Source organism: Castor canadensis, chromosome 1, assembly GCF_047511655.1.
Source record: "Castor canadensis chromosome 1, mCasCan1.hap1v2, whole genome shotgun sequence".
In the NCBI taxonomy this organism is placed as follows: domain Eukaryota; kingdom Metazoa; phylum Chordata; class Mammalia; order Rodentia; family Castoridae; genus Castor; species Castor canadensis.
In genome coordinates, this window is record NC_133386.1 from 189,812,734 (window position 1) to 189,884,822 (window position 72,089).

Sequence of the window (72,089 nt, forward strand, 5' to 3'; positions counted from 1 at the left end):
CAAGAAACTTATCATGTCCAAGGCTGTAAAGAATGGAAGCAATAAAACAGAAAAAAAAATACAAAGTGTAACATATGTGTAGTATAAATAACTGAATAACCAGCTAAATAAAGGGGGATAATAGAGAAATTTCCCAAGGATATAATTCCAAAAATATTTTGTGGGTGCAGCCTCAGAGAATAGAAGATAATTCTATAACTTTAGGTACAGAGACCACATAGTGATTTCTTTCCAAAGAATACAGTGTGACACAGGAGAGACAGATTAATGAAAAACAGTACTGCTGCCAAGAGACCAAGGTTAACATCAAAAGCATTAAGTCATTTTGGTTTCATTTACCCATTCATGATATAATAAAAATAATACTTCACTTCATTGACATTTCTCCTCAAAACCCATAATCCAGGAAAATCATGACAAAAAAAATCAGACAAGTCTCGGTGGAGGACTCCAGCCAAAAATGTCTGACTTCAACTATGAAAAATGCTAAAATCACCTAAAGTAAGGCAATTATAAGATGTTGTCACTGTCAAGTCATGCTGAAGTTAACATGATGACTAAATCAATGTATTACCATGAATATGGGTCCGGATAGAAAGAATTTAGTTTAAAATACAAAGAATGTTTTAAAAGGTATAAAGAAAATAATTTCCACAATCTTTTTTTAAATTTTTATTATTTTATTATTCATATCTGCATACGAGGCTTGGGTCATTTCTCCCCCCTGCCCCCACCCCATCCCTTACAACCCACAATGTCCCCTCCCTCTCCCCCCCACACCCCCTCAATACCCAGCAGAAACTATTCTGCCCTTATTTCTAATTTTGTTGTAGAAAGAGTATAAGCAATAATAGCAAGGAACAAGGGATTTTGCTGGTTGAGATAAGGATAGCTATATAGGGAATTGACTCACATTAATTTCCTGTGCATGTGTGTTAACTTCTAGGTTAATTCTTTTTGATCTCACCTTTACTCTAGTTCCTGGTCCCCTTTTCCTATTGGCCTCAGTTGCTTTTAAGGTACCTGCTTTAGTTTCTCTGCATTAAGGGCAACAAATGCTAGCTAATTTTTTAGGTCTTACCTATCCTCACTGCTCCCTTGTATACTCTCGCTTTTATCATGTGCTCAAAATCCAATCCCATTGTTGTGTTTGCCCTTGATCTAATGTCCACATATGAGGGAGAACATATGATTTTTGGTCTTTTGGGTCAGGCTAAACTCACTCAGAATGATGTTCTCCAATTCCATCCATTTACCAGCGAATGATAACATTTCGTTCTTCTTCGTGGCTGCATAAAATTCCATTGTGTATAGATACCACATTTTCTTAATCCATTCGTCAGTGGTGGGGCATCTTGGCTGTTTCCATAACTTGGCTATTGTGAATAGTGCTGCAATAAACATGGATGTGCAGGTGCCTCTGGAGTAACCTGTGTCACAGTTTTTGGATATACCCCAAGAGTAGTATTGATGGATTAAATGGTAGATCAATGTTTAGCTTTTTAAGTAGCCTCCATGTTTTTTTTCAGAGTGGTTGTACTAGTTTACATTCCCACCAACAGTGTAAGAGGGTTCCTTTTTCCCCGCATCCTCGCCAACACCTGTTGTTGGTGGTGATGCTGATGATGGCTATTCTAACAAGGTTGAGGTGGAATCTTAGTGTGGTTTTAATTTGCATTTCCTTTATTGCTAGAGATGGTGAGCATTTTTTCATGTGTTTTTTGGCCATTTGAATTTCTTCTTTTGAGAAAGTTTTGTTTAGTTCACTTGCCCATTTCTTTATTGGTTCATTAGTTTTGGGAGAATTTAGTTTTTTAAGTACCCTATATATTCCAGTTATCAGTCCTTTTATCCCTGGGATGAAGACTACTTGGTCATGGTGAATGATATTTTTGATCTATTGTTGAATTCAGTTTGCCATTATTTTGTTGAGGATTTTTGCGTCAATGTTCATTAAGGAGATTAGCCATTAGTTCCCCTTTTTGGAGGTGACTTTACCTGGTTTTGGGATAAGTGTAATACTGGCTTCATAAGATGTGTTTGGCAGTTTTCCTTCCCTTTCTATTTCGTGGAACAGTTTAAGGAGCGTTGGTATCAGTTCTTCTTTAAAGGTCTGATAGAATTCAGCAGAGAAGCCATCAGGTCCTGGACTTTTCTTTTTGGAGAGACTCTTGATTGCTGCTTCAATTTCATTTTGTGTTATAGATCTATTCAGGTGATTCATTTCCTCTTGGTTCAGTTTTGGAAGATCACATTTATCTAGAAATCTGTCCATTTCTTTAAGATTTTCAAATTTATTTGAATATAGGTTCTTGAAGTAGTCTCTGATGATTTCCTGGACTTCCATGGTGTTTGTTGTTATCTCCCCTTTTGCATTCCTGATTCTACTAATTTGGGTTTTTTCTCTTCTCATTTTAGTCAGGTTTGCCAGGGGTCTATGGATCTTGTTCATTTTTTCAAAGAACCAACTTTTTGTTTCATTAATTCTTTGTATGTTTTTTTTGGTTTCTATTTCATTGATTTCAGCTCCTATTTTTATTATTTCTCTCCTTCTATTTGTTTTGGGATTTGCTTGTTCTTGTTTTTCTAGGAGTTTGAGATGTATCACTAGGTCATTGATTTGGGATCTTTCAGTCTTTCAAATATATGCACTCATGGCTATAAACTTTCCTCTCAGGACTGCCTTAGCTGTGTCTCATAGGTTCTGGTAGGTTGTGTTTTCATTTTCATTGACTTCCAGGAACTTTTTAATTTCCTCTTTTATTTCATTGGTGATCCATTCTTCATTAAGTAATGAGTTATTTAGTTTCCAGCTGTTTGCATGTTTTTTATCTTTACTTTTGTTGTTGAGTTCTACTGTTACTGCATTGTGATCAGATAGTATGCACGGTATAATTTGTATTTTCTTATATTTGCTGAGGCTTGCTTTGTGCCCTAGGATATGATCTATTTTGGAGAAGGTTCCATTGGCTGCTGAGAAGAATGTATATTGTGTAGAGGTTGGATGAAATGTTCTGTAGACATCAACTAGGTCCATTTGATCTATTGCATATTTTAGATCTTGAATTTCTTTATTGATTTTTGTTTGGATGACCTATCTATTGATGATAATGGGGTGTTAAAGTCTCCCACAACCATTGTGTTGGTGTTGATATATGCTTTTAGGTCTTTCAGGGTATGTTTCATGAAATTGGGTTCGTTGACATTGGGTGCATACAGGTTGATAATTATTATTTCCTTTTGGTCTATTTCCCCTTTTATTAGTATGGAATGTCCTTCTTTATCTCATTTGATCAATGTAGGTTTGAAGTCTACTTTGTCAGAGATAAGTATTTCTACTTCTGCTTGTTTTCGGGGGCCATTAGCTTGGTAAATCTTCCAGGCTTTCATCCTAAGCGTATGCTTATTTCTGTCAGTGAGATGGGTCTCCTGTAAGCAACAAAATGTTGGATCTTCCTTTTTAATCCATTTCGTCAAGTGGTGCCTTTTGATGGGTGAATTAAGTCCGTTAACATTAAGAGTTAGTACTGATAGGTATGTGGTGATTCCTGTCATTTAGTTGTCTTAGTTGTTTGAAGGTTTGATTGTGTGTACCTAAGTTGAGGTTACTCTCTACTGTCTTATGTTTGTTCTATTCTGCTGGATTGGCCTTCCATTTTGTTTTGCAGTGCTGTTTCGTTCTTTTTTCTGAGGTTTTCCATATCCTGGGTGGTTTCCTCTTTAATGTTGTCAACTTTTGTCCCAAGTTCATTTATCTGTTTATTCATCATGTTCTCTCTCTCACTTTGGTGTTTATACAGTGCTTCTATGGTTTCCTTTATTTCTTCTTTTGCTTTTTCAAATCTCTATTTTTGTTGTCTTGGAATTTCTTGAGTGTCTCCTGCACATTTTGGTTGACCCTATCCAGTATCATCTCTATAAAATTCTCATTGATTACCTGTAGTATGTCTTCTTTTAAATTATTCTTGTGGGCTTCATTGGGTCCTTTGGCATAGTTTATCTTCATGTTGTTGGAGTCTGGATCTGAGTGTCTGCTTTCTTCATTCCCCTCTGGTTCCTGTACTAATTTTTTGCTGTGGGGAAACTGGTTTCCCTGTTCTTTCTGTCTTCCTGTCATTGTCTTTGGTGTTGTTACTGTCCCTGTACTGTGTGCAATTAAGTATTTTCTATCTTGTAATAATAACAATGGTAATGTTTAGTATGGAAGGGTGAGTGGAGACAGAAAGCAAGAAGTTAAAGAAAAGGGAAAAACAAATAAACAGACAAGAAGGAGAAAATAGAACAAGGAATCAGACAAGAAAGTTTCAAATTTATAAACAGGGAGCATTAGTGTACTAATCGACAGTAAGCTGAATGGGCATTAGAGAGAAAGAGAGATAATTGAAAATAAAAAATAAAAAAAGTAAAGATAAGAATAAAAATAAAAAATAATTAAATTAAAGAAATATCTATATATAAAAATAAAATAAAATAAAATGAAAAATAGAAAATTAAAAAAAAAAACCCCAAAAAACCAAAAAACCTCAAAGTTCAAATCCAATGAAGTTTCATTCTTAATAATTTGTGTGTCCATCTCAGTCTTCAATCCTGGAGATGGTGCTTCAGATGTTGTTCTGTAGTTGTCTCATCAAAGGGGATGCATAAAGTAGAACAAAACTACACACACACACACACAAACCCCACCAAATGTCCCAAGTTCAAATGCAATACAGTTTCAGTAAGTTTTTCAGCATGCAAGTGTAATTCAGTTGTTCTCTCATCAAAGGTAGGGAGAAAAAGAGAAAAAAAAGAGTCTGGAGACAGTTCTGAGAATGGTATCTGTGGCTGTGGCTTGCCTGCCCACTGCTGTCAGCCTGCTGTTGCTGGAGGCATTATTTATGCAGATCTCTGGGGTGAGCTTAGTACTCACCTGGCCCTGCAGGCTTTGTTTACTCAGAGTTCTTCTGTGTGTGAGCCTGTGCTAGAAGCTTTCCCCTTTCCAAGCACACTGGGGAAGGTGACACTGCACCCACTTTCTCAGGCCTGCATATTTATTTACAGTTCATGTGGGAAGTTCATCTTCCCTCCTCTCCTGTGCAGTTTTCCTCCCACAGCCACTTTTACAAGCTTTCCTGGTCCTGATTACTGAGTGGTGCTGCTGCTCCTGCCAGCCACCATGTTTGTTTACAGCTCACGTGGGTCTTCCTTCCTCTCCTGTGTTTTCCTCCCTCTGCCACTCTCATAAGCTTTCTGGCTCCTGCTTGCTGAGCACTCGGCCCCACTCCTGCCAGAGCCTCTCCTGCCAGGCCTCTCCTGCCAGAGCCTCTCCTGCCAGAGCCTCTCTTGCCAGGCTGGTTTGTTTATTTTCAGTTCCGGGAAGGATTCCCTTCCCATAATCTTTGGCATTCAGTGTGCCCCACCCTCTTTCACACATGTCTTTATTGTTTTTATTGCTTATTAGTCAGTTTCTCTTTTTTCCCCAGGTGGAGGTCAGTCTGTCCAGGAGGCTATGCTGCTCTGGCTCAGGGTTGTCTGTGGGAGTACCATGGTACTGCAAAGCTCACCTTGTCCACATCTTCCCAAGCCATCTGGGCACAGGTGACTGGCAGCCCTGGGGCCCTCCTTGTTTCTCTATTTAACCTGAAGTGGAGATTCTCTGTGCTGGCTGGAAGTGTGGCGGGCTCAAAGTTTTGCCTCTTCTCGGCAAAACTTTGCCTGCAAAGTGTGTCTCCAATATCTCTCCAAGATTTCACTATAGGAGACTTGCTTTCTGCTTCCTCCCTCTAGCCGCCATCTTGGAATCCTCCCATGAGAAGTTTTCAAATACATATTGCAGGAGTCCTTCTGAGCACATGATTGTCTAAGATGAGGTAGAGACTAATAATAATTTATAAGTTGAGCACATGGTGACAGTTGAGTCCATGAATAAGGCAGCAATGTTTGTAATTGCTATGAATGTAAAGCTAAAGATTTTTGCCATTTTTTGTTATGAAATGGGGAAACATGAAAGTTTATTGAGATGGTTATTGGAAAGAATTTCAATAAGATGTAAATTTTGATACTAATATAGTAAATACTGTTTTGCATCTTTGAAGAAGAAGATTGATGTTCAATAATCAATGGAAGTAAGATACAGGAACCCCACTTGTTAGATACTTTTAATAACTGATGTAAGGAATTTCAGGGTGATAATAATATAATTGTGATGACAAGATATACAAGTTGCTGAATCTTGATGACAAAGTGTAATATATTTTAATATCTATTAACAAAAAATAATATTTTCTGTGCATTATATCCTATCAAGTGCTTTTGCATACATAGTTCATTATAATACTTTGAATTATCTGTGATGTTTGTATTCTTTCATATTTTTTTCAGACAAATAATCTTTGTGATTAAATTTTCTGATTTTAATATTTCAAAAAATATTAAATAATACTTACTGAAAACTTACTATATTCTCATTGTTATTGAAGACTCTGCTGCTTTAACATTTTTCTAAAACTACTAGGTAGTGAAATTAGCACTTTTATAATTATTTTCATACTTATTTTACAGACAATATAAGTACAGTGAAAGTACAATTCCTGCTCCAGACAAGCAAAAACAAATGGTAGATAGGTATAGGCCTATAGTTTTTCAGATTATGTATTTGTGTCCCTTTTCTTGTGGTATTAGGGTTTGAACACAGGGATTCATGGTTCCTAAGGGAACATTCTACCTGTTGAGTTCTATTTTATCTGATTATTTTGGACATAGCATCTCACTTTTTGCTATGCCAAGATGGAATGAAAAATTCCTATTTTAAGCTTTCCCCAGTTGCTGGTTTCACAGTTGTGGGCCATAATACTAGGTTTTTCCCCCTTGAGATGGGAACTTGTCAATTTTTTGGCTGATTTTTGACTCAATCAGCAATTCTCAGATGGCAGGATCCCACATAACTGGGACTATAGGGTTTTCAGGTATCCTCCAATTTTTTAACATATATTGTCTTTTGAAAATTTTGCCTTAATCTATGTACTACATATTGTCATCTTAAAGTAATTTTGAATTAGTAATCTACATTTAAGTGACCATAATAATTATATTTACCTCAAAGTGACTCCATAGGCATGTTATATGAAGCAATTTCTTCAGCAGTCACAAAACCACATATTTGAAATTACAAGCATTTAAAAAAATGAACATTGAGCGGATCCAAGATCACGACTAGGATGCAGAAGCAGACAGCATGAGCTCTGTGAATCAAAAATAGTGCTGAAATGCTGGAGCTACACTTGGCAGAAATAAAGCACCAAGGACAACCAAAACTTCCACACCTTGAAACCCAAGCCTGTAGAAAGCTTCTCCACACCACGTTACACAGAGAAAATAGGTGGGTTGCTGCTACCGCCAGCCACCAGCTCCAAACATGCTTGGTAGACATTTGGCAGACCAAACAAGTGAGGACCAATCATCATACAGTATTCCCCCAGCTACCCCTGAGATAAACTAGCATAGCCCCCTGGGCAGACTGACTCCCCTGCAAAGAAAACAAAACAATAAACAACTAACTGAAGAGTAACACACAGCATAGGTGGTGGAAATGCTGATAGTGCACCAGAGAAGATGTGAGGGTCCAGGAGCTAATCTCTGTGTGAACTATCAGTAAACAAATGGCTGGAAAGGTAGGAAGGCCAACAGTGGGTGGGTGATAATCCACTGCCTGAAATAGAGCAGGTAGCTGACCACAAAACTCATCTCCTGAGCCAGTGAGCAACACCCAAAGTCAAATGGCTCTGCAAAATTGAAAAACAAACAGCAAACTATCACAACACGCTGATAACAGGGTGCTGGATCAAGGATCACTGACCTTGCCCCAGAGAAAGGGGGTGAAGCAAACAAACAAACCCCCAGTAAACAAGCATTGCAAAAAGCCAACTCCCAATCAGGACAGCTGGTGTACTACAGAGCTGATCTCCTGAACCTGAGGACAGCATGCAAACATAAACTGCCACACCTCACTGAGGAAGTAGCTGACCAACCAGCTGTTGCTGAAAGACAGGAGGAAAAAAAAACACTACCCAAAAGCCAACCACCAAAGCTAGAACAGAGCTTCTGCTTAAATACAAACACCAGGAATGGATGGTGGAGGAGTAACACTAGAACTGAAACTAAGACTGAAATTCTATTGTTCCTTAACCTAGAGTTTTTGTTCATTTGTTTTATTGTTGTTTGTTTGTTCATCTCACCCTGTTGATTTACTTGCGGGTTTTTTGTTGTTTGTTTATTTTATTATTGTGAATTATTTAATATTAAATTACACCCAGACCAGGGATAGAGATAGCACAAACACACTTACCTAAACACCAAATACAGACACAAAACAAAATTAAACAAAGGGAAAGAAAACAGGTGACTGAAACCACCAACAAGCCCATCAAGAAAATAGTTGCACAGTACCAAGTGGAGTGATGAGAAGAAGAAAAAGGGATGGAAACCACACTCCCTCCCAAAATAATTTAATACAGGACTCAGAGGGAAATGAAGAAAACAGATACCCAGTTCTAGACTCCAACAAAACAAAGATAAATGACACCAAAGAACCCACCAAAGTCCACAAGAACAACCTCAAAGAAGAAATCCTGAAAGTAATCATTGAGAATTTCATGGAGCTATTACTAGACATGGTTAACCAAAACATACAAGAGACACTCAAGAAATTTCAAGACACCAAACATAATGAGTATGAGAAGACACCAAAACAAATAAATGAACTAATAGGAGCCCAAAATATAAACCAAAGGGAAACAAAAAGCACTATAAATGAAGAGAAAATGAATTAAAGATGAAAATAGACACTATTAAAGAGGAGGTAACCCATGGAAAACCTCAGAAAAAAGATGAAACAGAAACAAAAAAACAATGGAAGTCCACTCCAGCAGACTAGAACAAGCAGAAGACAGAATCTTAGAATTTGAAGATAAAATGGAAATTAAAGGAAAAACTGAAGAGCTATTAGTCAAACAACTCAAGAAAGGAACATACAAGAACTCACCAACTCCATCAAAAGACCAAATCTGAGAATCATGGGCATTGAAGAAGGAGAAGAGGTGCAAGCAAAAGGGATTTGTAATATATTCAATAAAATAATAACAGAACATTTCCCAAATCTAGAGAATGTTATGCCCATTCAGATACAGAAAGTCTCCAGGACATCAAAGAGACTTGACCAAAATAGAACTATCCCATGACTTACTATCATTAAAACAACAAGCACAGAGAACAGAGAAAGAATATTGAAGGCTGTAAGAGAGGAAAAAAAAAACAAATAATATAAAAAGGTAAACCAATGAAAATCACAGCAGATTTCTCAACAGAAACATTAAAAGCAAGAAGAGCATGGAGCGAGGTATTCTGGGCACTGAATAAAAATAACTTCAACCCTAGGATACTCTACCCAGCATAATTATCATTCAAAATATGTGGAACAATAAAAGTCCTCCAAGATAAGCAAAAAGTAAAATAATACATGTCCACCAAGCCACCACTACAAAAGAATCTCCAAGGAATTCTGCACACAGAAAATGAAAGCAAACAAAAACATGAGAGAATGGCCAGTACCAAGAAGAGGAGAAGAAAAGACAAGGAATCACAGAACAACATTGGTTCAGCTGTATACAATCAAACCCTTATACAACAAAAACAACTAAATGACAGTAATCACCACATACCTATCAATATTCAAACTTAATGTTCACAGACTTAATTCCCACATCAAAAGACATCATCTGGCAAAATGGATTAAAAAGGAAGATCCAACAATGTGCTGTTCACAGGAGACCTATCTCATTGACAGAAATAAGCAATGGCTTAGGGTGAAAGGCTGGAAGAAGATTTACCAAGCCAAAGGCCCAGAGAAATAGGCAAGAGTAGCAATACTAAACAAGGACAAAATAGATTTCAACCTTATATTGATCAAATGAGATAAAGAAGGACACTACATACTAATAAAAGGAGAAATACACCTAAAGGAAATAACAATTATCAACCTATAAGCACCCAACATCAGTACACCCAATTTCATCAAACATACTCTGAGGGACCTAAAAGCATATCTATACTCCAACATAGTGGTAGTGGAAGACTTTGATACCCCCCATCACCATTAAATAGGTCATCCAAACAAAAAATCAATTAAGAAATTCTAGAACAAAATCTTACCATAGATCAAATGGACCTAGCTGATGTCTACAGAATATTTCATCTAACTTTTGCTAAATAACATTCTTCTCAGCAGCCCATGGAACTTTCTCCAAAATTGATCATATCTTAGGGCACAAAGCAAGCCTCAGAAAATATGAGAAAACAGAAATAATCCCATGCATTCTGTCTTAACACAGTGCATTAAAACTAAAGCTCAACAACAAAAACAAGAGCAGAAATTATGCAATTTAAAGCTGAACAACACATTGCTCAATGATCAGTGGGTCATAAATAAAATAAAAGAGGCAATGAAAAGGCTCCTGGAAATTAATGAAAATGAAAACACAACCTACCAGAACCTACAGGACACAGCAAAGGCAGTTCTATAAGGAAAGTATGTACCAATGAGTGCATATATTAAAAGGACAGAAAGATCTCAAGCAAAGAGAAAAGCCACTTGGTCATCTCAATAGATGTTGAGAAAGCCTTTCATAAGATTCAACACCACTTCATGATAAAAAGCTCTAAGAAAACTAGGAATTGAAGGGATGTACCTTAACATTGTAAAAGCTATATATGACAAATCTATAGCCAACATCATACTTAATAGAGAAAAACTGAAACCATTCCCCTAAAATCAGGAATGAGACAAGGGTGCCCACTATCCCAACTCCTATTCAACATTGTCTTGGAATTCCTTGCCAGAGCAATTAGGGAAGAAAGTGATATAAAAGGAATACAAAAAGATAAAGAAACTGTCAAAATATCCCTATTTGCAAATGACATGATCCTGAACCTTAAAGATCCAAAAAACTCTGTGTAAAAACTCCTATACACCATAAACAGATGCAGCAACGTGGAAGGATACAAAATCAACTTACAAAAATCATTAGCTTTTTTATACAACAACAAACAAATTGAGAAAGAATATATGGAAACAAATACATTTACAATAGCCTCAAAAAATCAAGTATCTAGCAATAAACTTAACAAAGGATCTGAATGGCCTCTACAAGGAGAACTACAAACCCCTGAAGAAAGAGATCAAGGAAGACTACAGAATGTGGAAAGATCTCCCATCCTCATGGATTGGTAGAATCAACATAGTTAAAATGGCTATACTACCAAAAGCAATCCACATGTTTAATGCAATTCCCATCAAAATCCAAATGGCATTCATCACAGAGCTTGAAAAATTTACCTTAAAGTTCATGTGAAAACACAAGAGACTGCAAATAGCCAAGGCAATACTCAGCAAAAATAGTAATGCTGGAGTTACCACAATACCTGACTTCAAACTATATTACAAAGCAACAGCAATAAAAAAAGCATGGTACTTGCATAAAAACAGACATGAAGACCAGTGGAACCAAAATGAGGTCCAAGATATGAATCTTCACAAGTATTCCCAACTTATTTTTGACAAAGGTGCTAAAAACATATTTTTGAGTAAAGACAGCCTCTTCAACAAATGTTGTTGGGAAAAGTGGTTATCTACCTGCAAAATACTGAAACTAGATCCACATTTATTGCCCTGCACTAGTATCAACTCAAAATGGATCAAGGACCTTAATATCAGAGCTGAAATTCTGAAGTTAGTACAGGAAAGAGCAGGAAACACTCTGGAATTAATAAGTAGGCAAGGACTTCCTCAATAGAACCCCAGCAGCTCAGCAACTAAAAGAAAGTATGGACAAATCAGAGTTCACAAAACTAAAAAGCTTTTGCACAATAAAAGAAATAGTCTCTAAACTGAAGACACCACACACAGAGTGGGAGAAAATATTTGCCAGCTATACATCAGACAAAGGACTGATAACCAGAATATACAAGGAACTTAAAAAACTAAACTCTCCCTAAATCAATGAACCAATAAAGAAATGGACAACTGAACTAAACAGAAATTTCTCAATAGAAGAAATTCAAATGGCCAAAAAACATATGAAAAAATGCTCACCATCTTCCACCACAAAGGAAATGCAAATTAAAAACACACTAATATTTCACCTCACCCCTGTTAGAATAGTCATCATCAAAAACACAAACAGTAGGTGTTGGTGAGGATGTGGGGAAAAAGGAACCCTTGTATACTGCTGGTGGGAATGCAAGCTGGTGTAACCACTCTGAAAAAGAAATTTGGAGGCTTCTTAAAAATCTAAACATAGATCTGCCATGTGATCCAGCAATCCCACTTCTTGGGATATACCCAAAGGAATGTGACACAGGTTCCTCCAGAGGCACCTGCTCACTATGTTTATTGCAGTACTATTCACAAAAGCTAAGTTCTAGAAAGAGCCAAGATGCCCCACTACTGACTAATGTATTAAGAAAATGTGGTAATTATACACAATAGAATTTTACTCAGATGTGAAGAAGAAAGAAATCTTATTATTCATACATAAATGGATCGAACTGGAGAACATCATTCTGAGTGAGGTTACCCAGACTCAGAAAACCAAAAATTGTATGTTCTCCCTCATATGCGGACTTTAGATCTAGGGCAAATATAGCAATTTGGTTGGATGCTGGTCACATGATAAGGGGAGAGCACACACAGGAGGTATGTGGATAGGTAAGAAACCCAAAACATGAAAGTATTTGATGTCCCCAATACAAAGGAACTAATATAGAAACCTTTAATCAACACAGGTCAATATGAGAAGGGGATCAGAAACTAGTGAAAAGCTCCGTTAGAGATGAATCAATTTAGGATGTAACATATTTGTATATGGAAGCAATGCTCTGAACCTCTCTGAACTCAACTAGCAAAAATGCTTTGTCTTTCTTATTATTGCTTATTATTTCTCTTCAACAAAATTAGAGATAAGAGTAGAACAGATTCTGCCTGGAAGTGAGTGGGGTTGGTGGGAAGATGGAGGGAACAGGGAGTAGGAGTGAGAAATGACCCAAACAATGTATGCACATGAGAATAAACAAATAAAAAGTAATATAATAATAAGGTGTACATGCATGCTTATTGAAGATTTATTCACAACATCTAAGTAAAAGAAAAAGCCTAGATGCCCACAAACCATGAATGTATAAAGAAAATGTGGTGTGTATAGAATATGTGGAAGGCTGGTGGAATTGCTCAGTGGTGGAGTGCCTGCCTAGCAAGTGTGAAGCCCTGAGCTCAAACCCCAGTGTTGCTAAAAAAGTCTTATAGAATATGCAGTATTATTCAGCCATAAAGAATAATGAGATTATGAGTTTTGCAATAATGTTTATGGAATTCATATCATTCTATTAATCAAAATAAACCAGATTCAAAAATATCACCTATTTTTTTCACATATATGTGATCTATAGCTAAAAAATGGCATGAAGGTAAAAGGGGGTCTATTTGGGGGTGGAGAAACAGCAGGAAGCAAGAAGGCAAGAGGAGAGTGTGATGGAGATAGTAAATTTAATCAAAGTACATTGTATGCATTTATAAAAATATCAAAATGAAATAAATTTGTCCAATTATTATACATGCATAAAATAAACTTTGAAAATAAAAAATAAACTTTGGTGAGGATGTTGGGAAAGGAACCCTTATACACATTTGGTGAGAATTTAAACAAAGGGTTTCCAGTGATTGTGACCAAGATGTGACCTCTTGTCATAGAGGCAATGTAGATGATCAAAAACATCACAAATATGACTTTCTGCATTTTTGGATTCTCTGTGAGCCCCAGGAGAATAAACTCTGTCATATTGTTGCTATTCTCCATCTACTTCAGGAGAAAGTCAACTGCATCAGCTAAATAAATTAACAAAGTTGAAATTATTTAACTTCTGTATTCTAATAAATAAGAGATTTTTAGATTACTTGACTTGTGTTTCTTATGGGGTTTTTTTTTTTTATGATTAAGTTTTCTGTGTTCTTGAATTTTTCCCAGATTTCTTCTTGGGTTAGGATCTTGCACAATTATATATTATGACAATATGAGTGGGAGGAAGACAAGGAATTTGAATAAGAGAGTATGTTGAACACTAATATAGTAAACTAACATAGAAAACCTAATGTAGTGAACAGTGTTTAGTGTGGTGGGTGAAATAGTCAAGCTGCAATAAACAATGTAATCTAGCATCATGAACACCAGTTATTAGATTATTTATTCATAATAGTTGATATAAGAAATAACAGTGTAATAATGATGTAAATATACTGGTATGACACAACAGATAGTGGAAAGTAAATAATACTTGACAATAAATGTAAAAACTTTGTAACGAGAAAAAGTTGTAATAATCTGACAAATATTCTATGGATGTAATAATACAAATGGTTCTTAGGATTTTAAATATCCCATGCTTATATTATTCCATACATTTTACAGGTTAAAAAAAGATCTCTGGTACTAACATTTATGCTTATAATAACATCAACAAAATATAAATAAAATGACTGAAATTTTATTGTATTCTCTGTTTTTATAGATAGTAACTGACTTAATTGCCCCATTAACTTAATAGTTGATTAATATTATTACAGTGGTCACTAGTATTAAAATATTTCTACTTATTCTCTTGCTTATTCTACTAGTAATATAAGCACAGAGAAGTTAAGGTTCCTGAGTCAGAAAAGCAGAAGATAAATGGCAGAGGCAATGATAAGTCTATGATTATTGTTATTCTTCTTACTATGAATGTCGTCCCAAAATTTTTGGCATATATTTTCCTTCAAGATAGTATCCTCCTCTATATACCCTATATTGTCATGTTATTAAATATAGAACCAGTGATATACTTATAATTGATTATATAACATTTATTTATTTGATATTTCTTCAGAATCATCTTTATTTGTGGCAATTTTTTCAGCAGACACTAGGACAAATAACAATATCATGGGACCAATCCTTTCTTTTACAATGTTATTATAAACTATGATCCTCCTAGTTTCTACAGAAAGCTTTTGAAAAAGCTGCAAGAGTTATTAATAATGTAAATTTGAAAATAAGAAGATCAGATTACAATCTTTGGCTCTTCTGTCTTCTAATTCTCTTAACATTTTCTGGCACTTCATATATCTGCCTTATCATTGATTTATAAAGTGAAAATAAGAATAACACCTTATGGATTCTTGTGTGAATTTATTTTATATGAACACATGCACTATAGTAATGCAAACACATAAAGGGCTTTCACTATTTTAATAAGTGTATACACTTAGGAGATGAGTAGAATAGACAGCTGATGATAATACAGACAAATATTTAGCAGTGCAACAACCTCAAGAAGAATCCTCTCCAATATTACTTTGGAAGAAAGAGTTATGAAGGGGGTTAGTGTGATCAAAGAACATTTTGTGCATTGGAAGTGTCAGGAAGAAATTGCTCAGGACAATTTAACATATACTAACAAAAATAAAATAAAAAAGACACACAGAAACATATGTTAACTGTAGCAGTTTTGTGTTTTTTACCTGACTCAACAGCTGATGATTTGTCATTTAATATTCATATTTCATGTTTCATGTATGAGTGGTATATTTTAATTTTATATTCATCCTCATGATTAGTCTTGATTAATTAAGGAATATTTTCATGGCAAAATAATGATTCCTGGTGTTAGAGATCTGTGTCTCTAACTTCCTTTCTGTCAGTCTAACATTGACCATGTGTAAATTGGTTACCATCTTTTGAAAAATTATTGTGACAATTTGACAAATATGGAAAAGTAGTGATTACTATACATAAACATTATATTTAATTTACATTCAGTTCTATTAATAAATGTATGTAGGTATTCTTAGAGAATTTTAATAATTCAGATAAATCACATTTTCAAAGTGACTTCTCCTAGATAAAAGAAATTTGCAGTAAGAAATGTAATTACACTTGTAACAGGACTCTTCAGATAATTCAATATCATATCCACACCTGCTTAGAAAGCAAATTATAAGTGGAAAATTTTCCTTTTCTCATAAATCCTAAAATAATTTTTATCTTAAAACTCAGATTTGAATTTACAATGGATTATCTTGATTCACTATAGGAAAATATTCTCCATTTGTGAATGGTCCTAATGGGTAGAAGGTAGAAAGTTTACAGGAAAATCTAGTAGGTCACTCCACTCTATGAACGGTGAATATTTAAAGGGGTTTCCATAAAGTTTCAGGGTCCTTGTCTTGTACCTATGCTTTCTCTCCCTGGAATTAATTATCTCCTTTGGAAAGGTTTTGTCTCAGAATCAGGCATTCTGGAGAGAAGTGTTAGAGGATCTCCACCATTAAATGAGAAAAATGTATCCCTTGTACTTTGACCATAAGAATGTGAGAATTGACTCTTTTCATGTACCTAAATCCGAATGCCATATGAATGGCATTGACTACTAACTCCTTTGTAGTGACAGTGATGAAATTTTCCAGGATACTCATGTCATCAAAGGAACTTCTTTTATATGATCATGTTAAATGATGTCTGAAAATCCATGGTTGATTGTGTGAGAGCTAAACCATTGAAGAAATAAAATTAATGACATCCATTTTAAAGTATTTAACTCTGAAAACATTTCTCAAAGTGATTAGAAAGTAGTCATTGACCCTAAAAGTGTCCAGATTAAAACTCTCCATGGGACTCATGGTCTGGTCATCATGCAATTAAAGGAAGCATAACAATTTTGGAAAGATATTTTTGTGAGTAACAGGAACATTTTTTTATTAGATTGTTTTACCACTCTGGGCATATTGTGACTTTTACAAAATTCTTGCAATATATCATAGTTGAATGCCCTCCATCATTCTCCTTTATTGCTCCCTTCCTCCATTCCTAGAATAGTTTCAACATGTCTAATTCAAACTTTCTTTTCTTTAATTTTTAATTTTTTATTGTTTTATGGATGCAGGAACATGTGGCATTTACAAAAGTTCTTACAATACATCAAATATATCACACTTGAATTCATCTCCTCCATCATTCTCTTTACACCCCTCCCTCATTCTTGGAATAATTTCAGCAGTTATCATTTTTCCACTTACATACACATATATACATTATTTGCAATTTATTCACCTTACCACACCTTTTCCTCATCTCCTCCCCTCAAACCCTGGTCTCCACACCTACCCAAGACAGCACCTGTTCAATCCTCCTTCTCTTCATTTGTAAAACAGAAAAGAAATGACATTTTTTGTATAAGACAGCTACAAGGGAAGTTTTGTCATATATATAATTCATATATATATAATTCATATATATAATTCATATATATATATATATGAATTGGTTCAGCTCCTCTATTTTTCTTCTTTCTACCTTACTCCCCTCCTTATGGTCACTTCAACAGGTTTAAAAATTCTATATCCATTCTTCTCTAGAGAGTATATGAACTATATTCCCCTTCTTAACTGTCTTCTTTTACATTCCCCTTCTAGTAAGTGACCTCCCCTAAGTCTTGACTATCTTTCATAATATTGATCTATTTGTAATAGGTCTGTATTACACATATGAGAGAAAATGTACTGTCTTTGGCCATCTGAACCTGAATAACTACTTAAGATGATGTTCTCTAGCTCCATTCATTGATTTGAAAATGCCAAGATTTCATTCTTCTTTGAGGATTAATAAAATTCTATTGTATATAAATACCACATTTTCTTAATACATTTATCAGTAGTTGGGCATCTTGCCTGTTTCCATAGCTTAGTTATTGTGAATAATGTTGCAATAAACACGGGTGTGCAGGTGCCTGTATCGTAAACTGACTTAACATTCCTTCAGGTATATTCCTAGAAGTGAAATTGCTAGTTCATTAGGAAGTTCTATTTTTAGTTTTTGGGAAGCCAATATATTAGTTTCCATAATGATTACACTAATTTATATTCCCCCCAATAGTGTATGAGGGTTCCTTTATGCACACATCCTTGCCAATATTTGTTGTTGTCGTTGTTTTTTATGGTAGCCATTCTAACAGGAGTGACATGGAATGTTGATGCTGTTTTGATTTGCATTTCCTTTATGGCCAGGAAAGTTGAATATTTCTTCATATGTTTTTTGCCATTTGGACTTCTTCTTTTACAAAAGCTCTGATCAGTTCATTTGACCATTTTCTCATTTGGTCATTGAATTTTGGGGAGTTTAGTTTTTTGAGCTCCTTGAATAATCTGGTTATGTATCCCTTGTCAGATGCATAGCTCAAAAACATTTTCTCCCATTCTGTGGGCAGACTCTTCAATTTAGAGACCATTACTTTTCTTGTGCAGTATTTTTTTAATTTCATGTAGTCTCTTTTATTAATCCTTTCTGTCAATTACTGAGTCATTTGTCTTCTATTTAGGAGGTCATTGCCTATGTTGTCTGTTAATTTGAATGCTCTTTTGTACACTAGCTTCAAAGTTTCAGGTTTTATATTAAGGTATAAGTCACTTTGAGTTGATACTTTTACAAGGTGAAAGACAAGGATGATGTTTGAGTTTTCTGCATGTAGACATCCAGTTTTTCTAGCAATATTGGTTAAAGAAGCTGTCTTTTGTCAATCAAATGCTTTTGGTGCTTTTTTAAAAAAGCTGTAAATTTTATAAGTGATATAAATTGTGGGGTAATTATAAAGTTTCAAGTATCTTTCTAAATTTCCTTGTAAGTCTCATAGACATTTTGTATGCTCATATCACCCTATGTGATAGCCCATCTCAATGAGTGATAATTCAAATAAAAGTACACTAGCAGAAAACTTAATATGTTCAAATAGAAATATCCAGAACTTCCCAGTATCTCCATGAATCTGACAAAAAGCTTCTGAAAAACTATACATTGCATGCAGTGGTGAGTGACTTGGGAAGGTCATGGAGGGCAACAGTAAAAAGCAGAGTTAGAAACCAAATGCATCCCAGAACTAACCCTAACATAGAGCGTTAAGCAAAACAGTACTCTAAGAATAAAATACACCCCTCTCCACTGGAAAAGACACATCCTTGGAAAGATTTTTGGTAAACTTCTCAAGAGACTAACAAAGACTATGAATTTTTACATTTCCAAACCCATAGACTTCTTCTTCTTCACTGACAAGTGAGTTTCTACACCACAAATCTTTGTGGATCAAGGAAACTGGTTGTGACTTTCTCTTAGACTTACCAGCACAATCTACCTAAGTGAAAAGTGTGAAGTGGCTCTTAGTTGCACATCAGAGACAAGAATGAATATACTAGGGCAGACTCACCTATGAAGCTGCAGCACAAACTTTGAACTCTAGGAGGAGAGAGATCAGCTATTTGGGATATTAAGACAGAGAATTTGTAAGGCTCAGGAACTCAGGAGAAGGCAGAGACCTATGCCTGCCAAATCAATGTAAGCTGCTTTCATTAGACTGTTTCATACACTTTCAGAAGGCAAAAGAGTGCTGGATAGCAACTAATGCTTAGGAATAGCCCCTGCTAAGATAGCAGAGCAGACAAACTTTTTGTTAGAAGGCAGACAAATGGGGTGGGAAGTGCTCAGGCTCAGTTAGCAGGAGCATTTTGAGGGGCACTCCTATAGAGTGGGCCTGCAAAAGTGAAAAAAACTGAGAGGAATTCAACCCAGAAGGGTGAGTGGGCAGGACATGGCTCACACTTGAAACAGCACTTTCTGGTCTAATGTGCTTGGATTTTACAGAAATTGCTTTGAACTTCATCTAAATATCTGATTTGCTTATGAATTATAATTTTTATAGTTGCATTTTCTCCACTTCAGTGATACTAGGGATTTTGACCCTCAACAAAATGTTCTCCATTACTAAAAATGAAAACCTAAAAAAATGTAAAATACACATTCATTCTAACAGATACATAACACACAAGGTAGAAATAAGAAATATTAAAAATTAGTCAACCTGAATATTTTGAAAGTTCATGATTCTTCAAAAACTGAATGCAAAGAAAATGACATATTTGAAATAATAAATGGAGAGTTCAAGAAGTTAAATTTAATAATCATCAATAGCCTCAATTGCCTTCAAGCAAATAGATGAATGAAGTAAGAAAATCAATTCACGACTTGAATAATAAAGTCAGTAATATAAATGGGAAATTCAGCAAGGATACTGAGATTCTGGAGAAAAAAGTAGTCAGAAACATCAGCAATGAAAAACACAATGAAACAGTGCAAAGCAACATCAATAGACTAGATCAAGAGAGAATATCACAAGAAGAAATATCAGAGATTGATGACAATGTTAAGGAAATACTACATTCAGATAATAACAAGGAAAAAATATAAACAAGCATGAACACAACTTTGAAGAATTGTGGAACATGGTCCAGTGATCAAATGTAAGAATTCATGAAGTTGAAGAATCTGAAGTCCAAAACAAAGGTTGTGGAAATCTTTTTAGTGAAATTTTGCCAGAAAATTTCCAAAATGTAGGAAAAGTTATGTACATCCATGTACAGGAGTTATTTAGAGCCTCAAAAACACTTTATATTATAGTTAAAAATGCAAAGACTATAGACTAAGGAATATTGAAAGCTGCAAGAGGACAACACTTGTTTAGTTATATAGACAACCTGATCAGAATTGCCTCCGTTCTCTCAGCAAAAACCTTAAAAGCCAGAACAGTAAGGAATGATATCTTTTAAGTCCTGACAATAACCACTGCCAACAAGATTATTATACCTAGCAAAGAAAGCCTTTAAAGTAAATGGATTTAAGACCTTCCAACATAAGCACAAACTAAATCAATCCATGACCACCAAAATTTCAGAAAATAATTTAAGAAATACTACACACAAATAAGAAAGAGTCATAAATATGATATATTCAGAAAGATAACATTTTAACAAGAGGAAAATAGTTATTGAGAATTATGAAAGAATGAAATATATTCAGCTCAGTAAAGTGGAAACTCCTAAGATGACAAGTAAAGTAACCAACAAAATTACAGAAATCAGCAAATGCATAGCAATAATAACCCTAAAAATAACTGTTTTTTCACTTTCATATTAAAGGACACAGACTAGCTGCTTAGATTTAAAGACAGTTTTCAACTGGTTGTTATCTAAAAGAGGCACATATGACTGGCAAAGAAACACACAGTCTAAAAGAAAGTCTGGAAAACCATATACAGAGCAATTATAAACTTCAAGCAAGCAGGATTAGCCATATAAAGTAGAATTCAAACCCAAATTAGTCAAAAGAGATAAAGAATGTCACTATATATTAATAAAGTGAAAAATTGATCAAGAAGATATAACAATTGCAAATGTATTTAAACCAAATATTGGTGGACCCAATTTCATAAGCAAACACTATTAGACATAAAGGGATTGAGAGGTCCAGATACAAGAATAGTAGTTGACACCAGTTCTGGTTAAGATGTTGGTCTCAAGGCATCCACCTCTAATAGCTCTTTGGAAGTGTCCAAGAATAGCTGGACAATAGCCACTCTAGATAGGTGAAGGTAGAAATATCTGAGAATTCAAAAGTGAAAGTTAGAAATAGAGTTTTTTTTTTAAATAGTCAATTCTCTTCTTATATGGGCAAGTGTTCAACACCAAATATAGAAGGAGGACATCTGCAGAGAGCTGGGATTATATATTTTTTTTCAAAATGTGGTACTTATACACAATGGAGTTTTACTCAGCCACAAAGAAGAATGAAATCTTATTATTCTCAAGTAAATGGATGGAACTGGAGAACATCATCCTGAGTGAAGTTAGCCAGACTCAGAAGACCAAAAATCATATGTTCTCACTCATATGCAGACTTTGGATCTAAGGAAAATACAGTAATGTGGTTGAACTTGGGTCACATGACAAGGGGAGAGCACATACGGGAGGTATGGGGATAGGTAGGAAACCCAAAACATGAAAGTGTCTGATGTCCCCACTGCAGAGGAACTAGTACAGAAACCTTAAAGAACCAGAGGTCAATTTGGAAAGGTGATCAGGAACTAGTGAAAAGGTCAGGTAGAGATCAATCAACTTGGGTTGTAACACACTTGTGCATTGAAGCTATGCTAGGAATCTCTCTGTATAGCTATCCTTATCTCAACTAGCAAAAACACTTTGTGTTTCTTACTATTGCTTATGTCTTCTCATTAACAAAATTGGAGAAAAGGGCAGAATAGGTTCTGCCTGGAAGTGAGGAGGTGAAGGGAAAAGGGAGGTGGTAGGGGGGAACAAAGGGGAGAAATGGCCCAAACAATGTATGCACATATGAATAAATGAATAAAAAATATTTAAAAAACCTTTAAAATTATACGCTGTGGTCACACTTTTGAATACAAGTACTCTACTTATATAAAAGATGGCTTTGTATATTGAAGTGGTAGAAAAGAGAGGATCCCTTCAGGAAGTGTTCTGGTAAGAAGTGGCTTGTCAGAGAAAATGAGGGCACATACACAAAACATGGAAAACATGAGACGTTCTATGTTATGAAAGGACAGGTAACATTGAACTCCCTGTGCAACAGATGCAGTCTAGTCAGATGGGAGTCTAGGAACTAGGATAGCAGGTAAGTACAGTGAAAATTCTCTCTTCCCTGCAGCACTGAGTCATTCACAGGCAGTCTATCCTGTTGCATGGAATGGAATGGAAGGAATTGTATAAAGATAGAGAGACAGATGCCTGATCAGAAGATCTTTGGATCTCCTACAGCATCCAGTCCATAGGAACAAACAACAAGGACTAAGCACATTCTCACTGAGTGCTGATCAGGAGAACAAGCCAGAGAAGAGAATGTTTGAATCAGGGATATTAAACGTCCCATGTGAAATTATAGTCAGCAAATCACCAATCACAAAGAGGGTGTTACCTCTAATCTGAGTGGAGCTCTAAGAAGGGCAGAAGTGGAAAATACAACACGTACCAGAGTATTCTTCCCCAGAGAGACAGCTCCATAGTGCTTTCCCATCTCCACACCAGTCAATTGAAGAATCTAGAGATTTGGATCAGCTGGCAGTTTACAATTGGGCCCATCCAGTCCTTTCCGCACATAGGAACTCCATAATGGAAAACAAGAAGCCAATCAGCACACATGGGGTAGCTCATCTCCAACTTATCCAAACAAAGAAAAACCTTTCAGCATTCATGAAGAATTTGACTAGCAGCATTCATAAGTGGCACGCAAAAAGACTAGAAATCAAGATTTTTATTAAAAATATTTATATATTTGGTTTTATTATTATTCAACTTTATTTTCCTCTATTTTCTCTTTTTTTGACTGTTCACTTTCCTATACAGACTTTCAGAAAAAAATGGACTATATACAATCACGTATGTATTTATTCAATATTTATGCAATTTCTCTTTCTTTGCTTTTATATTTCCCATATGCTCCTTCTCCATTTAAACATTTAATTTCTTTTCTGTCTTTAGCCTGATTGTAGTTATTTTTCTTTCCCTTTTTGTACTGTTTTGATCTATCTTTCAGACGAGTTTTTCCCACAGGACCCAGGTTGGCCTTAGGTGTGTGGTCCACCTGCATCAGATTCCTGAATATAAGGATTATACACATGAGCCACAGCACTCACTTTTTGTGATACCAATTTGGAGTCATCTTTTATTCTGCCCTCTCCTATTATCTCATTTTAGTTTTCTTTATGTTCCTAATTAGATCACTTCTCCATTTTATTTTTCTTCTCTCTCTATTCCAATTTGTACAATCTTTCTTGTACAAATTTCTATCTGGAAATTCTCATGTTTTGGGTTTTCTACCTATTTCTATGTCACCAAAATGTGCTCTCCCCTTATCATGTGATCCAAGTCCAACCACAATGCTGCATTTGCCCTAGATCTAAAGTCCGCATATGAGGGAGACCATACAATTTTTGGTCTTCTGAGGTTGGCTGACCTCACTCAGAATGATGTTCTCTAGTTCCATCCATTTACCTGCAAATGATAAGATTTCATTCTTCTTCATGGCTGAGTAAAATTCCATTATGTACAAGTACCACATTTTCTTGATCCATTCATCAGTAGTGGGGCATCTTGGTTGTTTCCATAACTTGGCTATTGTGAATACCCCTGCAATAAACATGGGTGTGCAGGTGCCTCTGGAGTACTCTGTGTTGTATTTCTTTGGGTATATCCCCAGGAGTGGGATTGCTGGATCATATGTCAGGTTTATGTTTAGGTTTTTATGGAGTCTCCAAATTTTTTTCCAGAGTGGTTGTACCAGCTTGCATTCCCACCAGCAGTGGATTAGGGTTCCTTTTTCCCCACATCCTCGCCAACAGATATTGGTGGTGGTGTTTTTGATGATGGGAGAAGGGGATCAGCAACCAGGATAAAGATCAGTTAGAGATAAATAAACAAGGGTCATAAGACGTGTACACGAAAGCAATGCTAGGAATATTTCTGTATAGCTATCCTCAACTCAACTAGCAAACACACTTTGTCTTCCTTATTATGTTTGTCTTTTTTCTTCAACAAAACTAGTGATAAAGGCAGAATACAACCTGCCTGGAACTGAGAGGAAGGGGGAGAGGTTAGGGGAGGGGGCAGAGGGGAGAAATGACCCAAATAATGTATGCACATATGAAAAAAATAAAAAAATAAAATCCAAAAAAAAAAACTACACAAGGAAATGGGATGTATTTTACAAGAGTTGACTCTAATAATAAATAATAGTTTAGATTATGTAAGTACATTAAAAAAATTATTACAGAAATGTTCTAACTTTCTGATAAGATATATTTGACTTTTCAAAAGCAAACAAGTAGCTATACAATTGTGGATAGAGTTGGGGATGTTCTTATTCTTTTTAAAAAATTTTATTAGCATAAATTAGTTGCCCTAATGGGTTTCATTGTGCTATTTACTGGATACATTTTTGAATAAGCAAAAGCAATACCAAAAAGTTCATACTATGAATATGAAATTTCAATTAAAAAGTCTAAATATTCTACTCTCAAAAAAAAAAAAGAAATTCTATCTGGCAATTCTCTGATACTTTTTTGTTTTATTGTGCTGAGAGTTCATTGTGTCATTTACAAAACTTCCTACAATGTGTCAGATATATCTATTTGAATTCACCCCCTCCACCATTCTCCTTTATCCCTCCCCACCCCATTCCTGTAATAGTTTCAACAGGCCTCATTGTTCCATTTACAGACAGGTGTACAGAGTATTTGTACCATATTTACTTAAAACTTTCCCCCTCCCATATGTACCAGTCCCCAGACAGGACCTATTCTGCCCCTCATTTTCTTTTTTTGTAAAAGAGAAAAGTGACATTTCTGTTCATTTAAGATAGCTATGCAGGGAGTTTCATTGTCTAAATTGTTTCATCTCCTCTATTTTTCTCCTTTCTACCTTAGTAGCTTTCTTATGGTGGTTTCAACAGATTTAAAAATTCTATATTCATTTTTATATAGAACATGTACCAATCATATCCACCTTCTCACCTTCCTTCTTTTACCCTCTTGTATGTGACCTCCCCTTAGAGTGACCTGTTTTACAAAATATTGCTGCATTTTTATTAATGTTGTATTCCACAAATGAGAGAAAACATGCTACTTCTGGCCTTTGAATCTGTCTAACTTTACTTAAGGTGATGTTCTACAGTTCCATCTACTTACCTGCAAATCACAAAATCTCATTCTTTGTGACTGAATAAAATTCTATTTTATGTAAATACCACATTTCTTAATTCATTCATGAGTGCCAGGGCATCTTGGCTGTTTCCACAGAATAACTATTGTGAATATTCCTCCAGTAAACATGGGTGAGCAAATACATTTTTTATAACCTGACTTACATTCTTTAGATGTATCCTTAGGAGTGGTACTGCTGGATCATATGACAGTTCTAGTTTTAGATTTTTGAGGAGCCTCCATACTCTTTTCCATAGTGGTTATGCTAATTTACATTCCTACTTACAGAGTATGAAGGTTCCTTTGCCCCCACATCCTCACCAACATTTGTTGCTGTTTGTGTTCTTAATGATAGCCATTCTAACAAGAGTGAGGGGCAATCTTCATGTGGTTTTTATTTCCTTTCCCTTTACTGTCACGGATGTTGAACATTTCTTCATGTATTTTTTGGCCATTTGGACTTCTTCCTTTGAAAAATCTCTGTTTAGTTTGTTGCCTCATTGGATGATTGATTTTTGGAGAGTTTAATTTTCTGAGCTCCCTGCATATTCTGGTTATTAATACCTCATCAGATTTATAGCTGCCAAAATCTACTCCCATTCTATGGGCAGTCCCTTCAATTTGATGACCATTTCTTTTGTTGTACAGAAGCTTTTAATTTCATGTAGTCCAATTTGTCAATCCTTTTGGCGAGTTGCTGAGCCATTTGAGTTCTATTTAGGAAGTCAGGACCTATTCCTATTAATTCCATTGAATTCCTTACTCTGTCCTACACTAGCTCAAGCTTCCAGTTCTGATATTAAGGTCCTTAATCCACTTTTCAGTTGATTATTATGCAGGGTGAAAGACATGGATCTTGTTTCAGTTTTCTGCATGCTGATATCCAATTTTCCCTACATTTATTGAATAGACTTTCTTTTCTTCATGGTATGTTTTGGTGCCTTTGTCAAAAATCAGATGGCATAGCTACAAAGTTGTAATTTCTATTTTGTATGGTCCTGTCTACAATATTTTTATTGTCATAGTTTTTACTCTTTCTTCTTTCTTTCTCCACATAATTTTGGCTGTATATTTTCTTTTCCTTCTTCCTGCTCATTCCGCTCTTCTGTTTACCTTAGCCTTCCTTCTTTCCATTATCATTTCACTTGATATTTTGCACTACTCACTAGTATTACATTTCCTCCTATCTTCTTTTCATCACTGTCCATATTAGCCAGCAATTCTTAGTTCATGAAAAACTATCTTTGCACCTTGTTGCCTGAAGTTTACTGGAGATTTAATAGTGATCGCTCTTAATTAGTGGTTATTGTATTGAATAGTATTGTGTCAATCAACCCAAATGACTTTTTCTCCCTGAGTGCAGCAGGGGCTCAGACCAGTGTATTGAGCACAGTGAACAACTGTTTGACTCTAACTTTAACTTTCTCCAGGGGTGAAAAACAACACCAAGAATTGACACCACTTAATTTTGCCTCAACATTGGGAATACTTCAACTGCTAGAACATGGGAGATTAGAACCTTCAACCAAATACTTGTGCAACCGTGGATGAGTCTCAATGCAAAAAACACAAGAAATATGAAGGCACATGACTCTTAAAATGTCAATAATACCACAATAAAGAATCCAATACTATGAAGTATTATTATAAAATTAGTTATCAATAGATGACAACTAACCTTTGGAAGATAAAGAAAAATGAAAAATTTGGCCAACTATAGGTTTTTAAATTTGCAAGTTAAAGTGAGAACTGAATTGTTAAGGAAAGTAGATCATGAAACTAAACTTATATACAAGACATCCCTCTTTCCTTATAGGTGGGATTCACTGGTCCTGCCATCTCAAATGAAAGCTTAACTTATCAATTTATATTTAAAGCTGAGAAATAAAACTATTATTTGGAATCTCCAATTTGTGATATGAGTTAATGTATTTCCATGTTTATTTTATGTGCCATCAAGTCATATATTGATAATATATTACTTCTCACACTATATTCATACTGTCAAGGAATTGATAAGTTGTAGCATGTGATGGATGCTGACCATGTGGGAGCTGTGAGAGAAATTTTCACTTAACCCTTGGAAATACTGTAGTACATTTCTGCACTGTCCTCTGTGGTAATGCCAGATATCCTTTAGCCAAATTTCCCATATGAGTAAGCCTAAAATATTTCACAAGATAGTGCAGAAGAGGGGTCATCTGGTTATGTGGAAAATAGTTTGGGGAAATAAAATAATTGGTTCATAATTCAATGTGTTTCACTGTAAGTTATCCATACTGGATGCTCTTAAGTTTTCAGCATCTATGGATTCTTTCAGTTGAGCTAGTTTGATGTTTTCCCCTGTCTCTGCTCAGATGGCTACAATCCCATCCCCGTAAGTACAGTATGCAAAACCCTCCCTGTTTCCAAGTATGTGTGGAAAATCTTTGTGGTAAATCCTCTCTCAGTCTTATCTCACTGTCAAAGGACATATAATTTTGTATTTTATGACAATTTTGACCAACAATTTAGAAAGCAGAAGAAATATACTTTATGATTAGCTTTTCAAGCTTAACAGAAATTCTAAATTTTGCATTTATTCTAATTTGATAGATTTACTACTTTTTTCATAGTTCAATGACACAAGAAGAAAATAAAAATATATAATGAAATGTGTGTTGACTTGTTTTCATGAAAGTACAAACTATCACATGCACATATTTTAAAAACTCAAACAGTTCAAAAATGTACAAAGTAAAAAATAATGTAGTAATATTCCATCCCCTTTTAAAGAAATAAATGCCTTTCATGATTACTTAGGAATTTTTTCTATTAAAATAATTTTATGCCTATATCTGCATATAATCTCTATTTTATAGGGTACCTATATTCACAGGAAGAAATGGTATAAATATTGTTGCACAATTTTCTCATTTACAGAAAAACTAGCCTGTCTCTTATCACTTAGAAATGAAACTTCACGGTCAGGTCATATTGGACCTGAATGCTCTCACCACAGCAGATATAATGGAGATCATGCTGGAAATTTGTTATTTCTCACAGAAGGATAAAGCAAGTGGCAATGTGAGAAAATGAGGTGAATGTGGGAGGATCCTGTGTTTGCACTGTATCATGTGGTGAAAAGATTGAGAGACTGTAACTGAGAATCCATTTATATTATGACAAGTCATTGTTTCTGAGACAGTCCTGAGGAAGCACTCAGAATAAAGATAATTTCCTTATCTTTGTAGCGATTTGAAGACATATCATCCTCTTTACCTCCCATACTAGATTTCTCTCAGCTTTATCCAGCAGTTTAGGTGGTCTTAAACCACAAGAGTTCAACTTATTAATTGTTTTGTTTTTACTGGGCTACTCTTGCTACAATTGTCTTTACACATATTGTGTATAAGGGCTTAAATGTAATTCACTAAATTCTGTGTTATGAAATAATCTATGTCTTTATTGACAATAGCAATCCTCACTAATCACAATAATTAGAATCAAGGACCCAATGGACAGAAACCCTTTGTTCCTTTTGGTTCACTTGTATAAGGAGGACAATATGTTGGTTCCTACTTTGTCCCAGGCAGATATGTTCTCCTCCCCAGAAATCAGGACCTGCATGCTTTGTGAAGTTAAAGACTGTAGAAGTATATTGCTGAGACTGGTAATAATAGGGGACATTCCAATTTGAGCCCTTGAATCTCAGAACGATGTATGTTACCCAAATGGTGAACCCCATGTCATATATCAAATAGAGTTTCAGTGCTCCATGAATATACTGAATTCTGAGGAGAGCATCCCAGTCTTCACAGACCTGAATTCTAGCTGCTCGATTAATGCAGCTTTTAAAAGGTATTTATCCTATCAGGGTGGCAACTTGTGTGACAGGTTACCTGATATGATTGGTGAATTATGAGCCTTCATTTCCAGCCCAAATGAATGTCTCTACCTTAACTGTAGGCATATATGCTTGTAATAAAACTTTGTGATTCAAGATAAACCTTACACTCCCATAATATAACAAAGGATCAAATTAGGAGCAAAATGTAAATTTTATTTGAAAAATGATTATATAACTGCAACCCAAACTTTGAGATCAGAGCCTTCTTAAGACGAAAAACTCTTAGAGGGTGAATTTTCTCTCCATGTTTCCTAACTGTTCTAGAAAGATTTGGGTAAAATATTAAGTTTTCATAGTATTAGTCAAAACTGGAAATAAGATGGTCTAAAGTATGTATCCTGTCCCTTACAATAGGAAGCGTCTACAATTATTTGAATCTGGTTCTTTCTTCTGAAGAACAGTTAAGTTGATCATAAGATGTGATGTATCAAAGTGTCTAATAAATGAAATTGTTTGGAAGAGGGAAAATATGACGACGTCTGGGTCTAAGTTGTGGGTAGGTAGATGGGGAACTATTAGAAGAAAAATCCCAAAGTCAACATGTAGAAGGCAAGAAAGATCACAGACCAAAATCATACATGACACTAGGTAGGCTAGAGAGGCTAAGACAGAGCAGTGAACGTTAAAGGAAACAGGCCTAACACACTTGTTTGTACCTCATTCTGTCTCTCAGCGTAAAATTGACACAACATCAGTGAGTTTATTCTTGAAGGAAGTAGAAATTCTTTGACCCTAAGATATTGTTACCTTTAAGCAAATAACTTAATGATAATATTCTCTATTGACTTCTTATAGGTAAATTCAAACTTTGAAAAAGAATGTAAGACCTTCATTCATGTTATTTCATCTGAGATCAATTACCTTCTCCACAATTTCTTCATGGCATTTCTCACTTCTGAATTCCTCAGAGTATAAATCAGAGGGTTGAGCAAAGGTGTTCCAAGTGTATAAAACACAGCTATTAACTTATCCATGGGGAAGGTGGTTGCAGGACGGGTGTATATAAATATGCAAGGTCCGAAGAAGAAGATGACCACGATGATGTGGGAGATGCATGTGGAGAGGGCTTTTCTCTTCCCTTCAGCACTGTGGTTTCGCAGGGAATGCAGGATAATAGCATAGGAGATCATCAGCATGACAAAACTCACTGTACAAATGGCCCCACTATTTGACACAAGCAGGAGATTGACCACATAAGTGTCTGAGCAGGCAAGATTCAACAGGGGCTGCAAGTCACAGAAATAGTGATCAATCACATTGGGACCACAGAAAGGCAAACTCAGTGCCAGAAAAATTTGAGTTAAAGAATGCACACAGGATCCCACCCAGGCCATGGCCACCAACACACCACAGAACTGGTGACTCATGATGGTCATGTAGTGCAGGGGCTTACAGATGGCCACATAGCGGTCAGCAGCCATGAGGATAAGGATGAAGATCTCCAGGCAGCCAAAGAAATGGACTGTGAAGACTTGGATTATGCACTCACTGAAAGAAATAGTGGCCTTCTTCAAAAAGGCATCCACAATCATTCTAGGTGCTATAGAAGTAGAGAAGCAGGTATCAGATAAGGATAAATGGAAAAGGAAGAAGTACATTGGACTCCCAAGGGCCTTGCTGGTCTTGATGGTAGTAATAATCAGCACATTCCCCAACAACATTCCCAAATAGAAAAGCAAAACCACAACAACCACTATTTTCTTCCTAAATGGGTCCTGTGTTAACCCAAGTAGAATGAACTCAGTCACATTATTATTTAGTTTCATGGTTACATGAATGAGAAAGGGCAAGTGCAAAACAGTTTATCTGCAAAAACAAAGGAAATAATTCATGCTATGCTATGCAGTGTTATTAAATATGTTAAGAAAAATGAATATTTCTCATTAAGGACATTCTGTCTGTGGTTTCTCAGTAAGTCACTTCAACAATTGTTCCTCAATTTTAATGATCAATTTGTTGGTTATCATGAGTCTCAAATAAGCTTATGAATGTGATTCTTCCCCATAACATTCTTCAAATACAAACCCTTTTTAGCTTTGGCATGATTCATTTTAACTCTACCAATTAAATGAATGTAAAATTAAAATGTTAATGTTGACATTTGTCATTTTCCACAAACATTAAAGCCCTTGTTTCAAAGACATATCACTTAATATTTAGGATATATTGGACTGCCTTGGAATTTCACACAACTACCACACATAAATTCCATCTATCGTATTTTATATATATTACAAACCATTATGCATATTAATACAAATATATTGTTTATAAATACATGACATCTGTACTTTGAAAAGTTCCTCTGAGATATTTCAGCTTGAAAAGGGGAAAAAATACAAATAGCCTCCAAATAATCTGCTGCTCCCTTGAGGCACCCTTAAGATATTTAGTATTGAAATATACAAATTAACTGAGATGAATGTTATTCAGTAGCTAGTAATATTTTAAATATTCCCATTTCTAATTTTCTTGATTTTATTAAGAGTATTTCTTAGACCAGTCAGAATCAGTTGACTACATTTAATTAAAAGATAATGGGGGTATTATTACTCAGTTGCTCATGTTTTCATAATAAAGGTTTATTTTATATGACATAAAAGTGTTGTGGTTTTGTGAGAAGTCACCAGGCAAGTGATATAGGATCAGATCATGGTAGTAATCCCTGGCTGAGTTTTATAACCTAAATATATGAAAGCCACATGATTTTGAGACAGAGTAGAAGTTCAGAAGAGGAAAGGAGATAAGGTTTTAGAGAAGAGAGATACCAGGTAGTCAATAAATAACTTTTTCATTCAATTTATTTTTGTTCTATAAAAAATGATTATTCAGTTTTTAAATGTCACTTCTTTTGGTTAACTATTTTCATATTATTTTACAATAATGTTACCATAGTATTCATTTTCAAGAACAAATTTTTCTCCAGAAACTTCTTGTCAATATGAGGCTTGAAACTACAACTACACCAGCAAATATACAAACTGCTGTATTATTTATTTCAATACAATATAGAGTACATACTTAGTCCATTATGTTCTTCCCCAATCCCATCTACACTTTTAGTAGCTTGTGTTGAAAATTGTGAGCTGGCCAAAGAATAGGAAAACATAGGAAATGATAGATAAAATGAACCCCCAAATTTCCCTTATATTATGTATTTCTTCCTCTCTCTTAGCAAATTTTATTCTCTTCAATGGACTAGAATTATACCTTGCTTTCTTCCAAAGTGAATATACTTCTAGGAAAACATCTGGCAAAATTATCCCCTTTAGACACTGTTATCTTTGCAAGGATCTCAAACTAGAATGCTTCTGAGTTGATGTCTTAATCACTAGAATAAACTCACCCTTTCCTTTTCACATTGGAAAGAGAAATCTAACATGAAATATCTGTCCTTGAAAATGTGATAGGCCTGGGAGGGCATGATAATGGAAAAGATCCTTTTACTTTCAATTGCTCATATTTTTAGCCACTCTTTGGTTTGGAAGTTATCAACCACATTCAGTTTCAATTACTAGAACAAGCTTATTTTTCTCATGTGTAAGGACACATAATTTTACATGAATTAAGAATTACATATACATATGATTTAATTAATTTGGTAAGGGATTTTGGTCTTGGTCAAATATATAATGACGAGTTTTAGTCAACAGCCACCATCTTCTCTGGAATTCTTTTTATTTCTAGCTACTCCAACAATCTTGAATCTTCAAGACACAATTGCAGAGAAACCTCCTCCCAGAAGCCTTAAATGATCACCTTTCAATGAGGAAAATGTGTGTGCTTCTCTCTAAAGATATTTCTCATATTTTTGTTATACTGTTGCATATAATGTTGCATATAATTACTTAAATGCAATTATGAATATGTTTCTTTTAACTTCCTTCCTAGAAAAGAATTTTGGAAATGTAGATGTTATCAGAATAATATTACTGCACCAAATGCTATGTCTTCTATACTTAGGTGTTTAGCAAGAATTATAAAATTAGACATTCTTTCTTCAGTGTAAAATTGATACATATTTATCTGATAATTTCAGTATTCTAATTATAAAACATATTCACATCACTAATTTACTGAAAGCTTCTATGTATTGTGAATGACAGACAAATATTATCCTAATTTAAAAACAAAAAAAGGTCTGAGAGACAAAAAAAAACTTGACAACTCGTCTCCATGACCTCATGTAGAAGAAGTGATCTGTACTGCTTTACACTGGCATGAAAGACAGTGGGAGTCAAATGGCTGCAAAATAATCACCTTAAGAATCTGCTGTTGTTGTAGTACATGGATCAATAATCCATAAGGGATGCGGGCAAAAGCCTTGACATTTTTCATATCCTTCAGCTAATCCATGGTTTGGCTGAGTTTTTCCAGATTCATAAGAATTTTCATCAGGCTGCCAAAGAAATCAGAAACAAAAATAGTTTTCAATAGTCTGAGGCAAACACCACCAATGATAGAGGACGTATTTTGTGTCTATGCTTCTAATAAGAAAAAACAATTTTAGGATGGCTATGGTGGTCAAAACAGACAATATTTTGTGTTGGAGGAAACAGAGAAAAGATGAAATGAAAGCACACAGAAGGTAGGGATTGATGACAGTGGAAATCTAGTCAGATGACTCCTTCCATGCTTCTACATCATACTGTACTGGACCACTGAGAAGCTTCACTGCTTCTTAGGACTCTGTCTTAAATATCTCACACTTCCCTAATTCAGTTACTCTAGACTTCTATATTTGAGAAAATCTCTACACTCTATTTCTATGTAGCATGTATTGTTTTCTGTAGAAAGAAAAATAGGTTGCTCCATACAACCTCTGCTCCAAAGCATAAGTTAATGTGTAACATAATCTACTCACCTTGAGCTCCTCACTGTAATTGCATACCGTAACTCCTGCTATCTTGCCAAGAGTGGATCTAAGAAGCTGCCTGGCCTAAAGGTTGGAGTTCTTCACCTAATTCAATTCAAGTACCAGTGTTCTGAGTTAGTTGCTTTAACTTCCTGAAATTCATATGCATATAAAGAGAGAGACGGAGAGGAAGAGAGAGAGAGAGAGGGAGAGAAGCACTACTACTGTAGTTTGAACTCAGGGCTTTGCTCTTGTATGGCAGAGGCTCTACTGCTTGAGACATATCTTTAGTCCTTTCTGCTCTATTTATTTTGGAGATAGGGTCTTGCTTTCATTCTAGGCTGGCCTAAACCATGACCCTTCTATTTTACTTGTCCCATCATCTCTGGCATGACAGACATGCCACAACACACATATTTTTTCCATTGAGATGGGATCTCACAAACTACTGTACCCCTGGCTGACCTCAAACCATGATCCTTCCAATCTCAGCATCTCAAATAACTCAGATTACAGATATGAGCCATCAGTGCCCAGAAAAATTAATGTTTAATTAACCCTCTTTCCAAATACTACTAAGCAAAAAAGAGAAGCACTGTGGAAGGGTAAAGGTAGATAACATTATAAGTTGAAAGAGGTTGAGCAAGAACAAATGCTAAGGGAAAGAAACATTTTTACCAAAATTATTTTCAGAATTGTCCATACAATGTATGTAGCATATTTTCTTTCACCATATATAATATACATGTATTATTTTACATATGTATATGTATGTAAATTTAGAAATATATTTACATAAAGTACTATTTTATGCTTTTCTTATAAGGTATAAATATATTATATTTAGCTTTCTCATATACATATCTGCTGTTAGCATTTCTGAGAACTAGTTAGTCAGGTTTTCAAACTAAATCTCAGATATGGATCAATTACAAAATTGTATCATAATGATACCATTTATTTATTTTTCTTTATTGTTGTGATTGGTGGGGGTATATATGGCATTTACACAGGCTATTCCAACATATCAAATATACCATGCATGTATTCACTCCCTCAACCATTCTCTTTTACTCCTCTCTCCATTTAAGTAACATGCAAGGAGTAAAAAAGATTTGAGAATTATTCAACACTCCGACATCTCAAGAAATTGTGATAAAATGTGACATACGGAATGCAAATCTCCCTTCACACAAAACAATGATGACTTTCTACATCCCCAGTGCTTACTAAAAGTGTGACTTAATTTCAAAAGATGGACAGTTTCCTGATGTTTATTTATCATTAAATTTAATTTCTTCATGAACATTTAAACTTTTAGAAACATTGAGTAATTGATTCTTTCCTGTGGATATATTATATGATGTGGTAATCATATAGTTACAGGAAATAGAAATTTGTTAAAAAATATTGGAAAAATCTGTAAGAATGACTTTGTGAGCTAAAGATGCAGATCTGTCACTTACCAGTTAGAGGAATCTCTAAATTAGTATAATTTGTCCATCCCTTTTCTAGTGCACCCTTTCCATAGAATACCAAGGGGAAAATTCTTTCTGCTTTCTAGAGGGAATTATTATCACATAATGATGTAAAATAAAAGTTTACTTTTATTCCCTAAATTTATTCTTATATTTTGAATAAAATACACGTTGAATATTACAAAAACTAACTTTTGATTTTCCCATTCAGCTGTAAAAGTAGCTTATACTTAACATACTTTGAACCAGGGTTTAGTGATGTTAAGTACATCATGCACATGCAAGATCCTGGGAAAAATGCTAATGGTTGGTGGAGAGGGTGGTAGACACAGGAGGAAAATAGTGTCATTGATGAAAAATGAAATGGCTTATGCTGGAAGAGTTCTATTCTCTCTGTATTAGGAAAACAGATTTTCTAGTTTCTGTAATATACTTGTAAGTACCTATCAGGAGGGAAGGAGATGTGGTGTCCTGGAATCAGATTGTATTCTCTGTGCTACACACATGTCCTTCTAAGTACATGTAGTAAAAAACAATATTATTATTTTTGCTTTTTGTGTGTGATGTAGTATGGAATGCAGTATCAACCAGGAAGATGCATTTAATTCAATCTTTGAAAAACTCCTGGTGTTATAGTCAAAAGATATTTAAATACTTTCACAGGTACATCTTGCTGGTTCGTGATGACTTAAGGAGACTTTTAAGCTATCTCAGTGGGAGATAACAATTTACAACTAGTAGGAGTCCCATTTCTTTTTGGATGACTGAAAGCCAATTTTCCTTTAGGAAACCACAACTTGTTCATATTTAGTACTTAAGGTTTGAGTAGTATTAGCTTCCAAAGATGGGAATATGACTCTTAGCAGTCAATCGGAAAACATCTCCCTGAGGCTGTAATGATCAGGTCAGGAATCTAGTAGCAAGTGAGAAACAAATTTAATACTTAGGTTTGTTATTGAAAAAAACTCATCCTTTTTCTTCCTGTAACAGAGTAACTTAGAAAACAGACTTGAGCTTGATTCTCCTACAGTCTTACAATGTGTGGATAGAAGCTGATATGAAATGAACCAATACAAAAGAAAGCAGAGCAAAGAAACTAGCAGAAAAAAAGTAGCATCAACCCTAAACATTAAAATATTGTACATAGTTAAATCTACTGTTTGTTGTTTTCCTAATATACTCTACCAAATCTGAAAAGTAACCACCAATATCCCAATTTGTAGTATATAATTACCTTGCTTCTAAAAATAAGTAATTGTCATCATGTACAAGTATATATTATATGTATTATATATACATATGCTAACATATATATATAGTTTTAATTGGTTTTCAATGTTAAGTAATTTACTGTACCTCATGCAGGATTATAGGAATTTATTTTTCATTCCATATTAATGAACTAAGATTTTATTGTTGTTTAATTTATTTGTCTTATTCGTAGAGACAGGGTCTCAATATGTACTACACACAACAGTTAAGCTCACAATCTTTAACCTTGGCTTCCAGGTTGTTGGAAATAACTAAGATTTGTATTAATTTTTGAATATGGTTGTGGAATAATTTTAGTTATGCTTGCTTTATTATGCATTCATTTCAGAATCTGTACATCTATTTTCCTCTGAATTGAATACTTGACTATTATGAACATGCGCTCATAATTTTCAAACATGTCTTCTAGGAATATAATTGACATGCTGTAGAATGTGCCAAAATATTCATTTTTCTAGGACAACACCATACATTTATGAAAGAAGTCCAGAAAGTATAAACTATACAGTGATTAAAAAGAACACTGGAAAATTTATGAACCAAGTAATAGGTTCCACTCTAGAGAAAAGGGTCAATTTAAAGAATGTTCAATTTTGTTTTTGTTGTTTTTGTTAAGTATATGAATAAATTTGTAAGACGTAAAATCTTGGGCCTATATTTTTAATATCAATGTAAATGTCAATTCATTTGCATCATATATAGAAGAAAAAATTTTGAGCACTAGAAAAGATTGATGTCTTTGAATGAAATGGTTTTCTTGAAGTTTGTATAAGGACTTACTTATACTTATTGGTATAAATAATACCAAAATATATGCTAAAAGGAGTTAATTTGAAGGATATGATTTAACATCTATTAAGAAGAAGAATATGAATAAAAATTTTCTTTTACTCCTACATATTTACATTAATTTAAGATGCCTTGCACCAATTATTGGGAGCTTAACATTGACATGCCTTAGAATAACATATAGAATGTTAAGTTTTTTCTTTCCTGGAAGTTGACCTGGGATGATAAGTCTAGCAAAATGAAATAAAATATCCTTTTTGAAAATAAATCATAATGAAATGTATTGTCTTTTCTTTCTTAGCGATTTGTTACATAATTCAAAAATGGGTTAACCTCTAGAATCTCAAGTCTTATATGGACCTGTTACTTCCTAATGGAAGGTTCTCAATGCACATATTTTTCCCATAAGGAATTTCTCAAAGTGAAGAATTCAAAAAGACAGCCTGAACAAAGGTTTATCTTCATCATAGTTCATAATTTTAAACTTCAAAATGACTAATTTCCTGAGATGTACAGATTTTTAGACACATGCCAAGTGTTTCTCTATGGTGCAATTTTGTGGGACCACAAGCTGTACTGAGATGATGACAATGCAGTAGTTTTTAGATCTGCCCTAAGCACAGATCCCTTGGAATTCCAGTTCCTGTCTCTGTCTCCTGACCAGGGATGGGGAAAGCACATTCCTAGAGGTGGATAGAAAAAAATGGTCAATATCTCTTTCCAACATGGTCCCTTGGTCTCAAAGGTGATGCAATGCTTTAATTATTCAGAATGTTGCCAAAAACAATCCACACTAAGGGGCGCTGTTGATTATAAACTCCCTAGTGATAACTTCTAACAAGCAACAGTTTTTGGCAAGAAGCTTCAGAGCTGAATCCTACTATTGACCTACTGAAAGTGGCTTTGAATACAGGTCCCTAAATTCCTTCCACCTGATAAAACATCCTATATACTTCTTGTATCAGTGAACTTGCTTTGTTTTTATGCTTCCAATGATTTGCCCAATCAAGAATGGTCACTAATACCTCTTTCCTTTATTCTCATCCATAAATTCATGACAACATTTTCAAGAACATCCTCCTGAGATGATTTTTCTTTCCTTCCTCTCACTGACAGCAGAGGCACAGGTCCATCCTCACTGAAGAATGCATATCCCTGGGAATTTTCCAGTACGTACATGGTATCTGTATTTTTGACATGCATATGTTAATGGCACTGGCAGTCTGTTATCAGAAGATCCTGGTTTTTGTGCTTCAAATGGAAAAACTCAAGCAGAGCACTGGATGGGGTAAGGTAAGATAGCTTTATTGAGAAAAAGGAGTGACCTATACTGCAAGGTGAGGAAAGAAAAGAAGAAAGGCTGGGGTCTCCTTGGTATGTCATTTTTATACCACATTGAAGTTGGAGATGGAGAGACCTCCACCTCGCTCCTCTCACCTATGGACTAGGGTGAGGAGCCTTGAGCCAAGAGGGGGAGCTGTCCCAGACTATCCCCAACAAAGCCTGCTTCAAATAGATAATTGTTTTTCAGATTTGAGTGTTTGGTGAAAGCTTTTGAGTAAGGATGATCTGAAGTTCAACTTCAGCTTTCATATTCAACCAATTTACTAGGTAAGACTTCAGCATTTGACAAGATGTAAAGCCTGTGAGTTCTGATATTTCTGCACTTCAGTTTGGATACCAGCATATCCAATCTACATAATGGTACTTTCATAACTAGCCATAGAAATTATATTCATTGTAAATATATGAACATTCCATTACAAATATTGATGAACATGGAGAGAACATCTCATCTGTTTTATTTTTATCACTTTTGTCTTCTTACAGATATTAAATTCTAAACATATTGATGCTCTTATCATACAAGAAGATATAATGGTAACCTTTACTCCATAATGCAAATACAGGCAGGATAGCCATCCTCTGTCCAATGATTTCATGCCAAACCCCTTATCTCAGCCCAATTCCCCTGTCCTATGCAGTTGTAAACTACTTTTTAATTGTAAGTCCTTTACAATTGGGCCAGTGTAGAGGGTCCTTTCCTTCACAGGCCAGAGAACTGGCTCTTGAGGCAGTTGATTGATTAGTGAGCCAAAGCCCGTATATAAAGCAGGATTTATTAGGTAGAAAGTAAAGGCTACAACTAGAGCAGTGAAGCAGAGCCCGGAAATTGGTAGCTCGCTGCTCAGGGGAAGGCTGGGCTTTTATGGACATTTTTGTATGATTGGGAATTAGGAAATTAATCTCTCCTTTCAACCAACACATTTATCAGGAGAAATACCCAGAAACTGGAGAACAAGAACTACATCATCCACAGACTTAGGTTTCTGCTTCCATTGTGACTTTCAGATTGTAGGATTCAGTCCTAATCTGGGAGGGAGGATTTATAACAACCATGGCCATCACTTCTAGACTCCTCAGTTCTTGAACTTGTCTGCATGGTATTGTTGGGTCTGGAGACCTAAAGCAGATGGGTGAGTATCCCATCCCCCATGGAGAGCACTATGATTCCTGCATCCTGAGAAGAAGTTATAAATCTTCATTCCTGCATCCTGAAGAGGAGTTACAGGGTCTAATAGATGTGCCACATGGCTGATGAGCAAAATGCTGTCAAGATTGTTCCCTCCTCCAACACACAGGGAGGTAAACTTCTGAACAGAATCCAAAAGCATAGTTACATGCCTCCAGATATTGCAACCTGTTTGTACTTGAAGCCAAACAGGACTGAGAACAACAAGCCTATATCCTCTGAATCACACTGTTTCCACAGACTCCTCCCGACACTACTGGGAAGGAAATGCTGAGCAGGCATGAAAAGAGCAGGCAGAGCATCTCTGTCCCTCAATTCTCCCTGAGAGTGAAAAGCTCAATGCTCTGCTAACTGTCTCCACTTGCTGAGACATACATAGAAACTTCTAGTTTTGGGAACTTTCTGTCTCTGGGTGCACAAACAGCAGGGCTTATGGAGCAAGTGTTAACATCCATTATGCACACATTATGAAGCTCCCTACAACCAACAATGAACCCTAGTATAAAAAGAAGGGAAGTCCTACAGGGAAAGCAGCTCAGAAGTGGACAACTGACCTCTCTACAAGACATTGCATGTAGTTTTTCTTGATCTCAGATGTTCTGGGGATCAGTTCCAGTACCTTGAGCCTATGACTGAATACTCAGATACTGAGTCATGTATTCCTAGTCCAGTGACTAAGAAATAGCAGCTCAACCCTGACATTACACCATCTTGTCTGAGAATTGACAAAACTTAACTGAAGGTCTACAGGTAAATGAAACTTCCAGTCAGCAATTTGACCTCAGATATACAAATCCTAATGCAGGGACACAAGAAATATGAAAAATAATATAACATCACTTCTCTAAAACTCAACAACTCTGTAGTAATGAGTGAAATGGATTCAATCTCAGGGAAAGAATTTAAAAAAAACATGATTGTAAGAATGTTCAATGAAATTAAAGAATAGAAAAACGCATGATGAATTTTAAGAGCACTCTAATAAAGAGCTGAATAATTTAAAGAAGATAATGAAGAACATGAGATAGGAATTCAGTAATGATATATCAATTTTGAAAAAAATCAAACCAAAATTCTGGAAAAGAACAATAAGTTAAATAAAAGAACTCACTTGAAATTCTGTCCCATAGACTAGACAAAATTGAATATATGGCATCAAGGACTGAAGACAAAGAAGATGTCTTAGAATATTCTAGTAAAGACAAAGAAAAAAATGAAGAAGTACTTATGGAACATGAAAGACTTCTGCAACAACATTAAAAGACCAAATATATAAATCATGTGTATAGAAGAAAGAGAAGATGTGCAAGCTAAAATCATAGATAAAATTCCAACAAAAATAATAGCAGAAAAGTTCCAAAATCTTAATAAAGAGATGGTCATTAACATTCAGAAAGCTCTTAGAATTCAAAGCACACAAGATCAGAAAAAAAAAAAAAACCTTCTCTGGGCATATTATAATTAAAACATTAGGCATACAGAACATGCAGAGAATATTGAAAGCTACATCAGAGAAATGCTGTTACCTATAAAGAATTAGAATATTAGAATAACAGCAGCTTTCTCAACAGAAAGTTGAAAACACAAGAGAAGAATGGAATGATTTAATTTGAACTGTAAATAAAAGTAACTGCCAACATTGAAGCAAAGAGTTGGTTGTTTGAAAAGATAAGCAAGAAAAAGAAATGAAAGGGGCACAAATAGAAAAATAAGTCAAATTATCCCTATTTGAAGACAACATGTTCCTATTTATAAAAGACCCTAAAGACTGCACTTATAAATATTTAGACCTGATAAACATTTTGGTGAACTAGCAGGACGCAAATGAAAATTTAAAAAAATCATTAACTTTCCTCTATGCCAATAACTAACAGAATGAGAACACACCAGAGAAACAATCACAGTCTTAACATCTCATAAAATTAAATATCAGGGATAAAACTGAGGGGAAATACACCTCTATAATGAAAACTTAAAACTTTGAAATGAGAAATTGAAGACAGATGACACTAGAAGTCAGAAAGACTTCAAATGTGCAGGGATCAGCAGAATTAATATAGTGAAAATGACTATAAAAATAAAATAATGGATTCAATGCAATTCCCATTAAAATCCCAATGTAAATTTTTACAGAAATATAAAAATTATTATTAAAAATAATATGAAAGTGCAAAATAACCTAAATGGCTAAGCAATCATGAACAAAAAGATTAATGCTAACTTCAAATTACACTACGGAACTCAGGTACAGTATTAGCATGGTTCGGGCACAGAAACTGATGCATAGACCAAAAAAATAGAATAGAAGATCCAGAAATAAACTCAGACAGAAATAGTCATCTGATTTTTGATAAATGCTCTAAAAATATACATTGGAGAAAAGATATTATATTCATCAAATGGCTTTTGGATATCTGGATCTCTACATGTAGAAGAATGGAATGAGAGGCCTATCTCACACTCTTTACAAAAATTAATTTAAATTGGATAGATGATTTTAGTATAAGACATAAAACTTTGCAACTACCTGATAAAAATACGTGAATATATAGGCACAGGAAACAACATTCTTGAAAATATTTTAATTGCTTGAAATTAAGAGCAGCAATTCATAAATGAGATTGCAGCAAATGAAAAAGTTTAAATACAGCAAAAGACACAATTGCCAAACTCTATAAAAACCTACAAAATGTGAGAAAAATATTTTCAAGTATTCATTAGACAAAGTAGTAATATCCATAGTGTATAAAGAGATTTAAAATTAAACAAAAAGAACAGTCTAATTAATAGATGATTTGAAGTATTCAAAAGACACAGTACATAGATTCAAGATGGGAACTGGAACACAGAAGCAGATTACGGCGCTCCATGGGTGAGGGACCTTGAAGAGACGCTGGAGACACACTTGGCTGAGGTAAAGCACCAGGGAGAGCTGAAACTTAGGCACCCTGAACCCTAACGTGTGGAAGGCTTCTCCATGCCACAATTTACTGAAAGAACAGCCAAGTCTCTACCAGCTGGACCTCCACCCTGTGGGCCTGCCAGCTGACGCAAGCCAGGCCACTGCCTCACCAGGATCTTACCCCATAGGCCCGCCAAGCCACTGCCCCACAGACCGGCTGGGCCACAGCTCCACCAGGCCTCCATCCTACAGGTCCACCGGGCCTCCATCCCACATGCCCTCTGGGCTGCTACCATGCAGGCCTGCCAGACTGCTGTCCATTGGTCCACCAGTCCACCACCCCACCAGACCACCATCCACTGGCCCACTGGGCTGGCACCCACCCTCTGTCCCTCTTGGTCCATCAGGCCTCCAACACGTAGACCCAGTGGGCCACCACCCAACAGGCCTGACAGGCCACCACCCACCCGCTGCCTGTCACAGGAGGGCTCAAACATCACCACATGCCTGCTCCAAACCTGCCTAGGAGACACAAACAGGACTGAATGCTAAAGGAGTAACACCAGAACAACTAAGACTACAATTCTACTGTTCCTGAATTAATGTAATAAATAAATAAGAAAAAGGGATGATTTCCATGAGTGAACTCTGAGTTAGTATAATTGTTTCTGTTTCACATCTTGTGCACTTGTCTGATTATCAGTTTATATCTATGATGATTGGCTTAAAAACTTAATGGCTTTAGCAATGTTCCTATTAGAGATTTGCCTACGTGAAGGTCCCTGGATTCCAGAGAATTGACTTATGCTCCATCTGGCCAATTCTGGGTGACTCTAAGTACTAGGCACTTAGAGTATCAGTGTTTTCTATCTCCATGGCATGCAGCAGACTCATAAGGAAACACATCAGAAAAAAAGATTCACCCCAGGAAGAGACAATGTGATGGATTAGAGATACCCACCATTTTCCTGCATCTCAACAAATCTGAAATAGTACCTCAGATATGTGATACAAGGAGAAACAGAAGGCTTAGAACATGAGGTGAGGAAAATGTAAAGTGAAGATAGTTAGAGACCAAGAGAAATTGAGAAATATTGAACTTTAGATCTATAAAAGAAACAAAAATATCTAATGTACAACACTAACCAAACCAGAAGATGGGGAGAATTCCACCCACAGGGCAACAAGCAAAAGAAATGAAGAAAAGGACCCCAAAGGCACACATAAAATGACACTCTGAAAAAACTATTATAGATAGATAGATAATCATAGTATATATAAATACATATATATGTATATATATTGTTTTGTTTCACATTTTGTGCATTTGTCTGATTATCAGTTTATATCAATGATGATTGACTTAAAAATTTAATGGCTCTAGCAATATTCTTATTCAAGATTTGCCTACATGAAGGCCATTGGACTTCAGAAAAATGACTTATGCTTCATCTGGCCAATTCTGGGTGACTCTGAAGCCAACTCTCCCACTTCCTGGATTCCACAACCATAGTCAAGTTTTACACTCTCCACACAAGTACATACATATTTGTATTATGAAGTAGCAGGATACAAATGAATATTAAAATATCAATAACTTTTCTTTATGTAAGAACTTGCAAATGCCACAATGTGCCTCACACAATACAACAACAAAAAAAGAAATACTAACATGGGAAATATGCATACTGCATAGCAAGCAGCCACCACAGATGGGTCTTACTGTGCCAGTTCACTAACTCATCAACACCATGGAAGAGAATCTACATAAGGAGTATCTTCAATAGAAGCCTCTCAACAGGTAAGAGAAGACAACTCTTCTCTTTTATAATTTATATGCCCAGTCACCAAAGGCCTCCCCAAGTAAACTATTTTAGCAAATGACCAACCAAGAATAATTATGACCCCTGAAAATTGTCAATGACATGAACTCAGACCCAAAGATACAAAATGACTTGGGTGAAGACTGCAGTCAATGAGCATGGCATTGCCCAATTACCAAAGTAATCACCCAGCATACTTGTGTGGAGAGTGTAAAACTTGTTAAAGGCAAACCTGGAGCTACCCCTCACCCTGAGAACCTTCCAAGTATGTTCTGGTTAAAAGAGCAAACTTTGTGGTTTGTGTCCTGTCCCATCCCATGCCTGGTATCATTGCCCCATGATCTTGGGAGAGAAGTACAACCCATACCCTAGCACCCCATACCCCCATAGCTACTGCCGCAATTCTGAAGCCAACTTTCCCATTTCCTGGATTCCAAGACCATAGTCAACCTGGTACTCAGGCTACACTCAAGGAGACTTGCAGGGAAGCTCAGGCATCAAGGAGAACCAGTCACAAACACATTGCAGAAGCAACAGGTAGATTCAGAACATCAGAGACTGAAGGATAACATCTGACACTGATGTAGCTCAAAGTCTACAAACCGTCCTGCACAGCAAAGGAGAAATATTCATCTTTATTTTTTTCTATTTAAAATTTTTTCCTGATTACTCTGTCTTTCTCTGCAATAATTATACTTTGTCAACCACACTATTTTCTTCTCATTCCTTGAGTCCATATACTTACTCTCCTTTTTCCTGTCTTCTTCAATTTTCCCTTTCCTAGCTAATCTTTTATCACTGAACTTTCAATACCTATAATTTTAATACTATTATGCTCTTAGTTAATCATATAAAATATTCTTTCTTTATTCCATAACCTTACTGTAGTTTACCTGCTAGTTCCTACTTTTTACTACATTTAAATATCCATTTATGAGTGGCCTGTGAGGCTCCTCACAGACACCATGGTGATGTCCATGAACCAGGTGAGTGTTGCTGGGGCTTGGCAGGGGTCATGGCCAGGCAGAGGCAGAGTCCCCAGCACTCCGCTCAAGAAGGCCAATTCTATTCACTAGGATATGGAGCCCAATCAAAGTTGTCATTGTTGGGTTGAATAATGCAGGGACAACTATCATCCTTTGCCAATTTTTTGTAATTGAAGTTGTACATACATCTTCTACAATAGGAAGTAGGAGGGCCAGTGATTAATAAAACATGTTTCCTAATGCTCAATATTGGTGGTCAAGAATCAATCTGTTCTTTCTGAAACACTTACTATTCTAACACAGTTTGTAAAACTTGCCTTGAAGAGTATAGATAGAAAGATAATTTCTATAACTAGAGAAGAACTCTAAAAATATTAGCTCCCAAGGACCTAAGGAAAGCTGAATTGCTGATTTTTGCTAATAAAGAGGATGTTAAATAATGCACGACTAGAACAGAAATCTCCAGGTTTTTTAAGCTAACTGATACTAAAGATCACTAGTGGCATATCCGGACAGGCTGTGCTCTTACTGGAGAAAGAATATACCAGAGACTTGAATGGATGATGTCATGAGTTAATATTAGGTGATATCTACTGACCTCTTCTCATAGACATTGTATAAATGAAACAGTGCTAGACTTTACCTGAAAGTTGCAAAAATTAATTATTTAAATATATTTACATAAACTAAGCTTTTTCTATGAGAAGAAAAATTAAGATTACTATTTGAAAACAAAGATGAAGTTTGACCTTACAATTTGCTTTTCATTAGCTCCTTCGAAAGTATGATATCAAAGTTGCAACTGACATTTTTCTCATATTGAATCCGCTCTGGACATTGGATAGCCTGTGGTAAGCACAAAGGCAGAGGAAGACGTTTTTAATTTGAGATCTTTATTATCAGTATGACCCTCCCTCGTTGAATGTTGTTCTCTTCTTGTTCCCTTAAATCAAAATGCAGATCATCACAGATATTTTTTCTAATTTTTTAAATGTTATATTACTTATGAAAGTACTTTGTTTAAGGTTGTGTATGTATTGTGAATATGCATCACATTCAGGTTAATGATGTTGATATATGTTCTAAAGAAAAGCAAATAACACAAAAATTAATGCTATTCTTAGTTATTACCCTAATGGGATAAGAACTGGCATTGGTGTTAGATGCCATTTTGTACCTTACCCTATGTTCTCTATATTGTATTAATGGGGTCCCCACCCCACAAATCATTGAGCTGCTCTTGAAAGAAAGAAAGAGGACAAAGCTTGACATTGTATACCTGTGTTTTATTGATCAGTGACATACCTGGAAATGTGAAACCCGAATGTATGCAGTATTAATCATATTCTTAGCTATTTTACTGCTAATAAGCAGAATTTAAATTGAGTAAGTATCAGATTGTTCTTTTGACTGACCTTTATGCCTTCTAAATAACTGAATAAATTAATTATTTGATCATAAATTGTGATTAAAACTATCAAGTGATTTCTTCTTAACTGAAAAAATTTAAATTATTGTCTTTATTATTGCTCTCATTATCTTTTTTTTCTGAGTGTGAGTGAAATAGTTACCCAGCCCAACAGGTGTGCAAATTACAACAGGATAATACAAATATATGAAAAAGCAATGCAATACAACACCTCAGAAAGCTCATAACTCCTCAAGATACAGAAACTGCCAAAATACCAGAAAAATAATTCAAAAAATGTATTTTAAAACATAACCAATGTCCTCAAAGAAGATCAAAATTAAGTAATTTAGTAAGGAAATTAATTCAAGACTTAGAAAAGAAAGTAAGCACTATGGATGAGAAAGTCAGTGATAATATTGAGATTCTGGGAAAAAAAAGAAACAGAAATGTTCGAAATTAAAAGTACAAAAAAATAAAACACACATTGAAAATAATCACCAAATACTAACCCAAGAACAAGAAAAAAAATCATACATTGAATACAAGGTCACAGAAAAGTCATATTTAAACAGCAATAAATAAAATAAAAAGGCTTAACACCATAGGCAAAAACTTTGGGACAGAATCAAGAGACAAAAATTAAGAAATATGGGGTACTAAAGGGGGATGAGACAAAAACCTGTTCAATGAAATTTTAGCAGAAAATTTCCTAAAACTATGAAAATGTTGGGACAGGAGGCATTTAGAATCCAAAATAGATTGGAACAGAATAGAAACTTTCTGTGCCACAGTATATTTAAAACATCAAGACTAAAAAGCAAAGAAAATATATTGAAAGCAGCTAGATAAAAATGCTAATGTTTAATTCAGTAAACCAACAAATTCCTAAAAATGAATAAGGGTATAAGAACAGAACAATTAGTAACAGATTCTACCAGGAAAAAAAATAACAATTAGCAAACCTTTCAATAATGACCTTAACTGTAAATGTAAATGACTAACAGTCCAATTAAAATATGAAGACTGTCTGAATGTGTTGAAAAACTAGAACCAGATCTCTATTGCTTACAAGAGGCATGTCTCACTGGAAAAGCCAGAGACACTTAAATTGAAAGGATGGAAACAATACTTCATGTAACTAGAAGCAAAAAGGCAAGCAGTTGTAACTTTACTCATATCAGAAAAAAATGGAATTCAACACAAGATTCATCAGAAGAGTTATAGAAGGTCAATATGTATTAATGCAGGTAACAATTCATCAAGAAGGCAGAACAATAATACTGAATACACATGCACTGTAAAATGATAGATTGGTTCAGGTATGATAATTCTGAGTCAGTCCCATACCAATAGATAGCTTATCAAGGAAAAAAAATCAGAACTGAAATTTCCTAGTTAAAATGTAACATAAATGAAATGGATTTATCAGATCTCTACAGAATATTCAATAAAACAGCTACAGAAAAAACATTCTTGCCAGAAGCCCATGGAACTTTCTCTAAAATGGAACAGATTTTTGGCAATAAAACAAGCCTGTAAAAATTCAAAATGAACTGGGTATAGTAGGTCATGTCTGTATTCCCAGTTACTTATGAACTGATGATAGAAGGATGCCAGTTCAAAGCCTAGCAAAAGCCAAAAAATTTTTACAAGACTCTATCTCAAAGAGCAAGCAAGACGTAGTGGTGAATAGCAGTAATCCCAGTCTGTGAGTGTCATAGATAGGAAGATCATGGTCCGAGACCAACCTGGGCAAAATTTATAACACCCTATTTGAAAAATAACTAAAACAAAAGGGCAAAAGTCATGTCTCAAATGGGAAACTACTTACCTAGGAAATATAATGCTGTAAATTCAAAGCCCAGTACAAACAGAAGCACAAGAAATGGAAATGGAAATAATGCGTTATAACTGCTCAAAATATAATGAGTAAATTTAGAAATTAGTAGGAAGAAAAACTGCAGACATTGTACTAATACCTACACTGTGAAATTGAACCACAATCTCTGAATTAAAAGTGGGTAATTGAATATATCAGGGAGGAATTTAAAAACTCCTGGAATCAAATAAAAATGAAAACAAAAGCTTCCAGAACCCTTGGGACACACAAAGCAATGTAAAAAGGAATGTATATATCTATGAATACTTACATTAAAAACATAAAGTTTTGTTAAATAAAAAAAAAAGAAGAAATACCTTAAATCTTCAAAAAACAAGAATAATCCATACCCACAATCAGTAGTTGGAAATAAATACTAAAGACCACAACAAAAAAAATGAAATGGAGACTAAAAGAAGATACAAAGAATCAATGAAAGGAAGATTTGGTTCTTTGAAAAAATAAATAAGGTCAGAAAACCCTCTGCCTAACTAACCAAAAGCAAAAGATAGATGATCCATGTTAATAAAAATCAGAGATCAAAAAGGACTATCACAACAAATACCAATGAAACTTAGAGAATTATTAGGGAATATTTGAAAGCTAATATTCCTATATTTGCAAAATCTAAAAGAAAACTGTAAATTTCTAGATGCACATGACCTATCAAAATTGAACTAAAAGGAGAGAAACAACTCAAAAAAATCAGTAACATACAATGAGATTGAAACAGTAATAATCTTCCAAAAATGAAAAGCCAAAGACTAGAAAGATTCATTGCTGAATTCTGTCAGATATTTAAAGAATAACTAACAACAATGTTCCTCAAACTATTCCATAAAATAGACAGATAAGAACATTATGAAAGTCATCCTACAAAGCCAACATTATACTGACACCAAAACAAGATGAAGACATGAGAAAAACTGAAACCATGGGCCAATTTATAGAACAGGGAGGCAAAATGTCTTATAAAAAACACATTAAAAAGAACATACACCAGGACCAAGAGATTTTACTCCAGGGAAAAGTAAGTTCTCAAAGTATAAACATAATAATGAACATAAATAGAATCAGTGACAAAAAAAATGATCATCTTAATAGATGAATAAAAAGTCTTTGACAAAATTAAATATCCCTGCATGACAAAAGTCATGAAGAAACTAGGAATCGCAGAACATTTCTCAATATAGTCAAGTGTACATATGACAAATCTACAGCCCCATTGTACTAAATGGGAAAAACCATTGGATATATATATTCCAAAATAAGAAATAAAACAAAGCTGTACATTCTCTCCACTCATATTCATTATAAAGTCTGAACCTTAGCCATAGCAATAAGGCAAGAGAAAGAAATAAAAGGGATACAAACAGAAAGACGTTGAATTATTCCTAGTTTTGTATGATATAATTCTATACTTAAAATACCATAAGACTTCACTAAAAAACTCATAGATATATCAAACATTTTCAACAATATTACAGGATACAAAATCTACATTCAAGAATCAATGACTTTTCTCTACAGCATTAATGAATGAGATGAGGAAGAAATCAGGACATAATTTCATTCAGAATAGCATCAAACAATAATAAACTACATAGGAATCAACTTACCAAATGAAGTGAAATGCCTCTACAATCAAAACTATTATAAAAAAACTGAAAAGTTTGAAGAAGACACTAGAATGTGGAATGACCTCCCAGGTTCATGAATCAGCAGTGTTAATATTGTGAAAATGGGTATACTGTAGAAAGAAATCTACACATTTGAGGCAATACCCACTAAAATTCCAATGTCCTTCTCACAGAAGTAGAAATAATCCTAAAATTTACAAGGAATTATTAAAAAAATCCTAAATAGAGAAAATATTCCTTAGGAAAAAAGAACAATACTGCAGGTATCACAGTACTTGCTTAAAATTATACTACAGAGCCATAGTAACAAAAACAGAGTGGCACTAGTACAGGATCAGTCAAGTAGACTGATGAATAAAGGACCCAGAAATAAGCCCAGAAAGCCATCTAATTTCCTACAACTTGCTAAAACATACATTGGAAAATAGAAAGCCTCTTTAATGAATGATGTTTGCAAAACTGGGATATCCACATATATAAAAATCAAACCATATCTATATTTTTCACCCTGTAAAAAAATCAGTTCAAAGTAGATCAGTGACTTTAATGTTAAAAACTTAAACTTTGAAACTTTGAAATTAGTACTGGAAGAATATTTGAAGATACGTGCATAGACAATGATTTTCTGAATAGGACACCAATAGGTCAAGAAATAAGATCAAGAATTGACAAATTGAATTGCATAAAATTAAAAGTCTTATGCACATTAAAGAAAACAAGTACCAAGATAGAAATTCAACCTAACAATGGGAGAAAACTCTTTGCCAGCTATTCATCAAAAGAGCAATATATATCCCAAGCATATAAAAGTTCTTAAAACCCCACACAAAAAAAACAAGTAGCCCAATGCAAGAGCAAAATTAATTGACTAGATGGTTCTCAAAAGAAGTAAATATTGGCAGTAAACATGAGAAAATACTAAACACCCCCAGCTATAAGCATCTTTGTGCATATATGTATATATACAATGATGTATTATTCAAGCATAAAGAACAATGAAATTTTTTTCATTTTCAGGATTACGGATGGAACTTGTGAAGAGAATCATGTTAAGAAAAATGGCATATATGTAGAGAGGCAAATGCTTAATGTTTTATTTCATGTGCAGAGAAAACACTATCACATAAATGTAAAAGAGAGATTTCTATTGGGGGAGCCAATGGGAATGGGGAAGACCAAGAGCAGTGGGAAAAGTGGTGGCATGTACTATCTGATTAAATTATATTGACATATGAAAATGCCAAACAGAAACCCATTAAAATTGTAAAAAAGCAATATTTGGTGGAAAGAAGTATGAATAGAGGGAGTGAATGTGATCAAATTACATTATATGTATATATGGAAATATTACAGTGAAACTCCTTTGAAGATAGTATATGCTAATAAAAATACCAGAAAAAAAAGAGAAAATTATACACCATTTTGTGTTGGAAGGAACTCTTAACAGTTCGTGAAAAAGGTGCAAAGCTTGAGCTGTCACAAAGTCTTGAATGCTGGGGGCTTGTGTGGCATGAAAAGGGTTTATCTGGCTCATTCCTCCATGGGAAGGAATATTCATTATACTGCATACCTTATTGACCAACCATACTTCCCTAGAATTTGCTCTTGCTATAGTTACTGACATGAGCCTCTAAGAAAATAAGTCATACAATAGCATAAGGCAAAACTTAATCTGATGCTGAAATTTCTGAATGTAACTGATTAGTTTACATGTAGCCATCTCTTTTTTGCATTTTTTTCAGCTCATGTTATGGATAATAGTCTTAGTATACTTATTTGTAAACCAGTGTGTGTGTGTGTGTGTGTGTGTGCACTTAGGATGACTGTGGACTGCAGTGTGATAGATTTAATGGATAGGGGCTGTGGCATTTGTTTGAGACAAATGTGGGCTATCTAGAGAGTTTTAGGCTAGCTGGAGCTACCTTTTCGGACCCTTTCTCAAAAAAATCCTTAAGTGAAATAATATATACTTGGGTCTAATAAGAAATGTGCTATAAGTTGTTTGTGTCTAGAGACAATGTAAGACTGAATTTTTTCTGGGTTCTCATTCAAAGATAATTACTAAGAATATTTATTGTAGAGGGAAAAGAAAGAACTTATGTAAACTTGAGTTCATAAAAAATTGCTTCAAAAAGAAAATTTCTAAAGAGAGAAAAACAGAAAGTAGGAGAAAGATATAAGAAAGTATGGGAATATGTTTTTGGAGAAGAAAGTTGAACAGAAAAGGAAATATGTTTGGGTAAGAAAAGTTTCGTAAAGTAAGGATTTTATCTAAAGTAAAATAATTTGCAATACATAAACAAGAATGATAGTGAGAAAAAACAGCCCCAGCAGACCCACGAAAATGGAAAAAAATGTATGAGTATGTCTTAAAAAGTATATAAAACATGGATCTTCTGAAAAACTCATGTGTGAGATTCATTTGGCTATAATTAAATTTATTTAAGGATTCTTTAAAGTCAAATTTTAATATACCATTGTAAAATTAGAACCTAATTTACTATATCTAAATCAAAAAGGGATTTTGTGTATAATCTTATTGCCTACCAGTATTTTGTAATTTGTGAAATTTCTTTCTTATTTCTTTTCATAATTTGAAAATTATGGTCCTAAGTTTCTTCTCATGTAATATAACAGTTCTTTTAAAAATTATTTTTAAAGTGTATGTTAATCATACAGACTGATGCATTTCATTTTGATGTTTCTTTCACATACATGATATTTTCTTGGATTTACCCCCTATAATACTCTGCTTAATCACCCTTCCCTCAAACTCCTTTTTGAAATTTTAGTAGCAATTATTTATTGAACAATGGGAGATATTTATTATCTTATATCAATACATGCATATAATATAACATGATCAGCTTCTCCCTCTTCTGTTACTTATTCTTCCCCTCTCATATATCCCTTCCTTTTTTATCTTTCTTACAGTTTTTAAATGGGTTGCATTATAACCATTTCATAATGGTACATGCATACAATGCACTTCAAACATAGTCTTCCCCAATTACCCTCTTCACCTTCTGACCTCCTGCTGTGCCCCTCTCCAACAGTCAACGTTTTATGTTAATCCTTTTCCCCTTTCAAGATTCCACATATGAGAGAAAATGTGATATTTGTCCTTCTGCATATGATTTTTTTTAACATGATCATCTCTGTTCCATCTATTTTCCTTCAAATAACATAATTTCATTCTTCTTAGAGGTTGAACAATACTCCATGTATGTATCTGCCACCTTCTTTTCATCCAGTCATCATCTTCTGATCATCAATTGTTGATTCCATAACTAGTCTATTGTATATAGTGCTACAGTGAACATGGGTGTGCAGGTATCTCTATTTTGTGCTGTTCTACTATCCTTTGCAAGTATGCCTAAGCGTGATATGGCAGGATAAAATAGTGGTTCTATTTTTAGTATTTTGAGGAATATTGATTTCCATAGTGACTTCATTAATTTACATTCTCACCAATAGTGTAAGAAGGTTGATTTTTCTCTCATCTTGACCTGAATTTGTGGCTATTTTGCTTCCTTAATGATAGCTATTACCATGGTTAGATGGGCTCTCGGTTGGTGTTGTTTTGATTTGGTTTTCCTTTATGGCTAAGGATGGTGAACACTTTATGTGTTTATTGGCCATTTGTGCTTCTTCTTCTGAAAATTTGTTCTATTCCTTCCCTCATTTACTCATTGGATAATTTGACTTCTTAATTATTTTGGATGTTAATCACTTATTAGGTGAATAGCTATTAAAGATTTTCTTCCATTTTGTTGGTTGTTTCTTTATACTGATACTGTTTCCTTTGCTGTGAAGAAGTGATTTAATCTGATGTAATTACATTTGCCAATTCTTCCTCTTATTTATTAGCTCTTTTGATACTATTCAGAGCAACCTGGTCTAGAAATATATCTTAAAATATTTTTTCCTTTATTTTTCTCTAGTACTTTCAAGATTTCATGACTTTCATTAAGGTCTTTAATCCATTTTGAATTTATTTTTTACAGGGTAAAAGACAACCATCTATTTCAGTCCAGTTGGTTTCATTGTCTGTTTAGGTAACAAATCATGTTGGTTTATTTACTACAGCTCTGTAGTATAGTTTGAAGTCAGATGTTGGGTTGTTTCCAGCTTTTCTGTTTTTTCTCATAACTGCTTTGGTTATCCTGTGGATTGTTGTGCTTCCATAACAATTTTTAGATGTTCATTCTAAAAAATGAACTTTGAGGGGAATACATGGAAAATGTACATTGCTTTTGGTAATATATCCATTTTCACAATATCAATTTTACTAATCCACAAACATGGAGGTCTGTCCATTTTCTAATGTCTTTTTAAATTTCTTATATTAGTGTTTTATAGCTTGAATTTTAGAAAAATTTTCATTTCTTAGTTAAGTTTATTGTTAGGTAATTTATTATTTTTGAAACCAATGTTAATGGGATTGTATTCCCCTGATTTCTTTCTCAACATGTTCACTATTGGTATATATAAACGTTGATGATTTTTGTATGTTTATTGCATATGCTGCTACATTTACAAGAGTTTCTTTCAGACCTAAGAATTTTATGGTACAGTGTAATCTGTTACAAGTCTTTTATCTATTGGCTCATGCCATTTTCAAATAAGGGTAATTTCATCTCTTCCTTTTGTATTTTCCCCCTTATTACACTGTATTGCCTTATTTTTTTGGTTAAGAATTTAAGAAGTATATTGAGAGAATGGATATCCTTATCTCATTCCTGATTGTAGAAGAAATGGTTTGTTTGTTCCCATTAGGGCCATGCTATATATAAGTCTGTTATATGCAGCCTTTATCATTTTTAGGTATCACTTGTTATCTTTTTATTTCTACCTTCTTTGAAGCTTTTATTGACATGAGAGCAATAATAGGAATCTTTCTGTATAGCTAGCCTTAACTCAACTAGCAAAAACGCTTTGTCTTTCTTATTATGCTTATGTCTTTTCTTCAACAAAATCAGTCACAAGGGCAGAACAGGACCTGCCTGAAACTGAGGAGGGGAGGGGGGAAGGGTGGAGAAATGACTCAAACAATGCATGCACATGTGAATAAATGAACAATAACAAACAAACAGCAACAACAACAAAAAGCATTTACTATAAAAGAATGTTGTATTTTGTCAATGGCACTTTCTGCATCTACTGAGGTGTTCATGAGATTTTTGTCCCTGATTCTGCTTATGTCCTCCATTATGTTCAATGATGTGCATATGTTGAACCATCTTTGCATTCCTAAAATGTAATGAATTTGATCATGGTGTTTAGTTTTTAATGTGTTGATGAATTCAGTTTATTGGTGTTTTATTAAGCATTGTTATGTCTATGATTGTCAAAGAAATTGGTCTATAGTATTATTTTTGTTGTGTCATTATCCAGTTTCAAAATATGAATCTGGTGCCATTCTTCCTTTTATATTTTATGGAGTAGGTTTATCAGCATTGATTAGTTCCTCTGTTGGATAATTTCTCTTTAATAACATGGTAGAATTCAACAGCAAGTTTGTCTGGTCCTGGGCTCTTCTTTGCAGGGAGATTCTATTTTATTTCTTTAATTCATTATTCATTATAAATCAGTTTAAGTAGTTTATATCCTCTTGAATCAGTTTTATTGGTGACATGTGCCTAGAAATTTATTCATTTCTGTTGTATCTTCTAGTTAAGCATAGTATAATTTTTCAAATTATATGAATATATTATTATGCCTTTTTCATCTTTAATTTTATCAATGTGGGTCTCCTCATTGTGTGTTTTCATTAATTTGGCTAAGAAATTATGGATCTTGTTTATCTTTCATAGCCAATGAACTCTTTGTTTTATTGATTCTTTGTATTGCTCTTTTAGTCCCCATTTCATTAATATCTGCCTTGGTCATTATTTCTTTCAATATACTAATTTTTCTTTGGCTTGCTCTTGCTTTTCTAAGAATTTTAAGTGCTTTATTAGGTAATTTTTAGTTTTCTCTTATTTTCAGTGTAGTCACTCATAGCTATAAACTTCCATCTTATATGTATTTGAGGTTCTGTATTGCACTATTTCTATATGTCACATTTTGGTTATCCAATCATCTATCCACGGACAGTTGGGTTTCTTCCATGTTTGAGCTAATGTGAATAATACACAATGGAATTGAAAGTACATATTACCTTGAATTTCTGTGTGCAGTACCTTTGAACATATACCCAAAGGGGACATATCACTGGATGGTGTGGTGCTTTTATTTTTTGCAAGTTTTTCAGGATTCCACACACTTTTCCAGAGTATGCAGCAATTTGCTTTCACACACAATGGGAAGGGTTTTCCATTTTCTTTACACACTTTTTCCAGCTTTGGTATTTTATTTTCTAATATTTACCTTATGAGGCAAAAATTGAAATCTTACTGTTAATTTGCTTGTTTTTTTCTAATGAAGTTCAACACCATTTTATTTACTTTTTGTCCACTTTTATGTAATATTTGGAGAAACATCCATTGAAGTTCTTTTACATTTAATTTTTATTTATGTTCTTTTTTACATTTTAACTGATACATAGAAATAAAAGGTGTGCATATTAATAGAGTGTCACACTATGGTTCAATATATGTATCATTATATAATGTTTTAATCACAATAAATGCATTCATAGCTTGAAACATTTACCTACTGTATGATTATGACATTCAAAATACTTTTTTCAATCTCTTTTGAATGTACAGTCCACTATTGTTATGTATAATAGATAACGTGACAACTTTTTGCATACTTGAAAACACCACCATATCTAGACTTGTTTTGTGAGATTCATCCATACATATGGATTCAGGTTTTCCTTCTAATAAAAAAAGAATAAAAATATTGACATTGAGAAGTAATCCTTATGACATGCAAAATGGTTAAGCACTGCTAGTATCTTCATTTTTACTGCAAAAAAACACTGACTCAGAGGGCAAGATATCAAATCAGATATACTGATAAGCTACTAATCACAACAGCCAGAGTATTTCTTCCATTCTAAACTGTTAGACAATCATAAAAAGAGTCATATGATTGCTAATTAATTTTTGACACAATATATGTACTGGGTATATTGTATATACTAGTTGAATATGTATATCTAATAGTCACATAATTTTCATTATATAGACTATTATTTTCTATATAATAATTGATGTTCATGTGCTTCCAGTAATTTTATAGTATCTAAGCATTTCATGGTTACAAAACCAGTGGACCTACCCTCTAAACAATAATTAACAAAGATTCAACCATGTTTCTAAATTTCTTTCTATGTTTCAGAGCCCTTTTGTATTACTTGTGTCACTCTATGTGATAATCCTTCTTAATCAGTGGTGACTAAATAAAAGTCCAGTTAAGAGGGGACATATGGGACACATACAGCATTTCCCTGAATATTCGCAAATTTGAAATAAAGGTTCAGTCATGTTGGTGAGGGAGATGTGAATGGCATGGATACTAAAGGGAAGGCAACATTAAACATTAGGCAGGTGAATACTGGATGAAATACAGAAATATTGGACTTCTGACTTATAAAAGAAATAATAAACCCTAATATGGAACACAGAGAAAAATGTAGGGAAGTGGGAGAGTCTCCCTCAGCAGAGCAGTAATCAAATGAGAAAAGGCAAGCTTCAGAAAGACTCACAGGTTTACACCAGTTGGAACTCTACACAAATAATGTTAAATACTGTGCAGCAAGAAAACACCAGTGAAGGGGCCCCTTTCACTTTCTAGCAGGTTTAGAAGATGACGAGGGATCATCTTCATCACAGGAGATGTCTTAGTCAAACCTCTGAGCTGTGAAGAGCAGGCAACTGCATTTTTATATTTCCAAACCCCAAGAACTTCTTCAAATCCAACAGCTAAAAAAACAACCATCCCAAGAATGAGAATACACCCAGGACTCCAGCTGGGACTTGATCTCAGATTCATCAACACAGTCTACAAAGGACAAAACCTCATACAGTGAAAACACTTGTGGAGTTGCAGCACAAATTCTGAATTTGGGAAAGCGGAGAGACACTCGTTGTGAATATGAGTTGGGCTTCTAACACAGAGAATTATGATGTGAGGCAACCAGAATCAATTAGGTTGATCAATTGCCCAGCCAATGTATGTTGCTTTACTTCACCAAATTTTTATAGACTATATTTTAAATAATCATTTAAAATATCTTTTAAGTTAAAATTCAATGTAACAATAGAGTACACTATAAGATAAACTGAAATTCACAGGAATGAAGTAGTTGTAACCTAAGTTATAGGTTTAGTAAGTTCAGTATTAAGATCTCTACTTATAAATGTCTATTTTTGATATTTTTAATTTTTTTATTATTTTGTGCTGGGGTACATTATGAGATTTTATGAAGTTCTCACAATATATCATAGTTGAATTCTGTGTTGTTTCTTCTTTCCACAAATTTTCTTTACAGTACACTAAATTGAAACCTAAAGTGTTCTATAAACTGGTGATGATATAGAACATTTTCATGGACTGAGTAATGGTGTCTTAGATTGAGGAGCTTAGAATTATTAGTGAAGCAAGGCAAGACAGGTAGAGGCTCAAGTAACCATAGGATATACAAATGAAAATGTCCAGTAGACAGCCAAATATTTTTTACAGTATGAATTTCAAGTTGCCCCCAAATTTGATTTGGAAACCAATATTCATAATGATATTTTAAAATTAGCTCAGTTAATGTAATTCAAAGGAAACAGATATTGTGAAAGTGAACCAGATCCAAAATACAAGATTATACCAACATTTAAAAGAATCCCTGAAGGAGCTTGTGAATCATGTTCATAGAATCATGATAAAAACATGACTGTGTAGCCACAAGGAACTCCAAATAACTACAGTTTGGGTAAGGAGTTGTATGAGTTTTAGTGCATAAGTCCTCATGAGCAGTGGTAGCTGAAACTGCAAACATGCAAAAATCTCAATTGAATTGATTAGAGAACCTTAAAAAGAAAATTTTTAATAATTTCTGGAAAGTGGAAAATAATTCTTATTTCATTCCTCAAACTCAGCAGGTTTTGTATACTGTAAATATTTAATGACCATAGTCACCATTAGTAAACCTCAATTGATTGTATATAGTTAATAATCAATTATTTAATAAGCAAATACAAATGAACAGCACTGGGAGACATTAAATGGGACATTGAAAAGGTTAGGGTGTCCCATAATAGACTGATATTTTTAGCAGTGTAGTGCATAATTTTGTATCAACAAAGAAAATACATTTAACTCAGTCTTTGGAAGACATCTAGGTTTTACTGCACAATATCCAAACACTTTTAAAAACAACCAGCCTCCTTCATGTTGACTAAAGATGACTTGTTAAAGCTGTCTCATTGGACATTGATCATTTTAACTTAACAGGAGTCCAGATTCTTTTTAAATAACTGGAAACTGATTATTTTCTAAGAAACCACAACTTCTATTTATATTCAGTACTTAAGTTTTTGAAGTATTATGTGCCAAGAATGGGAATGCAAATCCTACTAGATCAATCAGAAACATTTCCCAAAGGCTTTGATGATCAGATTAGTAATCTAGTAGCAAAGGAAAATCAACTCAATATTTTAATTTGTTATTGAGGAAATTTATTCTATTTTTCCTATAATAGAATTTCTTAGAGGACATACCAGAACTTCTGCCTAAAATTTCACCAAAATTGGATAATGGCTAATAAAAAATGGAGCCAACACAAAAAGAATCAGAGCAGTCAGAATAGCAGACATAACTACTTCTAAATATAAAATTTCAATTTCAGAATTCACCCAGTCCAAACTATTGATCCACCTTTATGTATTTTATACAGTGTTGCTTTATTCATGTTTCTCTACATAATATAATGAATACATGTAAAGTTATTACCCATCATAAAAACGAAAACATTATCAATAATTAAATCTACTTTTAGTCTTTTTCTATCCCATTCTCTGCCTTATTCAAAAATAACCACCAATATCCCAATTTTTAATGTGTAATTATCTTGCTTCTTAAAAATAAATTATCTTTATTATAGTTCTTAAGTTTACATGATCTTGCATGTTAAATAATTTAGCATGATTTATGTAGAATTTTAGGAATTTATTTTAGCTTTTCACTCAACACTGAATACGTTGTTTTGTATTTTTTTTTTGGTTTTTGTAGCATGGTCTTGATATATACCCCAGACTTTCCACACACACGCACAAATGAGACTCCTACCTCAGCCTCCAGAACGCTGAAAGTAACTAAGTTTTACATCTGTTGTTAAATGTAGTTGTAAAATAAATTTCACTATTACACCTCTTACCATTGTGTGATCATTTCAAATATGTTTATCCTTATCTTGTGAATGAATAACTAATGTGAACATGCAAATATAAAGATATTTAAACGTGTCTCCTAGGAATATAGGTTGTAGGATGTACCTACATTTATCCTTCTGGGGTAACATCACACATCTCCACAGCAGGCCCAGGAAATGCAATCTATGTACCAAGAAAAAGTGGGCTTGGAAATTTTTGAACTAGCTTAGTAAATTTCACACGATGAATGAAGAATTGATTTGAACACACTCCTATTTTGTGTTTGTTGTTTTAATTAGGTACATGCATACATTTGTAACCCAAAATACTGCGGTTATAATTTTAATGTCAATAATAAAATGTCAATTGATCTCTGTCATGTGAAATAAAATGTTTTGAAGAATAAAATAGACTGCTTTTCTATGAAGTAAATAGAGTTTCTTTGAGGTGTACTTACTTTTATTTATCAAATAATACCAAGATATGGCATCTAGAAGGTTATATCTTAGGTATATGTTTATACTTCTAATGATAAATGTATTTACTAGGAAATTTCCTTCCACTTTTACATACTTACAGTAATTAAAGCTGATTTGCATAGGTTAACAGGCATACAAGTGAAGAATCTTAGAATACCTTTTAAAACCTTAGAGTTTTTTTTCTTTCTAGAAGGCAGCCTGGGATTGAAATCCTAACCAAGTGGAATAAAATCTCATCTTTGGAGAACGGTAACAAGATGGCTCATCTTTGCTGTTTTACTCATTTGTTACATAGTTTGAAAATAGATCAACTTCTGGAACCTTGAGTCTTAAATGGACTGGGAAGCCTAACATTGAATGCTCTTTATGCGGATTTTTGTCTATGAGAAATTCTATAACTTTAAGACAATTGTACAAATAATTTTGTAATAATTTCCCAGATGTAATATTGTTACACACATGTAAGTGATCACTACTGTCATCAACATGTATCAAAAGCATTTTCAACATTTTGTACTCCATTAGTAGCTATATAATAATTATAAAGTAATTCATGATCACAATAATACACTTGAAGTAAACAAAGAATGTGAGAAGAAAAATTTACATGTCTTCTTAGGTTATTATTTGAATCTATTTCCATACTCTCCAAGGAATCCTGTCCTTAGTTTGGTACATGAAATTCTACAAAACTTTACAAATAATTTTTTACATATGTAAGGGCATCTGTTTATTTTAATGTAAAATTACAGCCAAGTTTTCAATATTGATAATTTTCAAAAAAGTTGAGCCACTTACAAAAAAGTTATCATGTAATGTTATCTTATTATACATATATGTCAACATTAACTTTTAAAATGCAAAATACACTTATAAAATTATATTTTATCTCATTAATATTAACAATATCAAAAAGTGTTTATATTTTCATACATTTCAGAAAATACTGACCTGTGATCATTTGTATTTTTTGTTAGCTCATCCTTAGGATCTTGATATTTTATTAGGGTAAATATTAATGTATAAAAATAATCATATTTTAGAGATAAGAATTATGATTTGCTTTTACTTTGCAGCTCATTTCTCTTTTTCTGCGACTTTTTTCTATTTATATATATAATTTTCCTATTTTATATACTCAATTGGTTCAAAATACTAAAATTTTATATTTATTTTCTACTATCCCATAATTATTTTTTATTCATAATTCTATGATTCTCTTTTGCATGAAATATTGAACACAGTTATTTTGAGGAATGAGAAAATGCCCAAAATTATTAGTAATTTATCTGAGTTTTAAAATGAATGTAGAAACCCCAGTAGTTATGGAAGGTACTGTGATTGGTACTCAGTAGAAAGCATTCTAGAGACCACACATCCCCATAGAACAGATTCATCAGCAAACAATTCAAAATTATTTAAGGTGATAAAATATAACTTAATTTGAAAACTACGAGATTCTCAATCAAGTATCCAGATATAGTTTGCTCACAACAAAGTGATTACATATGATCCATCTGCATCTTGAAGTTTGTCCTTACCTCACACTTTGCAGAAAAGAAATCTGCTGATATTGAATACACCACCACTGAAACCTTCACTTGCCCATTTTCAGATCAGATTTGGGACTAAGACACAACTTCATCAGAAAAGTATAATGCAAGCTGTAATATCACAAACTTTTCATCACTTCAAGAAATATATCCTTCAACTTAACCTAGGAGAACCAAAATGGCAACTAGGAAACAGCTGCAGACTGTGTGATCTCCGTGAATTAGGGACCTTGCTGAGACTCTAGAGACACACTTAGCTGAGATAAAGCACCAAGGAGAGCCAAAACTTCAGCACTCTGAACCTCTAGATTGTATAAGGCTTCACACCATGATCTATTAAAAGAACAGCTAGCATGCCAAGTCCCCACCCCATAGGCCCATGGAGCTGCTGCTCCACTCCTCCAGGCTCCCTGCACCTTGGCCCCAACAAACTCCAGATCTGTGTGTGACTTCAGGATCCATGCTCTGCCAGGCTCCCTGTCTCTTGGGTCCCACTGGTCCCTACTCTGTGTGGGACTACCAGTTTCCCATCCCGCCCCTCAGCCCTGCAGGGCTCAATTGCCCCTGGGCCACTGCCAGGCCTCAGCTCTGCAGGCTTGTCAGATAGATGCTCCAACAGGCCCCTGCACAGCAGGGCACCACAGGAGGGCTCCAATCCTCCCTACAAGACACAGACTGACAGAGCTGGATGCTAAGTGAGTGACATCAGAACAACTAAGAGTATAACTCTACACTGATAAACTGGTGATTTATTTATTTATTTATTTTGCCTTTCTTTAAGGGTTTGGCTGTCTTGTTTGCTGTTTGATCATCCACCATCTCTCCCACGTTTTACTTTTTTTTTCTTTCTTTCATTTATTTTTCTTTTTCATTCTCTTTTTTGTCCTTTTTTCTTGGTTTTGCTACTATTAATATTGTAACTCAGCTAACACTAAATTACACATAGTCCAGGGACAGAAATAGTACTACTGGAAATATGGGAAGACGAAAAAGGGATGGAAACCATTCTCCCAACATAAATAAATTAATACAGGATTCAGAGTGAAAAGAAGAAAATGGATACCTACATCCACATTCCAACAAAACAAAGATAGACTACACCAAGGAACCAAATGAAACCCGCAAGAACACTCTGAAAGAAGAAATCCTGCAAGTAATTAATGAGAATCTCATAGAGATGTTACTATACATGGTCAACCAAAAGGTACAGGAGGCACTCAAGAAATTCCAAGAAAAAATAAATAAATAATATAAGAACACAAAAACAAATACATGAAATCATAAGAGCACTAAATAAACACCAAAGTGAAACAGAGAATACCATAAACAGAGAGATAAATGAATTAAGGATGAAAATTGACAATATTAAAGAGGAAGTGACCTACGATATGGATAACCTCAGAAAAAAGAATGAAACAAAAATACAAAAAAAAAGTGGAAGGCAACTCCAGCAGAACGGAACAAACAGAATACAGATTCTCAGAACTTGAAGATGAAATGGCAATTAAAGGAAAAACTGAAGAACTATTAGTCAAACAACTCAAGACCTGTGAAAGGAATATGCACAAACTCACCGACTCCATCAAAAGACCAAACCTGAGAATCATGGGCATTGAAGAAGAAGAGGTGCAAGCAAAAGAAATGCATAACAGATTCAACAAAATAATAACAGAAAAGAAATGTGTAACAGATTCAACAAAATAATAATAGAAAATTCCCAAATCTAGGGAAACTATGCACATTGAGGTACAGGAAGCCTCCAGAATACTGAACAGACTTGACCAAAATAGAACTACCCCATGATGTATTATCATTAAAACATCAAGCACAGAGACTAGAGAAAGAATATTGAAGGCTGTAAGAGAGAAAAAACAAATCATGTACAAGGTAGACCCATCAAAATCACAGCAGATTTCTCAATGAAAACCTTAAAAGCAAGAAGAGCATGGAGTGAGGTATTCCAGGCACTGAATAAAAATAACTTCAATCCTAGGATACTCTACTCAGCAAAACTATCATTCAAAATAGATGGAGCAATAAGTCTTCCATGATAAACAGAAACTAAAACAATATATGACCACCAAGCCATCATGACAAAAGATTCTCCTAGGAATTCTGCACACAGAAAGTGAAAGCAAACAAAACCATAAAAGGACAAGCAAATACCAGACCACAGGAGAAGAAAAAGCAAGAAAGTAGAGAGTAACATTTATTCAGCTACACACAATCAAACACTTAAACAACAAAGACAACTACATGATAGGGATCACCACATACCTATCAATACTAACACTAAAGATTAATGGACTTAATTCCCCCATCAAGAGACACTGATTGGCAAGCTGGATTAAAAAGGAAGATCCAACAATCTGTTGCCTGCAGGAGACCCAACTCATCGACAGAAACAAGCACTGGATGAGAGTGAAAGGCTGGAGGAAGATCCACCAAGCCAGTGGCCCCCATGAATAGGAGGCAGGGGTAGCAATACTTAACCTGATAAAGGAGACTTCAAACTTACATTGATGAAATGAGATAAAGAAGTACTCTCCATACTAATAAAAGCGGAAATACATCAAAAGGAAATAATAATTATCAACTTATATGCATCCAATGTAAATGAACCCAGTTATATCAAACATACTCTGAAGGACCTAAAATATATATATATATAAACTCCAATGCAATGGTAGTGGGAGACCTTAATAATGCTCATCAACAATAGATAGGTCATCCAAACAAAAATTCAAAAATGAAATCCTAGAACTAAATCACACTATAGATGAAATGGACCTAGCTGATATCTACAGAATATTCCATCCAGCTTCTGCACAATATACATTCTTCTCAGCATTCCATGGAACCTTCTCCAAAATTTATCATATCTTAGGGCACAAAGCAAGCCTCAGCAAATATAAGAAACTAGAAATAAGCCCATGCATTCTGTCTGACCACAATGCATTAAAAGTAGAAATCAACAACAAAAACATTAGTAAAAAACATGCAAAAAATTGGAAGTTCAACAACACATTGCCCAATGATCAATGGGTCATTGGTGAAATAAAAGAGGAAATTAAATATTCCTGGAAGTTAATGAAGATGAAAACACCACCTACCAGAACATATGGGACACAGCAAAGGCAGTCCTAAGAGGAAAGTTAATAGCCATGAGTGGATATATTAAAAGGACAGAAAGATCACAAATCAATGATCTAATACTACAGCTCAAACTCCTAGAAAAACAAGAACAAGCAAATCTCAAAAGAAGCAGGAGAAAAATAATTAAAATGAAGGCTGAAATCAATGAAGTAGAAACAAAAAAACATACAAAGAATCAATTAAACAAAAAGCTGGCTCTTTGAAAAAATACATAAGAATGACAGACCCCTCACAAACCTGACTAAAATGAGGAGAGAAAAAACCCAAATCAGTAAAATCAGAAATGCAAAAGGGGAGATAACAACAAACACCACAGAAATCCAGGAAATCATCAAAGACTACTTTGAGAACCTATATTCTAATAAATTTGAAAATCTTGAAGAAATGGCCAGATTTCTAGACACTTATGACCATCCAAATTTGAACCAAGAGGACATCAATCACCTGAATAGACTTATAAAACAAAACAAAATTGAAGCAGCAATAAAGAGTCTCCCAAAAGGAAAAGTCCAGGACCTGATGGATTCACTGCTGAATTCTATCAGACATTTAAAGAAGAACTAATATCAAATCCCCTTAAACTGTTCCATGAAATAAAAAGGGAAGGAACACTGCCTAATATTATTCTTATTCCATAACCAGACAAAGATACCACCAAAAAGGAAAACTACAGGCCAATTTTCTGAATGAATATTGATGCAAAAATCTGCAATAAAATAATGGTAAACCAAATCCGACAACACATCAGAAAGATCATACACCATGACCAAGTCAGCTTCACCCCAGGGATGTTGGTGTGGTTCAACACATGAAAATCTATGAATATAATATAGCCTATCAATAGAAGCAGAGAAAAAAACCACTTGATCATCTCAGTAGATGCAGAAAACTCTTCAACAAGATCCAACCTCACTTCATGACAAAAGCTCTAAGAAAACTGACAAGAAGGAATGTACGTCAACATTGTAAAGGCTATATATATGACAATCCTACTGCCAACATCATAATTTATAGTGAAAAACTGAAATTATTTCCTCTAAAATCAGGAACGAGACAAGGGTGCCCACTATCTCCACTTCTGCTCAAAATAGTACTGGATTTTCTAGCCAGATAAATTAAGCAAGAAGAAGAAATAAAAAGGAATACAAGTAGGTAAACACATTGTCAAAATATCATTATTTGCAGCAATATGATTGTATATCTTAAAGATCCAAAAAAATTATACTCAAAAGCCCTTAGACACCATAAACAGCTATAGCAAGGTGCCAGGATATCAAATATCTAGGAGTAAACTTAATAAAGGATGTGAATGACCTCTATAAGGAGAATTACAAACTCCTGAAGAAAGAGATCAAGGAAGACTACAGAAGATGGAAAGATCTCCCATGCTCATGGATTGGTAGAATCAACATAGTAAAAATCTCTATGCTACCAAAAACAATCTAACATGTTTATTGCAATTCCCATAAAAAGCCCAAGGACTTTCATCAAAGAGATTGAAAAATCTACCCTAAAGTTTGTTTGGAAACACAAGAGACAGCGAATAGGCAAGGCAATACTCAGCAAAAATAGCAATGCTGGAGGTATCACAATACCTGACTTCAAACCGTATTACAAAGCAATATCAATAAAAGCAGCCTGGTACTGGAACAAAAATATACCTGAAGACCAGTGGAACAGAAGAGAAGACCTGGATATGAATCCACACAACTCTACCTGCCTCATTTTTGACAAAGATGTCAAAAATATACAATGGAGAAAAGACAGCCTCTTCAACAAATGTTGCTGGGAAAAGTGGTTATCCGTCTGCAAGAAACTGAAATTAGACCCAGGTCTATCACCCTGTACTAGTATCAACTCAAATGGATCAAGGACCTTAATATCAGACCCGAAACTCTGAAGTTAGTACAGGAAGGAGCAGGAAACATTCTAGAACTAATAGGTATAGGCATGGACTTCCTCAATAGAACCCCAGCAGCTCAGCAACTAAGAGAAAGGATGGACAAATGGGACTTCATAAAATTAAATAGCTTCTGCACAACAAAGGAAATGGTCTCTAAACTAAAGAGACCACCTACAGTGTGGGAGTAAATATTTGCCAGCTATACATCAGACAAAGGACTGATAACCAGAATATACAGGGATCTTATGAAACTAATCTCTCCTAAAATCAATGAACCAATTAAGAAATGGGCAACTGCACTAAACAGAACTTTCTCAAAAGAAAAAATTCAAATCCATGAAAATATGCTCACCATCTCTAGCCATAAAGGAAATGCAATCAAAGCCACACTAAGATTCCACCTCACCCCTGTTAGAATAGCCATCATCAAAAGCACCACCAACAACAAGTACTGGAAAGGCTGTGGGGAAAATGGAACTCAAGTACACTACTGGTGGGAGTGAAAGCTGGTGCAATCACTCTGGAAAAAAATTTGGAGACTTCTTAAAAATCTAAACATAGCTGTGCCATTTGATCCAGCAAACCCATTCTTAGGGATATATCCAAAGGAATTTGACACTGCTCAATCCAGAGGTACCTGCACACCCATGTTTATTGCAGCGCTATTCACAATAGCCAAGTTATGAAAACTACCAAGATGCCCCACTACTGATGAATGGATCAAGAAAATGTGGTGTTTATACACAATGGAATTTTACTCAGCCATGAAGAAGAATGAAATCTTATTATTTGCATGTAAATGGATGGAACTGGAGAACATCATTCTGAGCGAGGTTAGCCAGGCTCAGAAGACCAAAATTTGCATGTTCTCCCTCATATGCAGACTTTATATCTTGGGCAAATGCAGCAATGTGGTTGGGTTTGGATCACATGACAAGGGGAGAGCACACATGGGAGATATGGGAATATGTAGAAAACCCAAAACATGAAAGGGTTTGTTGTCCCCACTCCAGAAGAACTAATACAGAATCCTTAAAGCGACACAGGTTAAAATTAGAAGGGGAATAAGAACCATTGTAAAGATCAGTTAGAGAACAATCAACTTGGGTTGTAACACATATGTACATGAAAGCAATGCTAGGAATCATTCTGTATAGCTATCCTTGACTCAACTAGGAAAAATGCTTTGCCTTCCTTATTATTGCTTATGTCTTCTCTTCAACAATTAGAGATAAGGGCAGACAGGTTCTGCCTGGAAGCAAGGGATGAGGGGGAGAGTTTGGGAGTAGGGGCAGGGGGGAGAAATGACACAAACAATATATGCACATGTGAATAAATGAATAAGAAAAAAAAGAAAAGTTAAATCTAAAAAAAAAGAAATATATCCTTCAAACTTTAGTTTTCATTAGACAGAATCAGATGACAGTGAATGCCTTTAAACCTCATTCCAAATGGAAAGGAAGAGAAAGGAAATGGTCAGTGGGGTTGAAAACTTACCTTTTGTCTTGTATATAAAGTATGACATCTATTATGAAAGTCATAGTTACCTCTATTTATATTTTGATTTCTTTGAAGATGAATTGTTCAGTGTGTCTGTAACATGAACGTTGCACCTTAGTTTCCTTCACTCTTGCTTTTTGTTGTAAAAGCTATGGAGAGAAAAGATACTCCTAGGCAGACTTGCTTAGAAGACATGAGTTAAAGTTTATCAAAATGTTTAAATACTGCCAGAAAGTTTTTGCCTTCTGTTTCTAGAACCTTCTACAATAAATAGAAAATATGCTCTCTGTACTGTGTCAAATAATCTCCAAATTTTGCTCTATTACCCCAAAACATTCCCTGAGAGAACTTGTGAATTAAGCATTTATTTTTTTTCCATGACATATTTATAGAAGTTTCATAAAAATTCACAAGTGCCCAGCTTTGAGAACAACAAAGACCCTACAGCTTCCCACCGGACCTGAAGGGCTTTCCCAATTGTTACTTAACACAGTTAATCCAGTATCACAGCAAATCACAGGGCCAGTTTGGCCCAGGAAATGTGAACAGGCAGATTCTGTCCTGAGAGGCACTTCTTTTTTTCACATTTCCTATGGGACTCCCTGGTTTCCATTGTCGAGTGTTTTATCTAAGTTTCAAAGTTACTTTGCAATATACACACTAATTTACCAAAGGCTTTCTTCTTCCATGAAGCTAAATCTTTAGTAATATCACTCAAAGATCTAAGTCCAGGTAAAGATGAAAACAAAATTGATACAATTTCAATTCTACCTCTATCATTGTGTTTTGGTAACTTTAGTCACATTTCTTAATTTTTGATTTCCACTTTCCTGTACATTTACTATTAAATTATAAAGATTTCATAATTAAAAACAACTATTAACTTTAACAATATTTCATTAGGATATATTAATAGTACTAAAAATAGTGGGTCTCATTTTGACATTTTCATATGTATATATAATGTATTTTGATTGTATTAACCCTCCATGATTCTCTTCTGTCCTCCTTAACATCCTGCTGCTCCCTTTTTTTCTTCCCAAATCATCTCTCTTCTACTTTCATGTCTTCTTTTTGGCAACAGAGATTCCTTATAGGATAGAAAACATGATATTTGTCCTTCTGATTATGGTTTATTTAACTTAACATGATCATCTCTGGTTCCATCTATTTTCCTAAATATAACATATATTTGTCCTTATTTTTGACTCAATATACCATGGTGTATTAATATAACATTTTTTATTCAGTCGTCTGTTGAGGGAAATCTAGGTTTGTTAATCCAAACTATTATGTTAATAATTATAATGCAAGCTAGTAATGATAATTTATATTATTTCTGAAACACAAGGTTGTAATGAAAGGATAAGTGAAAGCAATTGAAAAGAAAACTTTTTCACATCTTTTTATTTTTAAATCATCTTCTTACAGCAAGTTTACAGTAAGCTCTTCAAGGAGCTAGATTTTGTAGGTTTGCCTATGACTTCAGAAAATATTAAAGGATTGTGTGACATTTTAACCAAGTTGTGCTCCATTCTGAGAGTCATTTTGGAACCAAAGTAAACAGTCTCCATTTGAACTCATGACATGGATCTCTAAGCTGTTAGAGCATCAAACTATAAATCACACCATATTTATTCCTTCACTATCCTAAAGGACTGTTTCACATCTTTCTCTACACTTCTAGAATACTCTGTCTTAGATTAGATCTTGAGTATCTCTGAAATGGCCATGTACTAAAGGCTTAATCACCAATCTTGGCAGTATTGGAAAGTGGCAGATCCCATGGGATATGGGACCTAGTGGAAGGAAGTAAAGTAATTAGGGGCCATGCTCTTGAAGGGAGCATGGGGTTCTTCCCAATGACATAAGCAGCTAAACCACAAACCACCAGACAGTTTTAACAAGGTGGATTGTATCCTCATATGTCCAAGGCAACAGGATCACCAACCATGGACTAAAACTTCTGAAATCATGATCTGATTTGCTCAAGTATTTTGTAATGACAATAGAAAGGTGAAAAACACATACTCATTCAATGAGCATTTGAGAATCTACTA

General features: G+C 34.5%; 1 protein-coding gene and 1 pseudogene across 1 annotated transcript; one reads left to right on the forward strand and one right to left on the reverse strand.

The window, feature by feature from the left end:
* Positions 1 to 30,411: 30,411 nt before the first annotated feature.
* Positions 30,412 to 31,320, reverse strand: LOC109676219 (olfactory receptor 4C16-like). The gene has a single exon (XM_020152703.2). It carries the CDS (start codon positions 31,318 to 31,320, stop codon positions 30,412 to 30,414), a length of 909 nt encoding a protein of 302 aa, XP_020008292.2.
* A 13,099-nt stretch (positions 31,321 to 44,419) lies between these two features.
* Positions 44,420 to 46,779, forward strand: LOC141416697 (ADP-ribosylation factor-like protein 5A pseudogene; annotated as a pseudogene).
* Positions 46,780 to 72,089: the final 25,310 nt, after the last annotated feature.

Coding starts and splice junctions, on each gene's coding strand:
- LOC109676219 (XM_020152703.2), bottom strand. CDS start 31,320: ATGAAACTAAATAATAATGTGACTGAGTTCATTCTACTTGGGTTAACA.